The 72,089-nt window shown below is 42.1% G+C and overlaps 1 protein-coding gene across 1 annotated transcript; it reads left to right on the top strand.

The window, feature by feature from the left end:
- The first annotated feature begins 30,410 nt into the window (after positions 1-30,410).
- On the top strand, positions 30,411-67,798 carry tmem86a (transmembrane protein 86A). The gene is made up of 3 exons (XM_039017058.1): positions 30,411-30,567; positions 54,527-54,791; positions 64,817-67,798. The coding sequence occupies exons 1-3, from the start codon at positions 30,547-30,549 to the stop codon at positions 65,242-65,244; spliced, it is 714 nt and encodes a 237-aa protein (XP_038872986.1). The 5' UTR covers positions 30,411-30,546; the 3' UTR covers positions 65,245-67,798.
- The last annotated feature ends 4,291 nt before the right edge of the window (positions 67,799-72,089 follow it).

The raw sequence follows: 72,089 nt of genomic DNA, 5'->3' as shown, positions 1-72,089 counted from the left end.
TCATAAATGACAAGCATGGTCAAATAATAATCAGGAATAAATGTCAGTTGGCTTTTCATAGCCGATCATTAAGAGTTGAAAGCAGCAGGTCTGGGACAGGTAGGGATTCCATAACCGCAGGCAGAACAGTTGAAACTGGAACAGCAGCAAGGCCAGGTGGACTGGGGACAGCAAGGAGTCATCATGCCCGGTAGTCCTGACGTATGGTCCTAGGGCTCAGGTTCTCAGAGAGAGAGAAAGAAAGAGAGAAGGAAAGAATTAGAGAGAGCATACTTAAATTCACACAGGACACTGGATAAGACAGGAGAAGTACTCCAGATATAACCAACTGACCCTAGCCCCCCGACACATAAACTACTGCAGCATAAATACTGGAGGCTGAGACAGGAGGGGTCAGGAGACACTGTGGCCCCATCCGATGATACCCCCGGACAGGGCCAAACAGGAAGGATATAACCCCACCCACTTTGCCAAAGCACAGCCCCCGCACCACTAGAGGGATATCTTCAACCACCAACTTACAATCCTGAGACAAGGCCGAGTATAGCCCACAAAGATCTCCACCACAGCACAAACCAAGGGGGGGCGCCAACCCAGACAGGAAGATCACGTCAGTAACTCAACCCACTCAAGTGACGCACCCCTCCTAGGGACGGCATGAAAGAGCACCAGTAAGCCAGTGACTCAGCCCCTGTAATAGGGTTAGAGGCAGAGAATCCCAGTGGAGAGAGGGGAACCGGCCAGGCAGAGACAGCAAGGGCGGTTCGTTGCTCCAGAGTCTTTCCGTTCACATTCACACTCCTGGGCCAGACTACACTCAATCATATGACCTACTGAAGAGATAAGTCTTCAGTAAAGACTTAAAGGTTGAGACCGAGTCTGCGTCTCTCACATGGGTAGGCAGACCGTTTCATAAAAATGGAGATCTATAGGAGAAAGCCCTGCCTCCAGCTGTTTGCTTAGAAATTCTAGGGACAATTAGGAGGCCTGCGTCTTGTGACCGTAGCGTACGTGTAGGTATGTACGGCAGGACCAACTCGGAAAGATAGGTAGGAGCAAGCCCATGTAACGCTTTATAGGTTAACAGTAAAACCTTGAAATCAGCCCTTGCCTTAACAGGAAGCCAGTGTAGGGAAGCTAGCACTGGAGTAATATGATCAAATTTCTTGGTTCTAGTCAGGATTCTAGCAGCCGTATTTAGCACTAACTGAAGTTTATTTAGTGCTTTATCCGGGTAGCCGGAAAGTAGAGCATTACAGTAGTCTAACCTAGAAGTAACAAATGCATGGATTAATTTTTCTGCATCATTTTTGGACAGAAAATTTCTGATTTTTGCAATGTTACGTAGATGGAAAAAAGCTGTCCTTGAAACAGTCTTGATATGTTCGTCAAAAGAGAGATCAGGGTCAAGAGTAACGCCGAGGTCCTTCACATACACATCCTTCACATACTTCATATACATACTTTCCTGAAACAAATACTTCAGTCTACTGTTTACAAAAACACAATCAATGTGATGTTCAGGCCATATAATAAATCAAGGTCATTACCTCAAAAACATTTCTGGTCACTGTGACCTTCACATATTCTTTAGACATTTTTGGTCTGTCCAATGGCCTTGTTTATTTGTGCCAAATATGTTCGATATAGCTCTTGTAAATGCAGAAATATACACTGACTATACAAAACATTGACACCTGCTCTATCCATGACATAGACTGACCAGATGAATCCAGGTGAAAGCTATGATCCCTTATTGATGTCACTTGTTAAATCCACTTCAATCAGCAAAGATGAAGGGGAGGAGACAGGTTAAAGAAGGATTTTTAAGCCTTGACACAATTGAGAAATGGATTTGGTATGTGTGCCATTCAGTGGGTGAATGGCCAAGGCAAAACATTTAATTGCCTTTGAACTGGTTATGGTGGTAGGTGCCAGGCACACCGCTTTGTGTCAAGAACTGCAACGCAACTAGGTAATTCACACTCAACAGTTACCCATTCGTATCAAGAATGGTACGCCACCCAAAGGACATCCAGCCAACTTGACACAACTGTGGGAAGCATTGGAGTCAACATGGGCCAGCATCCCTGTGGAATGCTTTCGACGTATTGTAGAGTTGACGGTCCAAAGAAATGAGGCTCTTCGGAGGGCAAGTCCTGTAAACGCAGAGATAAATAACTACTTATTCAACTCGGAAATATGTGACCTATCATTTCACATATTTGAGCCAATCATTATAAAAAATTATTTCAGTAGATGTGAAGATTGAAAAAGAAAATGCATTACATATTTAATATGTCCCATAACTTTACATATTCATGTAGATTCTGAAATAATCTACATGTTCTACCTTATAACAGTAAGCATTTGCGCCAAATTTTCAATTTGATTGAAAATTGTTCAGTTGGTACTAAGGGAACAAAGGGCCCTGGGAACATAGGACTAAGGCAACATAGAGATGTGCATCCTGCTGGTCAATCCATGAAGGGCTTTTTAGTCTCAAGTGGCAGGGATCCTTTAAACACGTTGGTTGGGGGTGATGAAACAACAGAGCCCCATTCAATGAAGGGAAGCATATAGGAGAAGTGGCGATTTGCACGTGTCACTTGGCAAAAAGGGGGCATGATTTGTTGACATAATTGTAATCCAAATCCAACCTTCATTTACTCGTTGTGATGCACTGCGCAGTTCCAAACTCAGTTTTAGATGAGACTGACTTTATTAACAAAATGATCTTATTTACACTTCGCAGTCAATTTTGACACTAAAATATTTTTTTTCTGACTCATATCGATGGCACATAGGCCATTGTCAAGTGGATTAGTTGGTTTTTATGGTCAATCGCTCTTTAAAGAGTGGGACATCAGCTGAAATGCAGACAATTTTGTATATTGAACTCTGAATATATAATTTGTTGCTGTGTTGCATTGTATTGTGTTGTAACATGCTGTTAGGTACCTGCAAGGACTGGGATGGGATAAGAGAGTTGTGTATGAGTAATCGAAGGCCTAAGTATTGTAGCCTAGTGCAGAGGTTTTTACTCTATACATTTATGTGGTTTGGTAAATGTTTGTTTCGTTTCACATAAAGACAAAAATGTTTTTCAACTTTTTTAGCATTTGGCTACTTTTTCTTTGATTCCAATTATAAATAAAATGTTGAGTTGAGTAATTGTCTCTGGCCCCCTCCCAGTTACAGCAGACTCGCACAACTCAATCACTGGTTGAAAACCGCTTTCTGGGACTCCCCTACAAACAGGACCAAGCCTGTCTTGCTGAGGAGTGACGGACTCCTTCCAAGCTGGAGGGGTGCTCTCATCTTATCTATCAACATAGACAGGGCTCTAACTCCTCTAGCTCCACAATGAGATATGGTGCAGGCCAGGCAGCAGGCGGTTAGCCAGCCTGCCAACTTAGTGGAGTCTGCCACTAGCAAAGTCAGTGTAGTCAGCTCAGCTTTCCTCATTGAGACCGTGTCTGTGCCTCGATCTAGGTCGGGCAAAACTAAACATGGCGGTGTTCGCCTCAGCAATCTCACTGGAATAAATACCTCCTCCATTCCTGTCATTATTGAAAGAGATGGTGATAATATCTCACATCTCAAAATAGATCCCTCACTTCCAAGGCAGTCATAGTCAGTTAGCTAATCATTGATCATAAATGTGATGTGGTTGGCCTGACTGAAACATGGCTCAAGACACATTCATTTATTGTGTTAAATTAGGCCTCACCTCCTGGTTACACTAGTGACCATATCCCTCACGCATCCCGCAAAGGCGGAAATGTTGCTATCATTTATTTCCTTTTATGGAAAATAATGGCTGCGATTTTGTCTTTTGAGCCTCTAGAAACCTAAGCAGTCTACTAAATCACTTTGTATAGCTACTGTTTACTTGCCTCATTGGCCGTATACAGTGTTCCTCACTGAGTTCCCTGAATTCCTATCGGACCTCACAGTCATGGCAGATAATATTCACATTTTTGGTGACTTCAATATTCATGGAAAAGTCCACAGACTCACTCCAAAAGACATTTGGAGCCATCAACGACTCAGTGGGTTTTCGTCCAACATCTCTCCGGGCCTACATATTGCCACAGTCATACCCTGGATCTAGTTTTGTTCTGTGGAATAACTATTGTAGATCTAAATGTTTTTCCTCTTATCTTATTAAGTTTGCAATCACAACAAATAATCTGCTCAGATCCCAACCAAGGATCATCAAAAGCCATGCTTTAAGTTCTCGGACAATCCAAAGATTTCTAGATGCCCTTCCACACTCCCTCCACCTATCCAAGGAAGTCTGAGTACAAAAAAATCATTAACCACCTAATCGAGGATCTAAAATTAACCTTGCGTAAAATCCTAGATGTCGTTGCACCTCTAAAAAAAAAAATATTTGTCACAAGAAATTAGCTCCCTGGTATACAGAAAATACCAGAAAACTGTATTAAGTTTGCAGAAAATTGGACCGGAAAAGGCGCTCCACCAAACGGGAAGTCTTCCGACTAGCTTGGAAAGACAGTACTGTGCAATATTGAAAGGCCCTCACTGCTGCTCAATCAGCCTACTGTTCCAACCTGATTGAGGAGAATAAAAACATACCAACATTTATTTTTGATATTGTTGCAAAGCTAACTAAAAAGCAGCGTTCCCCAAGTGAGGATCGCCTTCTTCAACGAAAAGATCATTAGAAAGCAAATTACGGACTCCTCTTTGAATATGCGTATTTCTCCAAAACTCAGTTATCCTGAGTCTGCACAGAACTGCCAGGACCTAGGATCAATGGAGACAATCAAGTGTTTTAATCCTGTATCTCTCAACACATTCACGAAAATAGTCATGGCCTTCCAGCTGCCTCCTGGACCCCATTCCAACTAAATCCCTGAAATAGCTACTTCCTGTGCTTGGCACTCCTATGTTGAACATAATAAAAGGCTCCATTCCCTCTGGATGTGTACCAAACTCACTAAAAGTGGCAGTAATATAGCCTCTCCTGAAAAATCATAACCTTGACCCGAAAAAAATAATAAAAAAATATTGGCCTATATCGAATCTCCCATTTCTCTGAATTTTTTTTGAAAAAGCTATTGCGCAGCAACTCACTGGCTTCCTGAAGACAAATAATGTATATGAAACGCTCCTGTCTGGTTTTAGACCCCATCATAGCACTGAGACTGCACTCGTGAAGGTGGTCAATTACCTTCTAATGGCATCAGACCAAGGCTCTGCATCTGTTCTGCTGCTCCTAGACCTTAGTGCCTCTTTTGGCACCATCGATCACCACATTCTTTTGGAGAGATTGGAAACACTAATTGTTCTACCCGGACATGTTCTTGCCCAGTTTAGATCTTATCTGTCGGAAAGATATCAGTCCGTCTCTGGGGATAGTTTTCTCTCTGACAAATGAATGGAACGTTTCGGTGTTTTAGGACCACTATTGTTTTCACTATATATTCTACCTCTTGGTGATGTCATTAAGAAACACAATGTCAACTTTCACTGCTATGCAGACGACACACAGCTGTACATTTCGATGAAACATGGTGAAGCCCCAAAATTGCCTACCCTGGAAGCCTGTGTTTCAGACATAAGGAAGTGGTTGCCTGCAATTTTTTTACTTTTAAACTCAGACAAAACAGAGATGCTAGTTCTAGGTCCCAAGAATCAAAAGAGTTCTGCTGTTTGATGTGACAATTCATCTTGATGGTTGTGCAGTTGTCTCAAATAAAACTGTGAAGGACCTTGGCGTTACTCTGGACCCGAATCTCTCTTTTGAAGAACATTTCAAGAAAATGTATGCTTTCGCCACATAGCAAAAATCATAAACTTTCTGTCCAAAGATTATGCATAAAAGCGGATCCATGCTTTTGTCACTTCTATATTACACGACTGAAATGTTCTACTCTTCGGCTACCTGGATAAACCACTAGATAAACTTCAGTTCGTGCTAAACAAAAAAACGCTCCGGTCACAAGACGCAGGTCTCCTTATTGTCCCTTGAATTTCTAAGCAAATAGCTGGAGGTAAGGCTTTCTCCTATAGAGCTCCATTTTTTTGGAACGATCTGCCTATCCATGTGAGAGACGCAGACTCGATCTCGAGCTTTAAGTCTTTACTGAAGACTAATCTCTTCAGTAGGTCCTATGGTTGACTGTTGTCTTGCCCAGGAGTGCGAAGGTAAACGGCAAGGTACTGAATTGACGAACAGCCCTTGCGGTCTCTGCCTGGCCAGCTTCCCTCTCTCCACTGGGATTCTCTGCCTCTGACCCTATTACGGGGACTGAGTCACTGGCTTAGTAGTGCTCTCCTATCCCGTCCCTAGGAGGGGTGTGTCACATCGTGCCAGGCTTTTCTCGCTATACTCAACTTGAGTGGGTTGAGTCACTGACCTGTTCTTCTTGTCCGGTTTTGCACCCCCTCAGGCTCGTGCGGTGGAGGAGAGTTTGAGTGTTTGGTGTGGAAGGCTCTATCCTAACTTATTTTCTTGATTCTTTCCTTGGTCTTTTCTTTCAATTTTTATTTTCTATGGTGGATGGTTAATGCACTGTTTGTTTTAGCGGTACCCACAGTTTTTTTTTTTCAAAGTTAGGGTGGAAGAGGACAGAGTTTTAGTTTCCTGGGGTATGAACGGTGTGGTGTGCGCGATGGCTTCGCAGCCTAGTGAGGAGGAGACTCTGTCGTTATGTCGTGGATACAGGTGTTCCTGAGAATGGAAATAAGGTGGAGGAGGTTACATGGAGCCCTGGCCACTAACAGCTGTTTGGCACGGGTTGAACCAGGAGTAGGGCAGGGGTGTCCTTTCTGTGTTATGAGTGAAACTGTGATTCATGTGTTTTCTGTGGGCGACAGGTTAATGCCATTAATGTCTGTGTGAGAGGTTGGGGGTGGGTCTTACTGTTGGAATGTTTATAATGGGGTACAGGTATTCAAATAAGGAGAAGGCCAAATGTGTGTTGTTGAATTTTCTGTTTGCTCAGGTAAAGTTGACTATTTGGCTAAAAAGGAGGAACAGGGTCAAAGGTGGGGGGATAACAGACCCTTTACTATTATTTAATGGGATGGTCTCTGTGCGCCTTAGGGTGGAATTTGAGTTCTATAAAATGTTAAGTGTGGAGATGTTTCGGGGGGGGGGGGGGGGGCTGTCTGTAAAGCTGGGAAAGATGTTTTGGATATACAGTTGTAGAAGTGGTGAGGTTTTGGTTATTGTGATGTTTTGTGGGGTACAGGGCAAGGTGAGTATGGTACATGTATGCAGTACAGGATATGTTTTGTTTTTAGGTGGGGGTGGTGAGTCTCTCTCTCTCTCTCTAACTGCTACTCTAACTGCCCCGATGCATACAAGGCCCTTCCCCGCCCTCCTTTCGGCAAATCTGACCATGACTCAATTTTGCTACTCCTTTCCTATAGGCAGAAACTCAAACAGGATGTACCCATGCTAATGACTATTCAACGCTGATCTGACCAATCGGAATCCACGCTTCAAGACTGTTTTGATCACGCAGACTGTGATATGTTCCGGGGTTAACCAAAAAAATGTGGATAGATGGCGGCATTCGCACAAAACTGAAAGCGCAAACCACCACATTTAACCATGGAAAGGTGACTGGGAATATGGCCAAATACAAACAACGTAGTTATTCCCTCCGCAAGGCAATCAAACAAGCAAAATGTCCACAAAGTGGAGTCGCAAGAAGTATGTGGCAGGGTTTACAGACAGTCACAGACTACAAAAGGAAAACCAGCCATGTCACAGACACCGACGTCTTGCTTTCAGACAAGCTAAACACCTTCTTTACCTGCTTTGAGGATAATACAGTGAGTAAGACATTTAAACGTGTTAACCCTCGCAAGGCTGCCGGCCCAGACGGCATCCCTAGCCGCATCTTCAAAACATGCGCAGACCAGCTGGCTGGTGTGTTTACAGACATATTAAATCTCTCCCTATCCCAGTCTGCTGTCCCCACATGCTTCAAGATGGCCACCATTGTTCTTGTACGACAAGATTTGTAATCAAGGTATGATACTTTCTGTGTATATGTAATTCTGTGTGATTAGTTAGGTATTTAGTAAATAAATAATTAAACCCAATTTAGTATTGCTGATTCAACTTGTTAGCCAGGGTTCGTGAAGATAACCAAGAATTTACAACTTTCAGATGAGACTGAAATAAGGTGACGATTAATATTGACTGCTATTGATGTAAAATATTACTAGGTCTTTAAGAGTTTATGCGGAAGATAACTGCTCTATAAATATTATTTCGTGGTGCCCCGACTTTCTAGTTAATTACATTTACATGATTAGCTCAATCAGGTAATATTAATTACAGAGAAAGGATTTTATAGAATAGCATGTCATATCACTTAATCCGGCATAGCCAAAGACACGACATCTGTCATTGCTCATCCATATATTTATATATTCTTAATCCATTCCTTACTTAGATTTGTGTGTATTAGGTAGTTGTTGTGGAATTGTAAGATTACTTGTTAGATATTGCTGCGCTGTCGGGAACTAGAAGCACAAGCATTTCGCTACACTCGCAATAACATCTGCTAACCATGTGTATGTGACCAATAAAATGTTATTTGATGACTCCTAGCTTCCCCTTCCCCCCTAGTCCACTTGGTTGTGCTGCTGATCCAGTTTATACCTGCTTGTTTTGTCACAAACTGAAATTGGGCAAACTATTCACATTTTTGCAACCAGGAGATGGCTGAGTGATTTCTGCAAAGTGCATCTTTAATGGTGCCAAATTCCGACAATCAACAAATAATGCAATGGTGTAGTGTTTGATGAAGCGCTATCAGACTGACTTGCCCGTCTAATTCCTTGATTATCTTATTGATGATTAGAAAGGTCGGGCTTCAACAATTCCAACAGCTTGCTCGCCAAAAACTGCTTGCGTTCCAAACAAAAATGAATTATGTAGCCTATTATAGCCTAGGCTTCAATCATATCCGTATAAGGCTGTACATAAACATACATACAACCTACGACTGCATTAAGTGGTTCGGTTCTTTGCGTAGAAGCCACATCTTTGGAGTGACAGTCGCATGGATCTTGGTTGCAGTTCACGGTATTGTGTTCTCTATTTTTGAGTCTCCTAAAATATATGCTCAGTTGGAGTCAATGCATGTCATAGGGATTACCTATGCACATGTAAATAGAATCTATCTATTGTGCAAATATTTAGATTAAAGCTGATTTCCCACTCTTAAAGGTCCACAATAATGGCAATGATGACCTTGGGGGTGTAAACTCTGGATTTGGAAAGTAGAAGTGCTCCTGAGTACAATGGACGCCCATTTTACTGCGATACAATGTGCAGGGAATTGTGTAAAGTGAAATATGTACAGTGCATTCGGAAAATCTTCAGACCTCTTGAATTTTTCCACATTTTGCTACGTTACAGCCTTACTCTAAAATGGATGAAGTCATTTTTTCCCTCACCAATCTACACACAATAGCCCATAACAACAAAGCAAACACAGGTTTAGAAATGTTTGCTAATTTATTCAACATTTTAAAATGAAATATTACATTTACGTAAGTATTCAGACCCTTTACTCAGTACTTTGTTGAAGCACCGCCTCGAGTCTTCTAGGGTATGACGTTTTGGGTATGTCAAGCAAAGAGGCACTGAGTTTGAAGGTAGGCCTTGAAGGTCGGCCACAGGTACACCTCCAATTGGCTCAAATGTAAAATAATCTGACTGTAAACAATTGTTGGAAAAATTACTTGTGTCACGCACAAAGTAGATGTCCTAACCGACTTGCCAAAACTATAGTTATTAACAAGAAATGTGTGGAGTGGTTGAAAAACAAGTTTGAAATGACTTCAACCTAAGTTTATGTAAACTTCCCACTTCAACTGTACATACATACATACCTACATACTTTTTTCAGAATATACCCGTATTATTCCATGCAAACCCTACCACCCTTCCTCCAATTAGAGTAAACCAATAAACACTTAGGCTTCTACCTTCAGTTTATATATCTTATACACATTTAATAGACCCAAACAATTTTACAATAGTTATATTTAGTTTGTTTTTAGTCCTTCCTCTATTTCTCATGTCCATCCAGTTTGATTTCTATTTGTAACTGTGCTATTTCACATCATTTCTGAACCTATATACATTTTACAGACCCCGTATGTTTTACATTGGTTATCTTGATATTAGTCCCACCCTTCAGCTCCATTCAACCCATCCCAACTATCCTATCCCATCAATTTTGGATTTCTATTTGCCCAATTTTTTTCAACTGTGCTGTGATGCTTCACAAAAGCACTGAAACTTTCTATTCTCGTAGCTTCTACAGATTGTAAATTAAAGATAAACATTTTTGCTAAAATAATTATTATATTATTGATTCATTGACTATGGCTTTTCATGGCCATTCCTGGATCTGTGACCAAAAACGAGCTACATTTGGACAGTACCAAAATATATGATCTAATGACTCTGCCTCCTCACAGAAAAATCTGCAGAGCTGGGAAGACTGTATCCCCCATATACATATAATATTCTATTGGTTGCAAGAATTTTGTATAGTAATTTAAATAGAAACATTTGAAGTTTTGAATCCGGTGTTGTTTTGCGTGTCAATTCATAAACCATGTGCCATGGAATGGGTACATCGAACATCTCTTCCCAACTATTTTGCAATTTATATGGCACAGCTGTCAATTTATTGGTCCTCAAATGAAATTTTCATTTATCACACTTTTCTTTAACCATTTATGTTCTTTAATGCAGGGCCGACAGACAAGTTCCTTACTTTTTTCCCCTTCTACTTGCCTCTTCCGTTTTTGTGGTAATGCTGCAATTAGTTGGTTGTAATTTTGGGTAGAGCAGACATTTCCATATGCGGGTGTTAGCTGCATGTGTGATAACTCCACCAGTCCTATTTATGATATCATTCACAAAAATTATACCTTTTTTAAACATTTAATCGAAAAATCTTATTTTTTTTCAGTTAGTATATTTGAGTTTAACCACAATATTTGTTGTATTATTTGTTCTGTCTTTTCAGGTGGATTAAACTGAAATTGCAACCAACTTTCTAAGGCTTGTTTAAAAAATAAAGATATTTTGGAGATTATTTCCTTTTCAAACAACCCAAAAGTGAGCCGTTGTAACCTGAATAAAGGGAAAAAGGCCCTTCTTGAACATGGGGAGAGACATTTCTACTAATTTACTAGAGAACCAGTTTGGATTTAAGTATAACTTTTGTATGACTGATGCCTTTAGTGAGAGGTCTAATGCTTTAATATTTAATAATTTCTGCCCTCCGAATTCATGTTCGTTATATAAATAGGCCCTTTTAATTTTGTCTGGCTTGCCATTCCAAATAAATGGAATATTTTTTTGTTCATATAATTTAAAAAGCAGGTCACTAGGTGTAGGCAAAACCATAAGCAAATAGGTAAACTGTGATATGACTAAAGAGATAATCAGGGTGATTTTTCCACAAATAGACAGGTATTTTGCTTTCCATGGTAGCTAGATCTTATATATTTTTGCTAACTTTCTATAAAGATTTATTGGAGTGAGATCATTTCTTTCTTTTGGGATTTGTGTACCGAGTATGTCCACATCCCCGTCAGGCCATTTTATTTTCCAACAGTCTTGAAGGAGTTCCCACATATGCTGAGCACTTGTTGGCTGCTTTTCCTTCACTCTGTGGTTCAACTCATCCAATACCATCTCAATTGGGTTGAGGTCGGGGGATTGTGGAGGCCAGGTCATCTGATGCAGCACTAAATTGCTCTCCTTCTTGGTCAAATAGCCCTCACACAGCCTGGAGGTGTGTTGGGTCATTGTCCTGTTGAAAAACAAATGATAGTACCACTAAGGCAAACCAGATGGGATGGCTTATCGCTGCAGAATGCTGTGGTAGCCATGCTGGTTAAGTGTGCCTTGAATTCTAAATAGATCACCGACTGTGTCACCAGCAAAGCACCCCCACACCATCACACCTCCTCCTCCATGCTTCACGGTGGGGACTACACATATAGAGATAATTTACCCTCACTCCTAGGACAGACAAGATCCTTAGATATGCAACTTTAGAAACTGTTCTTTGTTTTGTAGCCTAAAAATGACATTGCAAAGTAGCCAGAAGGTTGTGGATTCCCCAGACCACTGCAGGAAAGTGCATGTGGTACGTCATTCGTGAGTCAGTGGTGTCATTTCTGGGTAAGAATATCTGCTGGCACCATGCTTGACTGCCACTTCCCCCTGGTACCTGTTTAGTAACAGTGTTAACTCGTTAACGAAAAACGAACACATCAAAGTTGTGTTTGTTTTTCTCTACTTTCGGCCTGTTGTTTTTGTCCACTTTTAGGCCTACTAGAGTTGTGTGGCTTTTACAACCTTGGCTTATGAGTGCTAGCTATATCTGAGTCTGGACTGCGCTGCTCTGGTCACATTCAACTGCCTGGATTCTTCCTCTGATAGCTGGCCTCCTGGTTCCCTGGATTATCGCTTTGGGAATGTATCTATTTTGGATTTCCCTCGCCATACCTCTCTCTGGAATACCTATCGGATTACCCTTGTTGATTCTCCCGCTGCCCGGTGTAGCTTCAGCCTCCCCCTGCTTTTTCGCCATCTAGCTCTACGGCCTCTTGCCTGAAGCATTTCTCTCCCTGGCTTTCACTCTGGTAACCCAGCCTCTACTCTTTTGCCATCGCGTGGGCCCCAGCTGTCAATCTCATTGAGTAAGTCTCCGCTCTCTCTTTGCTTTTGCTCTGCTGGCAAAGGTTGTATTTCAGATGTGTTTTTGACTATGGGTTCTAGTGCCATCTGGTTTAAAGTAGGCTAGTTGGGCTTTGGCTTTCTGCTTTGCCAACCGTGATGGTTTCTGTGTGGATTAATCTGATGTTTTATTGGATCTAAATCACTGTCATGCACCTGCCCACTGGTTCCCCATGTTTGCACTCTGCCCTGGATTAGTATGGTTTCCACCTCCCAGTTTTTTCAAAATACTACTCCCCCTTGATCTTTGCCTCCTGAATAATAACTATAGGCTCTCCTCTGATGTACTTATCCCTGCCCGCTCATCATGCATCCTATGTAGACGCCGCTACCTGCATTTGGCTCACGTCACCACTGGTCGTCAACTATACTACTGGTAGCAACATTAAGTCTCTCTGCTTTCACTCGCGTCCTGCTCCCATTCCATCCTCTCGTATTGTAAACCATGACGAAAGTGCTCCCTTCAACTATCCATAAACTCACCTCTCAGCCTCACAATACTAACTGCTCTTCTCAACACTGGATCAATGAACAACAAAGCCTTCCTCCTCCTAACTGAAACTTGGCAACAACCTGGTGATTTATTGTCTTCATTTTTTAAAGATGTATTTTACCCCCCTTTTTCCATCTTGTCTCATCGCTGCAACTCCCCAATGGGCTTTGGAGAGGCAAAGGTGGAGTCATGCGTTCTCCGAAATATGACCCGTCTAAGCACGCTCCTAATGGTGCACCATCCTATGGGACTCCCGGTCACGGCCAGTTGTGGCACAGCCCAGGTTTGAACCCGGGTCTGTAGTAATGCCTTAGACCGCTGCGCCACTTGGGAGGCCCAATTTCTTTTCTCTTAACCATGCTACTCCTGTTGGTTATGGTTACCTGTGTCACCCCTGCTCCAGCGGCCGTGTTGGTGGCCTCGTTGTACTGTACAACTCACAAATCATGCAACTGGTGTGAAATGGCTAGGTAATAAGCGGTGTGCGCTAGTAGCGTTTCAATTGGTGATGTCATTGGCCCCAAGACCTTGAAGTAGTTGTTTTCCTCGCTCGGCAAGGGCCGCGGCTTTTGTGGAGCGATAGGTAACGATGCTTCAAGGGTGACTGTTGTCGATGTGTGCAGAGTGTCTCTGGTTCAAGCCCAGGTTGAGGCGAGGAGAGGGACGGAAGCAATACTGTTCCACCTACAAATCATCTTACTCCATGACCACTATCCTTGTGTACCATCCTCCTGAAGCTAATTAATCATTCCCGTCTGAACTATCTGAACTACTCAGCATTGCAGTCCCACTCTCCCCTCGCTTAAAACTTATTATGGCTGGGGGGCAGTATTGAGTAGCTTGGATGAATAAGGTGCCCAGAGTAAACTGCCTGCTACTCAGGCCCAGAAGCTAAGATATGCATATTATTAGTAGATTTGGATAGGAAATACTCTGAAGTTTCTAGAACTGTTTGAATGATGTCTGTGATTATAACAGAACTCATATGGCAGGCAAAAACCTGAGAAAAAATCCAACCAGGAAGTGGGAAATCTGAGGTTTGTAGTTTTTCAAGTCATTGCCTAACGAATATACAGTATCTATGGGGTCATATTGCACTTCCTAAGGCTTCCACTAGATGTCAAGAGTCTTTAGAACCTTGTTTCAGGCTTCTACTGTGAAGGGGAAGAGAATGAGAGCTGCTTCAACCAGAGGTCTGGCAGAGTGCCATGAGCTCAGTCTCACGTACGCCCGTGAGAGTTAGCTGCGTTCCGTTGCATTTCTAAAGAATGCAATGGTGCTTCTACACCTGCATTGCTTGCTGTTTGGGGTTTTTGAGATATCAGCTGATGTAAGAAGGGCTATATGAATAAATTTGATTTGGTTAAAGACAAAGGAACTCTCCGGTTGAAACATTATTGAAGATTTATGTTAAAAACATCCTATAGATTGATTCTATACATCGTTTGACATGTTTCTACGAACTGTAACGGACATTTTTGACTTTTCGTCTGGACCTAGTGCTCGCGCCTCATGAGTTTGGATTTGTGAACTAAACGCGCAAACAAAAAGGAGGTATTTGGACATAAATGATGGACTTTATCGAACAAAACAAAAATGAACTGGGATTCTTGGGAGTGCATTCTGATGAAGATCAAAGGTAAGTGAATATTTATAATGCTATTTCTGACTTCTGTTGACTCCACAACATGGCGGGTACCTGTATGGCTTGTTTTTGTGTCTGAGCGCCGTGCTCAGATTATTGCATGGTGTGCTTTTTCCGTAAAGTTTTTTTGAAATCTGACACAGCGGTTGCATTAAGGAGAAGTACATCTTTAATTCTGTTCATAACACTTGTATCTTTTATCAATGTTTATTATGAGTATTTCTGTAAATTGATGTGGCTCTCTGCAAAATCACCGGATGTTTTCGAGGCACAACATTACTGACCATAACGCGCCAATGTAAACTGAGATTCTTGGATATAAATATGAACTTTATCGAACAAAACATACATGTATTGTGTAACATGAAGTCCTATGAGTGTCATCTGATGAAGAACATCAAAGGTTAGTGATTCATTTTATCTCTATTTCGGCTTTTTGTGACTCCTCTCTTTGGCTGGAAAAATTGCTGTTTTTCTGTGACTTGGCGCTGACCTAACATAATCGTTTGTTGTGCTTTCGTCGTAAAGCCTTTTTGAAATCAGACACTGTGGTGGGATTAACAACAAGTTTATCTTTAAAATGGTGTAAAATACTTGTATGTTTGAGGAATTTTTATTATGAGATTTCTGTTGTTTGAATTTGGTGCCCTGCACTTTCACTGACTGTTGTCATATCGATCCCGTTAGCGGGATTTCAGCAGTAAGAAGTTAATGTTGCTTGGCGATATGAATTGTCACATGGACTCAGACTCAAAACTTGCCTATGATTTCATTGCTGTTCTGGACTGTTTCAATATTACCCAACATGTACATTTTCCCACTCACATCAAGGAACACATACTTGACCTCGTCTGCTCTGTTGTCCTCAACCTAAAGGTATTTCCCCCTCCCTGCTCCCACTGTCTGACCACAAAATCCTTCATTTCTCTCTTACCTCATACTCACCCCACAACTCTGTCCGCAACCACCAAGCTGTTGACCCCTTCCAATGCTCTAATGCCATCTGCTTTGCCTTGCCCCTTGTCCATGCCCCCAACTCACCTGATGAACTAGCTGCCCAATTCAATACGGCACTGCTCTGTCTGTCTCCCTCAACTGTCTGGCCCCCCTCCAAACTAAATCTGTCTCCTTCTCCTCCCCCTCGTTTACCCCTGAGCTCTTTGCCCTGAAGCAAGCTAGCCACCACCTGGTGTGCCTGAGGAGGAAGTTTGGGCTCACTGTCCATACTGAGGCCTACAAACTCCACCTCTCCACCTACAGAGATGCCCTCGGTGCTGCCAGGTCCACCTACTTCTCCAACATCACCAACAGCTCTAATAAGAACTCCCAGACTCTGTTCTCCACTGTCAGCAAACTACTTCAGCCCCTTGATGACACCTACTCTATTCCCTCCACTGAACTCTGCAACTCCATCTTTCAGTTTTTCAAGGACAAGATCACCAAAATAAAGTAATCACTGACTGATCAATCTATCTCAGCCACTCCTCCCCCTGTCAACTGTAACCCGGCTCTCTGAATTTGCCTCCATTGACTCTCCCAAATCTTATCATGTCATCCAAGACTACAAATTGCTCCCTGGATCCTCTCCTCACTGTTCTTATCAAAGCTTGTCTGCCTGCTCTCTGTCCATATACAGTATCACACACATTCTCAACCTCTCCCACAGAACTGTCCCCTCCAATTACAAAACAGCTCCAGTCACCCCCCCCATCTTAAAAAAGCCAGGACTGGACACCGCCATCCTCTATAACTTCCGCCCCATTTCAAACCTCCTCTTCCTTGCCTCTCTTCCTTGCCTCTCTGGACTCTGGAACGTACTGTTGCATCCCAATTAGATACCCACTTGTTAATCAACAACCTGTTCGAGCCCCTTCAGTCTGGTTTCCGCACCCTCGCCAGTACTGAAACCGCACTCCTTAAAGTTATCAAGGATCTCCTCACTTCTGCTGATGCTGTCAACATCCTGATTCTCCTTGACCTGAGTGCCGCTTTTGACACAGTAAGCCATCAGATCCTCCTCGTCAGGCATGAGGGTTTGGGTGTACCGCACTGTCCTGGCTACAATCATACCTCACAAAGCGGATCCACTACATCTGGCTCAATGGCCACACCTCAGACTCAGCGGCAGTTATATACACTGCTCAAAAAAATAAAGGGAACACTAAAATAACACATCCTAGATCTGAATGAATGAAATATTCTTATTAAATACTTTTTTCTTTACATAGTTGAATGTGCTGACAACAAAATCACACAAAAATGATCAATGGAAATCAAATTTATCAACCCATGGAGGTCTGGATTTGGAGTCACACTCAAAATTAAAGTGGAAAACCACACTACAGGCTGATCCAACTTTGATGTAATGTCCTTAAAACAAGTCAAAATGAGGCTCAGTAGTGTCATGACGTTGGGTTGGGGGTAGGTTTATGACAGTCATAAATACCTCTTTCCCCCTTTTTCTCTCTCCCTACTATAACTGATGTGACATAAGAAAACCCCTTGGTTAACATAGAGATTCTGGGTAACATCAGAAGTTGGGGGAAGTGAACTATATTCTGGTAACCCGACCAACTGAACATATGCGGTGGTACTTAAGGTATATTATGTCAGTTCGGTTGCCCTCTGACACATTCTATCCTTGATGAGAATGTGTCAAACTCTACTGTGGAAAGTCTAAATGTCAGAGATATCGGATTCACATGGAATTGTTGTTTAATTCAAATGTTTGAATATGACATTATTTGTGAAGAGGTGAAATGTAATTTTAGCTTCCAAATGAGAGATCTGTGCTTTCATAAGTTTTCCTCTGCTCACAGTGGTCCGCCCCTGTGAAGAGGCATGGGTTAATAGACTTTTCAGACACACCCCTCTCCCTCCACTATATAAAGCCACGAACCAGAATATAACTTTCTGTTCCGGGTACTCTAGGATGATGATCCAGTGTCAGAATGGTTCAGATAATCACTATAGATGAAGCCAACATCAGCATGGACTTTGATTGTGAATGGTATGAACTTTGAACTCGTATTCACTATAGAAGTGATATCTCCTAGCCTTCGAGTTAGCAACAGCTAAACGCAGGTTCGGAAGGACAGTCCAAGTATCCCGTCTAATACACACAACGTTCCCGTGACTACCAGAGACATTCTTCAAAGGACAGAGGACTCGGGTTGGCGACACGGGCCATCTACCACCAACCTACTGAAGCGCAGCTCAGAGTAAATATTGATTGCATTTTCCTCTTCAAATGGGCGGTAATTTAGAATGCATAAGATACTGTATTTACGATAGTACAGCCCGCCTATGTTCAAGTCTCCCGCTCTTTCACTAGGACTCAACCCCCTTTCCTTTGTGTAACAAGCTGTCATATCTATTCCGCCCGCTAGGGACGTTTTTCTGTATGACGTAATTTGTGATCAAGTTATGATTTAATTGTGTATGTGTGTTTCTGTGTGATTAGTTAGGTATTTAGTAAATAAATAATTAAACCCAATTTTGTATTGCTGATTCAACTTGTTAGCCAGGATTCTTGCAGATAATCAAGGACTTACAACTTTCAGATGAGACTGAATAAAATGACGATTAATGTGACTGCTATTTAGTAAAATATAACTAAATCTTTAAGAGTTTATTCGAAAGATAACAGCTCTATAAATATTCTTTCGTGGTGTCCCTCTCTAGTTAATTCATATTTACATGATTAGTTCAATCAGGTAATATTAATTACGGAGAAATTATTTTATAGAATAGCATGTCATAGCAATTAATCTGGCATAGTCAAAGACACGACAGTAGTGTGTGTGGCCTCCACGTGCCTGTATGACCTCCCTACAACGCCTGGGCATGCTCCTGATGAGGTGGCGGATGGTCTCCTGAGGGATCTCCTCCCAGACCTGGACTAAAGCATCCGCCAACTCCTGGACAGTCTGTGGTGCAACGTGGCGTTGGTGGATGGAGCGAGACATGATGTCCCAGATGTGCTCAATTGGATTCAGGTCTGGGGAACGGGCGGGCCAGTCCATAGCATCAATGCCTTCCTCTTGCAGGAACTGCTGACACACTCCAGCCACATGAGGTCAAGCATTGTCTTGCATTAGGAGGAACCCAGGGCCAACCGCACCAGCATATGGTCTCACAAGGGGTCTGAGGATCTCATCTCGGTACCTAATGGCAGTCAGGCTACCTCTGGCGAGCACATGGAGGGCTGTGCGGCCCCCCAAAGAAATGCCACCCCACACCATGACTGACCCACCGCCAAACCGGTCATGCTGGAGGATGTTGCAGGCAGCAGAACGTTCTCCACGGCGTTTCCAGACTCTGTCACGTCTGTCACATGTGCTCAGTGTGAACCTGCTTTCATCTGTGAAGAGCACAGGGCGCCAGTGGCGAATTTGCCAATCTTGGTGTTCTCTGGCAAATGCCAAACGTCCTGCACGGTGTTGGGCTGTAAGCACAACCCCCACCTGTGGACGTCGGGCCCTCATACCACCCTCATGGAGTCTGTTTCTGACCGTTTGAGCAGACACATGCACATTTGTGGCCTGCTGGAGGTCATTTTGCAGGGCTCTGGCAGTGCTCCTCCTTGCACAAAGGCGGAGGTAGCGGTCCTGCTGCTGGGTTGTTGCCCTCCTACGGCCTCCTCCACGTCTCCTGATGTACTGGCCTGTCTCCTGGTAGCGCCTCCATGCTCTGGACACTACGCTGACAGACACAGCAAACCTTCTTGTCACAGCTCGCATTGATGTGCAATCCTGGATGAGCTGCACTACCTGAGCCACTTGTGTGGGTTGTAGACTCCGTCTCATGCTACCACTAGAGTGAAAGCACCGCCAGCATTCAAAAGTGACCAAAACATCAGTCAGGAAGCATCGGAACTGAGAAGTGGTCTGTGGTCACCACCTGCAGAACCACTCCTTTATTGGGGGTGTCTTGCTAATTGCCTATAATTTCCACCTGTTGTCTATTCCATTTGCACAACAGCATGTGACATTTATTGTCAATCAGTGTTGCTTCCTAAGTGGACAGTTTGATTTCACAGAAGTGTGATTGACTTGGAGTTACATTGTGTTGTTTAAGTGTTCCCTTTATTTTTTTGAGCAGTGTATATATATATATATATATATATATATTTTTTTTTTTAATTGAACATTTATTTAACTAGGCAAGTCAAATTCTTATTTTACAATGACGGCCTACCGAGGAACAGTGGGTTAACTGCCTTGTTCAGGGGCAGAACGACTGATTTTTACCTTGTCAGCTCGGGGATTCGATCCAGCAACTGGACCAACGCTCTAACCACTATGCTACCTGCCGCCCCAAAAGAGTGTCCCCCAGGGCGTGCTGGGTCCCTTACTCTTCATCATCTACATCTTCCAGCTTGGTCGGATCCTCCTTCACTTCAACCCTTGACTTCCACCGATGACACCCAGATATACCTCGGCACCAAATGCCTCCTCAACCCACCTCTGATGCGCATTGAATCCTGCCGCTCTGCAATAAAAACATGGATGCAACAAAACATCCTCAAGCTCAACAGTGATAACACGGAACACCTCTTCATAGGCACCAAATCCACCCTCACCAAAGCTGGCAACCTCACCCTGACCATTGACAACACCACTGTCTGTCCCTCCTTCCATGCACGCAACCGTGGCGTCATCCTGGACTGCACCCTCTCCTTTAACCACCACTTAAGACATATTGTCAAATCCTCATTCTTCCCTCTCCGGGCCTGCCGTTGAAACCCTCATACATGCATTCATCTCCTCCCATCTTGACTACTGCAATACACTACTCACCGACATCAACTCAAGCTCCCTCCATAAACTCCAAATGGTTCAAATCATAAACTCCATTGAACCATAAACTTGAACCACAAACGCCATTGAACCACACCGTCCTCCGTGAACTCCACTGGCTCCCTGTTTCCCAATGCATTAATTACAAGATCCTCCTACTGATCTACAACGCCCCTCACCACCTTGCCCTCCCTTCCGTCGGAGACCTTCTTGGTTACCGACCGCCACGTGCACTTCGTTTCGCCACATCAGGCCACATTGTCATCCCCAGGTCGAAGCTTCAGAGCGTCGGCGACAGGGTCTTCTCCAGGGTTGCTCCTTGGCTCTTGAAGTCCCTCCCTCCAGCCATTCATGACTCGGAGTCATCACTATCTTTCAGTCCCTCCTAAAACCCCTCCTCTTTGATGTGGCCTACCACCACACACACACACACACACTACAAACCCTTACACTACCCCTTCCCCTGAACCGGGTTCGTATCCAAATTCCAACCCTACCCATATACTGATACATCACACTCTTTCCCTTCTTTATTCATGTTTTTCTTTAGTCTGATGTTTTGTTTGTTTTTCTTTTCTACAAATTGTAAAGCGACTTTGGGTCCTTGAAAAGAGCTATATAAGTCCTATGTATTATTTTTTATTTATTTTATTTATTATTATTATTAAGGGTAGGGGTAAAAAGATCTGCATTATAGTAAACTCACTGCATGAATCTATCATCTTATTTGCAGGTCTGAGAGAAAAAAAAGTATTTCATAAACGCATCTCATGCAATTCTACGTAATTTTACATGACTGGAGAAAAGCAGAATCTTTTTTAAAACCACAACAGAGCATGACAACGAATGAGCGCATGCTGTTGCACTGGAGAGGTTTTGATTTCTACACAGGCCATTGTTCATAAATAGGATAGTCTAAGTTTGGAACAGTGCTGTCTATCAACTGTAAAAATGTAGCGCATCAGAACCAGTTACAACTGTAGTATCTGATCATCGATGAATTCGAGAAAAATACATTTGTTTTTCAACACAGCAGCCACATATCATCAGTTAGACTTATATGCGCTTTTCTTCATTTGGGCGCTCCTGCCAGCCTGTAGCGTGTCACAAATGCTTCACAATATATTTCTTAAAATGGCAGGCTATAGCCTTGAAAAATTTATAATTATAAAGACCAAATCATTTATTTTTATTTTTTATATATATATATATATTTTTTTTTACATTTTTTACATTTTTTTAGGGGTGGATCAGCTTAATATTGCGGAAAGAATGTTGCTTCCAATGTAATTGTCTGCATCATTTCCAATCCCCCATATTTTTTGGGGTAAATATATATATCCATACACGTATGCATACATATACACATATATACATACACATACCTATATAGACATACATACTTTTTTAAAGAATATACCTTTATTATTATTCCCCGCAAACCCTACCACCGATCCCCCAATTGGAGTAAACTGATAAACATTTCTGTTTTTACCTTCAATTTATACATCTTATACACATTTTACAGACACAGTCTACTTTATAATAGTTCTCTCTTGTTTGTTCTTAGTCCTTCCTCTATTTCTGTTGTCCATCCAGTTTGATTTCCACTTGTAACTGTGCTATTTCACAAAAGCTCCGCACCTATACACATTTCACAGATCCCGTATGCCCTACATTGTTTATCTTGTTATTAGTCCCACCCTTCAGCTCCACTCAACCCTTCCCATCTATCTTCCAACATCATCCATTTCGGATTTTTATTTGCCATATATTTTTCAACTGTGCTGTGATGCTTCACAAAAGATTTGAATCTTCCTATTCTCATAGCTTCCACGGATTGTAAATAAAAAATAATTTTTTTTGCTAAAATAATTATTATATTATTGATTGATTGATTGACTATGGCTTTTCAAATCCCCCAGTATTGCTATCTGTAGCGTTAGTTCTACGCAAATGTTGCAATTCTTCAGCCATTCCTGGACCTGTGACCAAAAACGAGCTACATACGGACAATACCAAAATAAATGATCTAGTGACTCTGCCTCCTCACAGCAGAATCTGCAGAGCTGGGAAGATTGTATCCCCCATATATATAACATTCTATTAGTTGCAAGAATTTTGTACAGTAATTTAAATTGAAAAATTCAAAGTTTTGAATCCGGCGTTGTTTTGCGTATCAATTCATAAACCATGTGCCATGGAATGGGTACATCGAAAATCTCTTCCCAACTATTTTGCAATTTATATGGCACAGCTGTCAGTTTTTTTCCTTAAATTAAATTGGTATATGTTTTTATTTATCACACTTTTCTTTAACCATTTATGTTCTTTAATATAGGGCCGACATACTTTTTTCCCCTTCTACTTGCGTCTTCCATTTTTGTGGTAAAAATCATTTATTCCTTCTTAGGCTATCTGGCTTGGCCTGACTGATTTAGAGTTAGTATGTTATTTAATAGCCTGTTGAAATATTGAATGTCAATTGATAGTGACAGAATTACACATTACTTCCCAAACAAAGTAATTGTTTTGTCTCCTCAGCTATACAGTGCCCTCGGAAAGTATTCAGACCCCTTGACTCTTTCCACATGTTGTTACGTTATAGCCTTATTCTAAAATGAATAAAAATGACATCTCAGCAATGTACACACAAAACCGCATAATGACAAAGCAAAAAACCTGTTTTTAGAAATGTTTGCAAATGTTTATAATATATATATATATATATATATATATATATATATAAATACAAAATACCTTATTTACATAAGTACTCAGACCCTTTGCTATGAGACTAAATTGAGCTCAGGTGCATCCTGTTTCCATTGATCATCCTTGAGATGTTTTTACAACCTGTGGTAAACTCAATTGATTGGAAATGATTTGGAAAGGCATACACCTGTCCATATAAGGTCCCACAGTTGACAGTGCATGTCAGAGCAAAAACCAAGCCAGGAGGTCGAAGGTATTGTCCGTAGAGCTCTGAGACAGGATTGATTGTGTCGAGGTACAGATTTGGGGAAGGGTACCAAAACATTTCTGCAGCATTGAAGGTCCGCAAGAACACAGCGGCCTCCATCATTCTGAAAATGGAAGACGTTTGGAACCACCAAGACTCTTCCTAGACCTGGCCGCCCACCAAACTGAGCAATCGGGGGAGAAAGGCCTTGGTCAGGGAGGTAACTAAGAACCCGATGGTCACTGACAGAGCTCTAGAGTTCCTCTGTGGAGATGGTTGACCTTCTGGAAGGTTCTCCCATCTCTGCAGCACTCGACCAATCAGGCCTTTATGGTAGAGTGACCAGACAGAAGCCACTCCTCCGTAAAAGGCACATGACAGCCCGCTTGGAGTTTTCCAAAAAGCACATAAAGACTCTCAGACAAGGAGAAACAAGATTCTCTGGTTTGATGAAACCAAGATTGAACTCTTTGGCCTGAATGCCAAGCGTCACATCTGGAGGACACCTGGCACCATCCCTACGGTGAAGCATGGTGGTGGCAGCATCATGCTGTGGGGATGTTTTTCAGCGACAGGGACTGGTAGACTAGTCAGGATCGAGGGAAAGATGAACGGCGCAAAGTACAGAGAGATCGTTGATGAAAGCCTGCTCCTGACTGCTCATGACCTCAGACTGTGGTGAAGGTTCACCTTCCAACAGGACAACGACCCTAAGCACACAGCCAAAACAAAGCAGGAGTTTCGGGACAAGTCTCTGAATGTCATTGAGCGGCCCAGCCAGAGCCCAGACTTGAACCCAATCGAACATCTCTGGAGAGACCTGAATATATCTGTGCAGCAACTCTCCCCATCCAACCTGACAGACCTTGAGAGTATCTGCAGAGAAGAATGGGAGAAACTCCCCAAATAGAGGTGTGCCTAGCATGTAGCATCATACCAAGGAAGACTTGAGGCTGTAATCGCTGCCAAAAGGTGCTTCAAGAAAGTACTGAGTAAAGGGTCTGAATACTTATATAAATGTGATATTTTAGGTTTTATTTTGAAATTAGTAACAATTTCTAAAAACCTGTTTTTACTTTGCCATTATGGGGTATTGTGTGTAGATTGATGAGAGAAAAAAACGATTTAATCAATTTTTGAATGAAGCTGTAATGTAACAAAACGTGAAAAAAAGTCAAAGGGTCTGAATACTTTCCGAAGGCACTGTAGAAGGTGTAAACTCAAGCCTCAATGTCACTGAGGCACTGTTGCGCCTTCTTCACCACACTGTCTGTGTGGGTGGACCATTTCCGTTTGTCCGTGATGTGTACGCCGAGGAACTTAACTTTCCACCTTCTCCACTGCTGTCCCGTCGATGAGGATAGGGGGGTACTCTCTCTGCTGTTTCCTGAAGTCCACGATCATCTCCTTTGTTTTGTTGACATTGAGTGAGAGGTTGTTTTCCTGACAACACTCCGAGTGCCTTCACCTCCTCGCCATAGGTTGTCTCATCGTTGATGGTGATCAAGCCTACTACTGTTGTGTCGTCTGCAAACTTGATGATTGAGTTGGAGGTGTGCATGGCCACGTAGTCATGGGTGAACAGGGAGTACAAGAGGGTGCTGAGCACACACCCATGTGGGGTCCCAGTGTTGAGGTTTAGCGAAGTGGAGATGTTGTTTCCTACCTTCACCACCTGGGGTCGGCCCGTCAGGAACTCCAGGACCCAATTGCACAGGACGGGGTTGAGACCCAGGGCCTCAAGCTTAATGATGAGCTTGGTGTTGAATACTGATCTGTAGTCAATGAATGACATTCTTACATAGATATTCCTCTTGTCCAGATGGGATAGGGCAGTGTGCAGTGTGATGGCGATTGCATCGTCTGTGAACCTATTGGGGCGGTAAGCAAATTGAAGTGGGTCTAGGTTGGCAGGTAAGGTGGAGGTGATTGTTGTCATTGATGCACTTTCAGTTTTGCGCGAATGCAACCATCTATCCACGGTTTCTGGTTAGGGTAGGTTTTAATAGTCACAGTGGGTTCAATATCTCCAATGCGCTTCCTTATAAACTCACTCAACGAATCAACGTATAAATCAATATTATTCTCTGAGGCTACCCGGTGTCCTTGACTAGCCTCTCAAAGCACTTCATGATGACAGAAGTAAGTGCTACAGGATGATATTAATTTAGTTCAGTTACCTTTGCCTTCTTGGGTACAGGAACAATGGTGGCCATCTTGAAGCATGTGGGGACAGCAGACTGGGGTAAGGAGAGATTGAATATGTCTGTAAACACACCAGCCAGATGGCTTGCGCATGCTCTGAGGACGCGGCTAGGGATGCCGTCTGGGCCGGCAGCCTTGCGAGGGTTAACACGTTTAAATGTCTTACTCACGTCGGCCACCGAAAAGGAGAGCGATAGCCCACAGTACTTGGTAGCGGGCCCACGTCGGTGGCACTTTATTATCCTCAAAGCAAGCAAAGGTGTTTATTTTGTCTGGAAGCAAGACGTCAGTGTCCGAGACGTGGCTGGTTTTCTTTTTGTAGTCCTTGATTGCCTGTAGACCCTGCTACATACGTCTCTTGTCTGAGCAGTTGAATTGCGACTCCACTTTGTCCCTATACCGACATTTTGCTTGTTTGATTGCCTTGCAGAGGGAATAACTAAAATGTTTGTATTGGGCCATATTTCCAGTCATCTTTCCATGGTTTAATGCGGTGGTTTGCACTTTCAGTTTTGCGCAAATGCCGCCATCTTTCCACAGTTTCTGGTTAGGGTAGGTTTTAATAGTCACAGTGGGTTCAATATCTCCAATGCACGTCCTTAAACTCACTCACCGAATCAATGTAAAGTCTATATTATTCTCTGAGGCTACCAGGAACATATCCCAGTTTGCGTGATCAAAACAATCTTGAAGCGTGTATTCCGATTGGTCAGACCAGCATTTAATTGTCACGGGTACATCCTGTTTGAGTTTCTGCCTAAAGGACGGGAGGAGCAAAATGGAGTCATGGTCAGATTTGCCGAGGGCAGGGCGGGGAGGGCATTGTATGCATCGTGGAAATTAGAGTAGCAGTGATCCAGTGTATTGCCCGCACAAGTGCTACAATCAAGATGCTGATAGAATTTAGGGAGCCTTGTTCTCAAATTTGCTTTGTTAAAATCCACAGCTACAATAAATGCCGCCTCAGGATATGGTTTCCAGTTTGCATAGAGTCCAGTGAAGTTTCTTGAGGGCCGTCGTGGTATCGGCTTGAGGGGGGAAATACACAGCTGTGACAATAACCAATGAGAATTATCTTGGGAGATAATATGGTTAGCATTTGATTGTGAGGAATTCTAGGTCAGGACTTGAGTTCCTATATGTTGTTACGATTACACCATGAGTCGTTAATCATGAAGCATACACCACCACCCTCCTTCTTCCCAGAGAGATGTTATTTCTGTCGGCGCAACGCATTAAGAATCCTGGTGGCTGTACCAACTCCGACAATATATCCCGAGAGAGCCATGTTTCCGTGAAACAGAATATGTTACAATCCCTGATGTCCCTCTAGAAAGTAACCCTTGCCCTAATTTCGCCTACCTTGTTATCTAGAGACTGGACATTGGCGAGTAATATACTCGGAAGCGGTGAGTGGTGTGCATGCCTCTGAAATCTGACCAGAAGCCCGCTCCATCTATCTCTTCTGCGGCGACATTGTTTTGGGTCGACCTCTGGAATCAGATCAAATGCCCTGGGTGGTGGTGGTGCGAACAAAGGATCCGCTTCGGGAAAGTCGTATTCCTGGTCGTAATGTTGGTAAGTTGATGTCGCTCTGATATCCAATAGTTCTTCCCGGTTGTATGTAATAACACTTAAGATTTTATGGGCTAACAATGTAAGAAATAATACCTAAAAAAAATTAATACTGCATAGTTTCCTCAGGACTAGAGGAGAGAGGCGACCCTCTCTGTCGGCGCCATCAAGCTTACATCCAGTCCTCCCTCTCATCATCGCGCTCTCCCTCTAAAACTAAAGAGGACATCAGTAGGCCTAGATCGTGTGCACAGATATGACCTTTTTTGGGGGGGGTTGTAACTTTTCCTTGTGCTTCTCCGAGCCTGCTCTTTGTATATCCTAGGTCTATAGCCAATAGTATAGGCTATGGATCATTTGATTGAGACCACACTAGACGCACTTGATATTTTGCGCATCCAGCAGAGAATCAGGTATGAGGGGGAGCATCGGGCACAGATGAGATACAATAATAACTCATTCTGAAACACTGAGCAATATGACATTTAATGGATAAAAAAATGACATGACCCTCCCCTGGACTACATTTTTAAATACTAAACCCTCCCCTGACTGAAATTGAAAAGGCATGACCCTCCCCCATTTTCCTCTGGGTAACAACTACAACACACAGGTATAGTTACTCTAAGACTAATATGAGCCAAAGTAATTCCTTTACTATCCACCACCATCATCAAAACATTTATACAGTTTTGCTCATAATGAGAAGCACTGAGGCTAGCTAGGCTAGTTAGCTAGCTATAACGTTAGACTAAAGTAACTTTTAGGTATAGCAAACAACACAGTTATCTAAACTTGGCTTGTAGGGGTTCTTGCAAGCCCCGTTATGGCGGAATCGATCCCCAAATTGTACTGTACAGAACAACACTGTCTCGGTTAAAAGAAAGATTATATTTCTAGCTAGCTGCTGACAGCAAAACAACTTACTCGTTTGTCATTTATCCTCCTGAGTCCTGGTCCAGCTGGTCTAGGCTGCCACTGCTGCTTGCTGGTCTCGCAAATAATTTTTCTCGCCATCTCAACTCCTCTTCAGTGTATTCCAGCTCAAATAAATATGGCTTTATGTTAAAAGAACATGAATAAATATGAATGAATAAACATGAATAAATAAAAAATGTCACCCAGTTCTTCTTGGAAACAGGAATCGTCATAAACAGCCATTGTAGCTAATTATTTAGCAGTCTTGGATAGACAGTGAACCTGTAAACTAGTACCACCCCCGTTTTGAAACACCTGTGTTCGAGGGTGGGAACGAGGAAGTATGGCTCTCGTCAGGCTGTAGTCTTTACAAAGCCAGGGATAATGAGTCAACCTAGATATCCTGCAATATCGTGGCAGATAGGAACATCGTTGAGGCAAGTCCAATGGCTTTATTGAACAAGGACAACCATATCTACTCAAGTGAGCGTGCAATATGCAAAACACAAAGGCCACAATAATTGCTACAAAACGTGACTCCATTCCTTTTAAGATCAGACAGGAGGCTCAATCCAATGACACCATTGGTTGAACTCTCCCAGTCCAAAAAAAAAAAACACCCTCTCATTACTCATAATTATGTCTGAAACACCCTCTCGTTAATCATAATAATGTAGGCAAACTGGAAAAACACAACACAAATCATGTCTAGCGGTGAAGTAACCCTTTTATGCTGTTAACAATATTGTCATTGCTATAATATTATTTGTGCTGTCAAGCCTTTTAACTTATTTCCTTTTTTGATGTTGTTAAACAAAATTCTAAGTCAGCTATTATTGCTTTATAAAATCTTACGAATTTTGAAAATTTCTATTTGTTTCATTTTACCATTTTCATTACAGGACTTTTATTCTGAAGGAAAAATTCCGAGCGTATAATTTTACCATATTCATTACAGGACTTTTATTCTGAAGGAAAATTTCCGAGTTTACGACCTTATTTATTGCTAGGTCTTGCTTATTCTTGCTGGCTTCTAAGAGGTGCGGTGTAGCTAGCTAGCTAGTTAGTTAGTGTATGACCACCGTCAACAGATTTCAGAACACAATTTCCGTCCAACAGAAAAGTTTGAATTTGTGTAATACGGGATCAATGGTCGGCACCAGGTTGCTATAACATATGATGTAGTTAGCTGATATGTAAATACCTATCCATGTACATAATATCTAGCATGCGTCAGCAACGTCTGTGCATAGGAACGTGCTCATATGCTGCGTTGGTAACCAAGTGTGAAGTGGGAATTTACCACCTTAGAGTTAAATAGAGGATGGAGAAAACCCGTTATGGCATGGACATTGAGGGCTTGCACCATTTTAAAGTCAACTGGGTGAGCCTTCCTATGGGTGAAGGAAGGATCACAAAATTCCATCAGGGGTATCAGCCAATGAATTATACTCGTGAGCAAACACTGAATAACTGTACGTGGCAGTAAATCACCAACCAATTGGCTTTATACCTGTTCAAACAACACACTAGCTGTCACTAGCTATGCACACTTTCAACTTGTCTGCCAACTCATAGAAATAGTAGAAAAAGAAAATTGACTACTTCAAAATAGAGATGGTCTCAATGGCGCTACAACGGTGGTAAAGTCCCAGTTCCCACTTGGTTACTAACGCAGAAAATACTTTAAAAAATAGTTTGATGCACAGCGCGCGAGACAAAAGGACGAGTGTGTTGTTCATCATTGTCTACAATGGAACAATGTTACCACAATGTAAATGTACAGAGATACAGTGTAACAAAGTGAAATGTGTAATTAGACAAGATGTAAATACAGGCCATCTGCTTCGATAGGTAAACAGCGGTCAAAAGACCTCGTTTTAAAAAAGGGGTGTTATATTCTCTTAACCTTGCCTCTTTTTTTGTTCCTGTCTGTTAATTGGTCGGATATTTTAACGACACCCTATCGGTGCGTAAAGAGTATCTCCACCTACAATTATGTTCGGTTTGCCTCCTCCCCTTATGCCAGTCTGCCCCGAAAAGGGACCAAAACAATACGCATCACAAAGAAAGACCACAGCAATTTTAGTGAACCGTACAGTGCGGGAAAACGGCCGCAGCTCAGTGTCGCAATCTCCAGTTGCTTTGCGAATATATACTACAGTGATCGATTGAGAGATGGTTTCGCCAGTGACAGTGGTAAGTTTGGCTATTTGACGTCACACGTAGAAATATGGACATTTAAATCAAAATGAGCCATTAAGAATATATTCCGTTTTTTATCAGTGTTACAGCGTTGATTTGAAGGGCTAATAAGAGATAAAGGAAGGCTCGTTAGCTCTATAGGGACTGTATGTCTTGCTTGTCAGTGTGACGGGCCTGTCGTGTCAATTTCGTTTTGCCTCCAATGACGAGCATTATAATACCACAGGCACACATAGGACCGAGTTTACCCTAAATAGGCCTACAGTACAGCACGTGAGCATGAAAGCATGTCCGTGTTTATTTCGCGATTGTCACCCACAAAATGTTCGTTATTCATTCTGCCTCTGTGGATGTGCAGAGGTTGATAATGATCCATACAATGAGCTGAGAGAACTCGGCATGCATTTTAGGGTTTCGGTAATATTAGACCAGACAGATGCCCACGCAATTCATTGGCGGTGGTCTATTGATGCTATGCGGTATCTCTTTGACGATGTGATGAACAGTTGTTGTTGTAGCTACCACTTCAAAATCTGCCTTGATTGTAGGGGCAAATCATCATTTTTCTAAGCATAAACTTAAATAGCCTAAATAAGGTCATGAATATTTTTCGACAGACATGCGCGATCGTGTTTTTTTCGTCTCGAATTTTTCTTTGTCTTGGTCCTTTCTAAACTGTTCCAAAACCGAAACCTATCATGTGACTGAACTTTTTGTCTTTTTTCCTGTGCCCTCCAGTGACGGATGCACTGAAGAGCTGTCCCTTTGTGGCTTTGCTATACCTTTTCACCACTCTACCGAGCCTCTCAACTTTCCTTCTAAATCCCTATTTCAGTAAACATTATAATTACTGTAAATATATTTAAAATAGAGACATAAATATATTCTGTTGACAAGGGCTCGTGTGCCCTTACGAAAAAAACGTGACATTTATATATATTTTTTTAACTCATATAAAGTGACATACATTTTAAAATATATTGTCATATATTTTAATAACCAATATAATTGTCACAGCTCCATAACAAAAAGTATTATATTGATAGGCCTATGTATTTTCATCATGCAAAATGTGTTTGGAACATATTTGTTTTGTTCAATGCATGTATTGCTTTCGAAATGTATTCCAGAATTGTTATTTGTTCTGCATGGCATATATATATATATATATATTTTTTAAATGTGCTTGTCTTTTTTCCTACTATCACTGGCTTTACTGATACCTACTTTGTCGAGGTGAAAGGTGCCTTCTACGATGGTGATATGCTGTTGTCTCACCTAGCTATTTTAAGAGGAATGCAATAATGTAAGTCACTCTGGAAATTAGCGTCTGCTCAATCACTAAAATGCAAATGTAACTTAAAAACCATACATAAATCTCACACCTTTTTGATGTTGTTGTAATACACTATTATTTGGGCTGAGTCCTCCGAAGGATTTCAATTGGGAATTGTTTATGCCTGTTGCCACCAGCAGGAGGTGTGGTAGGGGCGCGAGAATAGCGTTTTGTGTCTCCCCTCAACACTCAAAGGAGAAACTGTGAACGTTAAACATTTCCTCCTGCCGCCTTTTTCATTATTCTGTTAAAACAAGTATGCCTTTTACACAAGCACATTATCTATAGACAATTTTAGTCGAAATCTGAGTACCTTTTATGTTGAAATTGTACAGTTAAAATGTGTAAATTGATTGAGTGAAAACTGTTAGCAATCTTGCCATAGAGATGCCTGGGTTTGCTGCTTAAACAGGCTAGCCCATGGAATAATATAAGACAAAAGGGTGCTAGCTAATATTCTGGTTTAAACTTATTGATTTATAGCTCCTCTAAGGTAATAATGTGGTTTATTTTCTACTCCGTTTATATGGTCTAAGGGCCATCTCCCAACCCAAGTGTTATATATTACAGAGTAGTATTTTTAGAGTAAAACGGTATACGCTAACGCTAAGCTAACTGCAATCACTAGCCCGTCAAGCGCATACTGGTCGCTATTAGTTTAGCGGCTTCCGTTAGCTGGCTCAAGCCTCGTTCACATCCTGTCCGATGTCCACCAGATGCATATGAGTTTTGTTTTGCCGCATGTCTAGCCTACATTTTCCGTATTTGACGCACATGTAATTTGCTTTTCAACTCGCTAAAAGCTAGCTAGTTTGAGTCTGTGTGTGTACTTCCGTTTGTACCATCGCACGGTAAAGCAACACACAATTAGAAAATATTGAACACATCCGGTAAAGAGAATGCACTGCAGCCTAATGCTGCACCCCCAACGTAGTGTTGTGGACTGCTCCATTGAAAATTATGTCATGCATTTCAATGGGTACATCCACAATGGAGGCAAGAGGCAGCAGGGCAAAACAATGGACCTAGGCACTCTGTGCCATACATTCAATAATATAAAATGTCCACATATTAAGATATATACAAAATAAGCTAATATACACATCTAGCAAATCACTCCACTACCGCAGAGTGTATTTATACTTGGCTAGGAGGCTATCTCAACATTAACCAAGCCTTGCAGGAGTGTTTGAACCTAAGACTGGCAAAAACAGTTTTTATTTCAGCCGGGAGTTTGTTCCACTCTACCACTGCCATATATAAAAACGTGTTCTGGCCAGTACCGCTCTTGAATCAAGGTGGCTCAAAATCTCTGGCACCGCCTCTCATGGCGTAGGAATGACATTAGTAAGATAGTTCTTTAGATACTGGGGGACTGTAACATACACGATTTTATGGGCCAATCCCAGCCCCCAGCTTCAGCTAAATTACCCTTTTATTAATTGATAGCCACTGTAGTTCAGTGAACTGAGAAGGGCTGAGCTGAAAAGGTGAAAATCTGTTGTTCTGCCCCTGAGCAAGGCAGTTAACCCACTGTTCCCCGGGCGCAGAAGACGTGGATGTCGATTTAAGGCAGCCTCCCACACCTCACTGATTCAGAGGGGTTGGGTTAAATGCAGAAGACACATTTCAGTTGAATACATTCAGTTGGACAACTGACTAGTTATCCCCCTTTCCCAACATGACCCAGAGGGCTAAGATTCAGAATGACCCATGACATTTTATTTTGAGATGTCTGTAGCTTGTTCTTGATGAACTTGGGGAGCTACTGTACCAGGTAGTGCACACAGTCAAAATGAGGTTGCACTAACTGTTGCAAGTGTTTCCATGTTCCCTTTATGTACAAATGTGGCTTTTCTGGCCAGAAATGTCACTTCCTAGTTGACTTTGGCAATCACTTTCTGCCCCATACTCTCCCCTGTGAGGAACCTGTCTAGTTCACAGCCTAAGTATTTAACACAGTTCTTGGCTGTAACCTCTGTGTCACCAACCGCGACTCTAAAGCCTTGTGATCAACCTATACTGATCTTAGATCCAAATAAAATTGAATCTATTTTCCCCAAATTAAAACAGCTTGTTGTCTGACAGCCAGTTACTGATACTCGTCAGTTCTGCACTAAGCTGGCGCTCAACTATACTTTGTGAGAGACCAAAAGAGCTGAATCGTCTGCATATAAAAACAGTTGAAAGGAACAAGCTGATTTCATATAATTGATATTGAGCCATCACTAACACAGAGAGGCTGCTGCCTACATACAATGGATCACTAGTCACTTGATTAATGCCACTTTAATAATGATGTTTACATATCTTGCATTACTCATCCCATATGTGTATACTGTATTGTATTTTATACCATCTACTGCATCTTGCCTATGCCGGTCGGTCATTGCTCTTCTATATATTTATATGTACATATTCTTATTCCATCCCTTTCCTTGCATTTGTGTGTATTAGGTAGTTGTTGTGTAATTGTTAGATTACTTGTTCGATATTGCTGCTCTGTCGGAACAAAAAGAACAAGCATTTCACTACACTTTCAATCACATCTGCTAACCATGCGTATGTGACCAATAACATTTGATTTGATATGATTGTTATTGTAGAGAATTAATTCAATAACAATATTCCCCTAACCCCTAAGTTTCATTTTAAAATATCTAATCACTACATGCTATACTGCCATGCTACTCCTCATGTACAGTATCATTGTATTAGCAGTGTTTGTGTGGGGTTATGCCTACTCCCACACTCCCAGTCTCAGCTGGTGACGGCTTGGGGTGGTGGGCAGATAGAATAGCATTACCTGCTTTAGCATATAAGATGACGAGACGAACAGACTTAAAGTCTTACTGAAGGACCCTGATAGTGCTTCATTTGGCGGTAAATTCTTGCTATTGAACGTCAATTTTCCTCAAATGGCAGCTGTTTCTTGCGCATTCGGTTTATTCCTCAATTAATGCACCTTGATTGGTGTCTGTGTGGTAGGCCGAGGCTGCATACTTTCCCTGAACAAAAACAACTCGTGTCAAAGAAGGAACCCAATGCTCCTGTTAATCTTGCCCTTTATGAATGATCTAGGATCAGCTACCCTTGCCTCATGCTGTCCTAACACCTATAAATTACGGGCCAAGCACCAAAGCTGGCACTGATTGTGAACCTGTTGTTATGCCTTAAGTTACCATGAGAGAAAGAATGTAGTGTATCACTGCCCTTTTCCCTGCGGCCATTTGGCATACGGGTGAGATCATCCTCTTGTCAAAATGTTATTTGTCTTGACGAGTCCAACGGTTTAAGTGAGTACTCTTTCAGTGAACCTATTAACTGTGCTATACTAGTCTGTAAGTGTTAAAACAGTAACTTATTGCATGAAGTGTATTACAAGTGTGAAAAGTGTTATTACACATATATATATATATATAAAATATATTTAAATGTATATATATAAAATAAATAAATATAAATAAAATTGTATTTGTCACATGCGCCGAATACAACAGTTGTTAACCTTAATGAAATGCTTACTTACAAGTCCTTAACCAACAATGCAGTTAAGAAAAAGTTCAGAAAGTATTTACTAAAATAAACTGAAGTATAAAAGAAGAAGAAATAAAAATCTATAATTAAAGAGCAACAATAAAATAACAGTAACAGGGCTATATACAGTGGGTTCTGGTACAGAGTCATAGTTTAATTGAGGTAATATGTACATGTAGGTAGGGGTGAAGTGACTATGCATAGATAATAAACAGAGACTAGCAGCAGTGTAAAAATGGGAGGGACAATGCAAACAGTCCGGGTAGCCATTTGATTAGCTGTTCATGAGTCTTATGGCTTGGGGGTGGAAGCTGTTTAGAAGCCTCTTGGACCTAGACTTGGCGCTCCGTTACCGCTTGCCGTGCAGTAGCAGAGAGAACAGTCTATGACTAGGGTGGCTGGAGTCTTTGACAATTTTTAGGGCTTTCCTCTGACACCGCTTGGTATAGAGGTCTTGGATGGCAGGAAGCTTGGCCCCAGTGATGTACTGGGCCGTACGCACTACCCTCTGTAGTGCAGAGCAGTTGCCATACCAGGCGTTGATGCAACCAGTCAGGATGCTCTCGATGGTGCAGCTGTAGAACTTTTTCAGGATCTGAGGACCCATGCCAAATCTTTTCAGTCTCCTGAGGGGGAATAGGCGTTGTCATGCCCTCTTCACGACTGTCTTGGTGTGTTTGGACCATGATAGTTCGTTGGTGATGTGGACACCAAGGAACTTGGAAGCTCTCAACCTGCTCCACTACAGCCCTGTCGATGAGAATGGTGCTCTGTCCTCCTTTTCCTGTTGTCCACAATCATCTCCTTTGTCTTGATCACGTTGAGGGAGAGGTTGTTATCCTAGCACCCCACTGCCACGTCTCTGACCTCCTCCCTATAGGTTGTCTCATCGTTGTCGGTGATCAGGCCTACCACTGTTGTGTTGTCTGCAAACTTAATGATGGTGTTGGAGTTGTGCTTGGCCACGCAGTCGTGGGTGAACAGGGAGTACAGGAGGGGACTGAGCAGACACCCCTGAGGTGCCCCTGTGTTGAGGATCAGTGTGTCAGATGTGTTGTTACCTACCCTTACCACCTGGGGGCGGCCGTCAGGAAGTCCAGGATCCAGTGGCAGAGGGAGGTGTTTAGTCCCAGTGTCCTTCGCTTAGTAATGAGCTTTGAGAATACTATGGTGTTGAACGCTGAGCTATAGTCAATGAATAGCATTCTCATTAGGTGTTCCTTTTGTTCAGGTGGGAAAGGGCAGTGTAGAGTGCAATAGAGATTGCATCATCTGTTTGGGCGGTATGCAAATTGGAGTGGGTCTAGGGTTTCTGGGATAATGGTGTTGATGTGAGCCATGACCAGCCTTTCGAAGCACTTCATGGCTACAGACGTGAGAACTACGGGTCGGTAGTCATTTAGGCAGGTTACCTTGGTGTTCATGGGCACAGGCACTATGGTGGTCTGCTTGACACATGTTGGTATTACAGACTCGGTCAGGGACAAGTTGAAAATGTCAGTGAAGACACATACCAGTCGGTCAGCGCATGCTCGGAGTACACGTCCTAGTAATCCGTCTGGCCTTGCGGCCGTGTAAATGTTGACATGTTTAAGGTCTAATTCACATCAGCTACGGAGAGCGTCGTCCGGAACAGCTGATGCTCTCATGCATGCTTCAGTGTTGCTTGCCTCGAAGCGAGCATAGAAGTCATTCAGCTCGTCTGGTAGGCTCGTAGGCTCGCGGATGCATTACCCTTTGTAGTCTGTAATTGTTTGCAAGCCCTGCCACATCCGACGAGCGTTGGAGCCGGTGTAGTACGAGTCCTGTATTGACGCTTTGCCTGTTTGATGGTTCGTCTGAAGGCATAGGGGGATTTCTTATAAGCGTCCGGGTTAGAGTCCTGCTCTTTGAAAGCGGCAACTCTACAATTTAGCTCAGTGTGGATGTTGCCTGTAATCCATGGCTTCTGGTTGGGGTATGTATGTACGGTCACTGTGTGGGCGACGTCCTCGAAGCACTTATTGATGAAGCCAGTGGCTGAGGTGGTGTACTCCTCAATACCATCGGAAGAATCCCGGAACATATTCCAGTCTGTGCTAGCATAACTGTTCTGTAGCTTAGCATCTGCGCCATCTGACCTTCTGTATTGAGCGAGTCACTGGTACTACCTGCTTTAGTTTTTGCTTGTAAACAGGAATCAGGAGGATAGAGTTCTGGTTATTTGCCAAATGAATGGTGAGGCAGAGCTTTGTACGTGTGTCTGTGTGTGGCGCAAAGGTGATCTAGAGCTTTTTTCCCCTCTGGTTGCACATGTAACATGCTGGTAGAAATGAGTTAAAACGGATTTAAGTTTCCATGCATTAAAGTCCCCGGCCATGAGCATTTTCTTGTTTGTTTATGGCCTTATACAGCTTGTTGAGTGCTTTCTTAGTGCCAGCATCGGTTCGTGGTGGTAAATAGACTGCTACGAAAAATATAGATGAAAACTCTTGGTAAATAGTGTGGTCTACAGCTTTTCATGAGATACTCTACCTCAGGTGAGCAAGACCTTGAAACTTCCTTAATATTAGATTTTGTGCACCAGCTGTTATTTACAAATAGACACAGACCGCCACCCCTTGTCTTACCGGAGGCAGCTGTTCTGTTTTGCCGATGCACCGAAAACCCAGCCAGCTGTATGTTATCCATGTTGTCGTTCAGCCACGACTCGGTGAAACATAAGATATTACAGTTTTTTAATGTCCCGTTGGTAGGATAGTCTTGATCGGAGGTCATCCATTTTATTATCCAATGATTGCACGTTGGCTAATAGGACTGATGGTAGAGGTGGATTACGCACTCGCCGTCGGATCCTTACAAGGCACCCCGACCTACGTCCCCAATATCTCTGTCTCTTCTTCATGCGAATGACGGGGATTTGGGCCTTGTCGGGGGTCTGAAGTAAATCCTTTGTGTCCGACTCATTAAAGACAAAATCCAGTACGAGGTGAGTAATCACTGTACTGATATCCAGAAGCTCTTTTCGGTCATAAGAGACGGGGACAGAAACATTATGTACAAAATAATTGGTAAAACGGCAGCCATCTCCTCCGGCGCCATGCAGCGCCTTCCCTCGCTTTTCTTTGCACCTTTTCTTTGAACAGTGCAATACTAGTCAAGTGTTAATACGGTAACAAGTTATATTATGTGTATTACAAGTATTTAATAGTGTTGTTAGGCTACACAATGCATACAAGTAACTTATTATAATTAAATGCCACAGTGTCTTCTTTGGAACCACTGTCAAAGTTTTTGTCTTTTGGTTGCTGAAAGCAGAGCATTTTATAGTGTAGTGTTGTCCCCCTGCTCTCATACTAATGTGACCCCTGGGTGTGCACTGTGTTATAGAAAGATCTAATTCAGTATAGGATATCATAATAAACATGGTAGTAATATGACCCACTGGCTGTATTTGTACCTCTGTTGTCCCTTTGCCAAGATGAGTATGATGAAAGAAAGAGAGAGAGAGAGTGTGTGTGTGTCATGTTTCTGATACTCATCACCATAGTGCCAGATGAACCAGAATGCTAAGATGGCATGATGGGACTTTATTACGACTGCTCCAACATGCACGCGGTTGTAGTGTTTCCTAATAATGGATCCGGAGCCAATGCTGATTCCTTTTGGGTCGTGGTGTAAAAGTGGTAAACTGGACCCAGATCAGTTTGTACTGTCTTGCTGAGCATCACAAAAGTATTGTGACATCATTGCTTTCACATCACAAAAGTATTGTGACATCATTGCTTTCACGTCACAAAAGTATTGTGACATCATTGCTTTCACGTCACAAAAGTATTGTGACATCATTGCTTTCACATCACAAAAGTATTGTGACATCATTGCTTTCACGTCACAAAAGTTTTGTGACATCATTGCTTTCACATCACAAAAGTATTGTGACATCATTGCTTTCACGTCACAAAAGTTTTGTGACATCATTGCTTTCACATCACAAAAGTATTGTGTTTTCCCAAATGGTGGGTTTCAGCAAGCTTACTCTTAGGTTGAAGTCTGAAGGAAGAGACATTGGTTTTGGTGTTCATTTGGTTGGTTACAAGAACATTTGAAGAGCTTTAGATGGGTCTCCCAGCACAACAAATGTGCCACTACACTTTCATGCGGCATAAAAACTGCATCTCAAATCTGAAGCCTATTCCTGTTGTTCATTAACCGTATGATTCTTCAATGGGAAACGAGCTGGTCTAGATTACCAATAAACCATGCAGTAAGATGCTTTCAATGTTGTATCGGAAAACGGCTTTTGTTTGCATTTCGACCATGAAAGCGGGTGGAGGATGGTACGGTGGTTCACATCATTTGCATCCCAGATGAAGAAATACGTTAATTGTGTTTGTCTTATCTACCTTAGTTGAATGTCTGTAAGTCACTCTGGACACAATGCCTTCAGAAAGTATTCATACTCCTTGACTTCAAAATGTTTTTATTTTATTTATTTCACCTTTATTTAACCAGGTAGGCCAGTGGAGGACAAGTTCTCATTTACAACTGCGACCTGGCCAAGATAAAGCAACAACACAGAGTTACACATGGGATATACAAACGTATAGTTAATAACACAATAGAAAATCTGTATACAGTGTGTGCAAATTAAGTAAGGTGGTAAGGCAATAAATAGGCCATAGTGGCGAAGTAATTACAATTTAGCAATTAACACTGGAGTGATAGATGTGCAGATGAGGATGTGCGTGTAGAAATTCTGGTGTGCAAAAGAGCAGAAAAAAATTAAAACATATGGGGATGAGGTAGGTAGTTGGTTGGATGGGCTATTTACAGATGGGCTGTGTACAGCTGCAGCGATCGGTAAGCTGCTCTAACAGCCGATGCTTGAAGTTAGCGAGGGAGATATAAGTCTCCAACTTCCAGTGATTTTTGCAATTTGTTCCAGTCATTGGCAGCAGAGAACTGGAAGGAAAGGCGGCCAAAGGAGATGTTGGCTTTGGTGATGACCAGTGAAATATACCTGCTGGAGCGCGTGCTACGGGTAGGGTGCGAGTTAAACCTAGGCATTGAATGACGATGAGAGAGGCTGCATCTCTAGAAACGCCAGTTAAACTAGGTGCGGTCGCCGCATGCGTAGGGGGTGGGCAAGGGAGCTAACCGAGGCATGTAGAACAGGACTAGGGGCTCTGCAGTAAAACAAAACAATGAGAGTTACCCTAAACAACAGTATACAAGGCATATTGACATTTGAAGAAGACATAAAGCAATCACAGGTGTTGATTGGGAGGGTTAGGGTTAGGGTTAGAAAAGTGAAAGTGAAAAGTGAAAGTGAAAAGTCCAGCAGGCAATAGCTGTTTAGCCGAGTGATCATAGGGTCTAGTAAGCAGCAATGGACGAAACATGGAGCCGCTCGGCAGTCGTAACTACGCTAGGCGAGCGGGAGACACGGTGCTCAGAGAGTTAGCGGGCCGGGGCTAGTAGCTGGGTCCTCAACGACATCCACGACGCAGAGGCCTGTTGAAGGCACATAGGCCGAAATACATCAGCAGACCAGTCGTAATGGATCGGCGGAGCTCCGTGTCGACAAAGTGTCGTGTACTTCGTTTGCTAGCCGGAGGAATGGGCCTAGCTCGAGGCTAACTGGTGGTTCCTTCTGGACAGGGGCGTTAGCCACGATAGCCACTCGGTAGCAGCTAGCTAGCTGCGATGATCCGGGGTAATGGTCCAGAGCTTGCGGCAGGAATCTGGTTAAGTAGTGGGGGAAAATAGCAGTCTGATATGCTCAGGGCTGATATCGCGCTGTGTAGACTGGCAGATGTTATCCAGACTATCCGAGCTAAAGCGGCTGGTGTCTGTGCTAAAGGTAAAGACTGCTAGCAGTGTCTACAACGACTAAATAGCTAGTAGTTTATTTGTCACGTGCGCCGAATACAACAGGTGTAGCAGTGAAATGCTTACTTACAAACCCTTAACCAACAATGCAGTTCAAGAAATAGAGTTAATCAAATATTTACTAAATAAACGAAAGTGTATAATATTTTTTTTAAAGGAACACAATAAAATAACAATTAGAACTCAGTCAGATCAAGAATATGAGGGTTCTGAGCTGATGTTAACCCGTAATTGAGTTCTTTATTGTGTACAAAATATATATTTTTATAAAAAATATCTTTTTTATTATTAGAAACATTTTCGAGTTTTGGACCTCAATGTCCTTATATGTAGTTACGGCCCTGTGCCCAGTATTATTAGTAAGCTTACCCAAAAGGGTTGGATTGGTGAAAGATGATAAAATAAAATATATGTGTGTGTGAAGCAGAGGCCATGTGGTTGAAGGGTTGACCCTCCTGCCCTTTTCATGTTGTGTTTAAGCAATAATTCTCAGAGCAATTGTTTACGGGTGTTTCCCTTTCAGTTGCTTCACGTTTAAACATGATATCAGCACAATGAGAACATGGGGCACTGTACTGTTATCTACACTATATATACAAAAGTATGTGGACACCCCTTCAAATGAGTGGATTCGGCTATTTCAGCCTCACCCGTTGCTGACCGGTGTATAAAATTGATCACACAGCCATGCAATCTCCATAGAAAACATTGACAGTAGAATGGCCTTTACTGAAGAGCTCTGTGACTTTCAACGTGGCACCGTCATAGGATGCCATCTTTCCAACAAGTCAGTGCGTCAAATTTCTGCCCTACTGGAACTGCCCCGGTCAACTGTAAGTGCTGTTATTGTGAAGTGGAAACGTCTACGAGCAACAACGGCTCAGCCACGAAGTGGTAGGCCACACAAGCTCACAGAATGGGACCGGTGAGTGCTGAAGCATGTAGCGCGTAAAAATCGCATGTCCTCGGTTGCAACACTCACTACCGAGTTCCAAACTGCCTCTGGAAGCAACGTCAGCAAAATAACTGTTTGTCGGGAGCTTAATGAAATGGGTTTCCGTGGCCGAGCAGCAGCACAGAAGCCTAAGATCACCATGCGCAATGCCAAGCGTCGGCTGGAGTGGTGTAAAGCTCGCCGCCGTTGGACTCTGGAGCAGTGGAGACGCGTTCTCTGGAGTGATGAATCACGCTTCACCATCTGGCAGTCCGACAGACTAATCTGGGTTTGGCGGATGCCAACAGAATGCTACCTGGCCAAATGCATAGTGCAAACTGTAAAGTTTGGTGGAGGAATAATGCTCTCGGGCTGTTTTTCATGGTTTGTGCTAGGCCCCTTAGTTCCAGTGAAGGGAAATCTTAACACTTAGAGCATACAATGACATTCTAGACGATTCTATGCTTTCAACAGTTTGGGAACAGCCCTTTCCTGTTTCAACATGCACAAAGCGAGGTCCATACAGAAATGGTTTGTCGAGATCGGTGTGGAAGAACTTGACTGGCCTGCACAGAACCCTGACCTCAACCCCATCGAACACCTTTGTGATGAATTGGAACACTGTTAAATAAAAGTTAAATAAAAAATAAATATAACATTTGAACGTAGACTGCGAGCCAGGCCTAATCGCACAACATCAGTGCCCGACCTCACTAATGCTCTCGTGGCTGAATGGAAGCAAGTCCCAGCAGCAATACTCCAACATCTAGTGGAAAGCCTTCCCAGAAGAGTGGAGGCTTTTCTAGCAGCAAAGGGGGCCCCAACTCTATATTAATGCCCATGATTTTGGAATGAGGTGTTCGACGAGCAGGTGTTGACATACTTTTGGTCATGTAGTGTATGTTCGCCTCACCTTTTATTTCTTACGGATATCTTTGCTAGCTGCAGCACAGGCCAGGGGTTGATTAAGCAAGGCTTTGTTGTTTCGGTTTGTTTTTAACCCCGTAGAGTCGATTGGCGCACCGGTGCGTCAATATAAGTTGCATAAAGAAATCCCCATCAAAATTTGTCAGTTTAAGCTAGAGATATCAGTTTTTTAGCATTGTGACATCATTGCTTTCACGTCCACCACGTCCACCACGTACGCCAGTGTTGCACTTCCACATCTGCGGTGACGGGTGGCAGAGCTAGAGCGGTGTTTGTCAGACCATGAGGCATCCCGAAACGTCTGTATCGTCTTATGAATACGATGGTGTTCCCCGTTTTGCTTTACGACCCCCATAAGTGTCATTGGACTCTTCTGAAGGTAACTGATCCCGCTTAAATGTGAGTGAAATATATATACACTGCTCAAAAAAATAAAGGGAACACTTAAACAACACAATGTAACTCCAAGTCAATCACACTTCTGTGAAATCAAACTGTCCACTTAGGAAGCAACACTGATTGACAATAAATTTCACATGCTGTTGTGCAAATGGAATAGACAACAGGTGGAAATTATAGGCCTTTAGCAAGACACCCCCAATAAAGGAGTGGTTCTGCAGGTGGTGACCACAGACCACTTCTCAGTTCCTATGCTTCCTGGCTGATGTTTTGGTCACTTTTGAATGCTGGCGGTGCTTTCACTCTAGTGGTAGCATGAGACGGAGTCTACAACCCACACAAGTGGCTCAGGTAGTGCAGCTCATCCAGGATTGCACATCAATGCGAGCTGTGGCAAGAAGGTTTGCTGTGTCTGTCAGCGTAGTGTCCAGAGCATGGAGGCGCTACCAGGAGACAGGCCAGTACATCAGGAGACGTGGAGGAGGCCGTAGGAGGGAAACAACCCAGCAGCAGGACCGCTACCTCCGCCTTTGTGCAAGGAGGAGCAGGAGGAGCACTGCCAGAGCCCTGTAAAATGACCTCCAGCAGGCCACAAATGTGCATGTGTCTGCTCAAACGGTCAGAAACAGACTCCATGAGGGTGGTACGAGGGCCCGACGTCCACAGGTGGGGGTTGTGCTTACAGCCCAACACTGTGCAGGACGTTTGGCATTTGCCAGAGAACACCAAGATTGGCAAATTCGCCACTGGCGCCCTGTGCTCTTCACAGATGAAAGCAGGTTCACACTGAGCACATGAGCACATGTGACAGACGTGACAGAGTCTGGAGACGCCGTGGAGAACGTTCTGCTGCCTGCAACATCCTCCAGCATGACCGGTTTGGCGGTGGGTCAGTCATGGTGTGGGGTGGCATTTCTTTGGGGGGCCGCACAGCCCTCCATGTGCTCGCCAGAGGTAGCCTGACTGCCATTAGGTACCGAGGTGAGATCCTCAGACCCCTTGTGAGACCATATGCTGGTGCGGTTGGCCCTAAGTTCCTCCTAATGCAAGACAATGCTAGACCTCATGTGGCTGGAGTGTGTCAGCAGTTCCTGCAAGAGGAAGGCATTGATGCTATGGACTGGCCCACCCGTTCCCCAGACCTGAATCCAATTGAGCACATCTGGGACATCATGTCTCGCTCCATCCACCAACGCCACGTTGCACCACAGACTGTCCAGGAGTTGGCGGATGCTTTAGTCCAGGTCTGGGAGGAGATCCCTCAGGAGACCATCCGCCACCTCATCAGGAGCATGCCCAGGCGTTGTAGGGAGGTCATACAGGCACGTGGAGGCCACACACACTACTGAGCCTAATTTTGACTTGTTTTAAGGACATTACATCAAAGTTAGATCAGCCTGTAGTGTAGTTTTCCACTTTAATTTTGAGTGTGACTCCAAATCCAGACCTCCATGGGTTGATAAATTTGATTTCCATTGATAATTTTTGTGTGATTTTGTTGTCAGCACATTCAACTATGTAAAGAAAAAAGTATTTAATAAGAATATTTCATTCATTCAGATCGAGGATGTGTTATTTTAGTGTTCCCTTTATTTTTTGAGCAGTATATATATATATACACACACAGTGCCTTCGGAAAGTATTCAGACCCCTTGACTTTTTCCACATTTTGTTACGTCACAGCCTTATTCCAAAATGTATTAGATTGTTGTTGTTTTTCTAAATCTACACACAATACCCCATAATGACAAATTAAAAACAGGTTTTTAGAAAGTTTTGCTAATTTATATGAAATAAAAATAATTTGAAATATCACATTAACATAAGTATTCCGACCCTTTACTCAGTACTTTGTTGAAGCACCTTTGGCAGCGATTACAGCATCGAGTCTGCTTGGGTATGACGCTACAAGCTTGGCACAGCTGTATTTGGCGAGTTTCTCCCGTTCTTCTCTGCAGATCCTCTCGAGCTCTGTCAGGTTGTATGGTGCACAGCTATTTTCAGGTCTCTCCAGAAATGTTTGATTGGATTCAAGTTAGTGCTCTGGCTGAGCCACTCCAGGACATTCAGAGACTTGTCCTGAAGCCACTCCTGCGTTGTCTTGGCTGTGTGTTTAGGGCCGTTGTCCTGTCTGAGGTCCTGAGCGCTCTGGAGCAGGTTTTCATTAAGGATCTCTCTGTACTTTGCTCCGTTCATCTTTCCCTCGATCCTGACTAGTCTCCCAGTCCCTGCCGCTGAAGACATCCACAAAGCACGATGCTGCCACCACCATGCTTCACTGTAGGGATGGTGCCAGGTTTCCTCCAGACGTGACGCTTGGCATTGAGGCCAAAGCGTTCAATCTTGGTTTCATCAGACCAGATAATCTTGTTTCTCATGGTCTGAGAGTCTCCAAGTGGGCTGCCATGTGCCTTTTACTGAGGAGTGGCTTCAGTCTGGCCACTCTACCATAAAGGCCTGCTTGGGGGAGTGCGCAGAGATGGTTGTCCTTCTGGACGGTTCTCCCATCTCCACAGAGGAACAAAGCCTTAGAGGTTGTGGACAGGTGTCTTTTATACTGATAACAAGTTCAAACAGGTGCCATTAATACAGGTAACGAGTGGAGGACAGAGGAGCCTCTTAAAGAATAAGTTACAGGTCTGTGAGAGCCAGAAATCTTGCTTGTTTGTAGGTGACCAAATACTTATTTTCCACCATAATTTGCAAATAAATTCATTAAAAATCCTACAATGTGATTTCTGGATTTTTTTTCTCATTTTGTCTGTCATAGTTGAAGTGTACCTATGATGAAAATTACAGGCCTCTCTCATCTTTTTAAGTGGGAGAACTTGCACAATTGGTGGCTGACTAAATACTTTTTTGCCCCACTGTATATATATCTTTCCCGATTTTTTTTATTTTTATTATTTTTTATTTTATTTATTTTTTTATATCCCAAAACTGACCTTTCCATCTCCCTTATTTTCTACCCCCCCCCCCTCTCTCTTTCTATGAGAAGGGTGACAGACTGACTGAAGGTTGGGGGAGAAGTGTGAGAGAGAAGGCACCACTGTTTGGAAGCATCTTCCCCACTTCTGCTTTCATAGTTCCGTGCAAGCACAAGTGGTTTGTGTCCGTCTGACTTTCATGTGGGTCAGAGAGCACGTGAACATCAGGGTTAGCAGCACACAGCACATTTGCTCTCTATTCTTTTACTATCTTTTGGTTCACCTGTCAAAACTGTCCATGACACTAATTCACCTTATTCTCATGCCAATTGATAGAATCCAGAGAGAAAATGCACATCCATTTTTTTAATGAAAGATTTAATTGATCGATGTACAAAAACCTCAGCTGCCAAAACTGCTGACCATTCCGCTTTTTTGCTTTGTCAGGACTAGAGGAAGACCAGAAAGGCAATGCAACATAATAAAAGACCCCAAAGTAAAAGGAGAACATTGACATACATTTGACCTGAAATAAGACTACTGTGTTCTGACTTTACAGATAAACCTTCTTCCTCACCCATTCTCCTCCCTCACCCCTCCAGCCTCACCCCTCCAGCCTCACCCCTCCTATATCCTTATCCCTGCAGTAAGGCTGTGGCGGTCACAAAATGTTGTCAGTCGGTGATTGTCAAGCAAATAACTGCCGGTCTCACGGTAATTGGGCGTTAATTAACATAAACACATTTAGCATCTCCTAGCTTCAACACATAGCCTACAAGCCACTGATGCAGACCTTTGGGACATCTACATTTTAAAAAGTCTAATAAATCCATGTAATATAGCTTACACCTTCACAATAAATCCATGATTTATTTTAGACCGGTCTAAAGAAACATGTCGTCTATTTCAGAAGAACAGAATAGCATACTCTGAGTTGTCCTTATGTTAGGTCCTGATCTGGCTATGCCTTATGGCTGTGGGGTACACTAGTTCGTTTAGCAGACAAGATTTGCTTAGAATTCTGTGGCATTATTTTATATTATTAAGAATACAATTGAACAAAACTGAATAAAATAGAAAGGGTATTTTCTCCAAACGATTAGAGGGAGTGCGCAAATGTGGCTGTTCTGTGTTGAGCGGTTAACAAAGAAATAGATACTCCTATATGCTTAATTTAGAGTTATTAATGTAACTTTAGTTGTTCTACAAACATTGGGCTATATGTTTAGATTTTTAACCTTTTCATACTTGAGTTCCAAATATCTCTAACGGTCGCCCCAGCGTGAGTTGTTTTATGCACGTGATGTCAGAATGCACTCACTGTTCCAAAATGTGATTATTACGCAACAGGACAGTTAACACACGCTGCCTGCTAATTATCTATAGGCTATGTTTCAACTTGTCAATTTCAAATAATTTTCTAATAAGTATTTTCAAGCAACAGTTTGAATTGAGGTGTTCCGCCTCCTCATTAATTCACATAGAAGGAGGCCATTTTAGCGTTGCTGACAATTTAAGTTTGAGGCTTTACAGAGCCGGACAAACTTCTCTCTTCGAGGAGAGCCCACGCACTTCACCAATGTTTGCGCAGATATTTGAGCAGTCTTGCACGAATTAGAACATTTTCTGGCTGGCGCTCTCATTGTTTTGTTGTTTTCCTTACAAATAATAACTTTGTGCGTTCCTATCAAAGTAAGTTCATTATTTTCTGTATATCGTGTTGTCGTTTCTACTGTAGGCGCATACAGTAATATATGTATGTATGGAGCATAATGTATTTACCGTTTTATTCACATGTTTTCAAGTACTGATGACAAATAATGCATTCTGATTATTGCATAGATTGTAATGGACACACTTTTGAAGTTTGTACTGATTATAATGAGCTAATGCTAAGCTATTTGCCAGCTATGTGTATGTGTGGCGCCATGTTTGTTGACATTATACAATGCATTCTGGGTGTCACGTAAACATCTGTCAGACCAAACATCTGTCAGACCTGTGTGTACAAGCTGTACACACTTCATCAGTATCTCATTCACAATTTGACAAGCACTTGATATTATAATGAGGTGAAGGAATGGTTCACTCATCTTTTGGGTAAACTTCCGGAAGTGAATGAAGGGAAGTGAATGATCGTAGACGACACACCCTCTTCAACATGCATACTATAACAGACCAAACTCATCTTGTCTCATCTTATTATCTTTGGTTGATGCGAAAAACAAACATGGTGGCGCGCACCACCTACCTATCGTCGGATTACTTTCGATTTCTAGAAAGTGTTTTACTCAATTATTTCGATCAATGGTGAGCTCACCCGTGATGTGATTAATTATAAATAGTAATATCTATTAGCTAATTCATATTGTAGTTTCTGTCAGCCGAGAGTTCTAAAAATACGATCGTTTGTGTTACATCAGTCTTTCCTCAGTTAGCGTTAGGACAAATGTAGCCTACATTTTCCGATTTAGATAATTGTGTTATGCTGTAGCTACTTCTAAGAATGTTTGAACATTGCATCCAAAAATAAACTGGTCACATTCAGGACATAACTTTGTAAGGACTGTGTTTGTGCAAAATGTTTCTGTAAAAAAACAGTGTGGCCGTCTCAAATGCTGATTGTTGCATCAATCAAAACTAGACGTTTTAAATAAGCGTTCTAATCACACCGGTTTGAGCGTACACACCAGTTTGAGCGTCAGCTGCAGGGACCACTGTGGAATGTTTGTTGGTACATGTGAAAAGGTTAATACATTGTAAGGCTGCATGATGCAACTCTAATGATGATTTGAAAAAAGTAGCTTGAAAGGCATGAGCTCTGCTTTGTTTTTTGCTCAGGCTGTACACACTTCATCAGTCTCTCATTCACAATTTGACAAGCAATTGATAATGCCTCGAATTTCTCGGCGGCATCTCCTTTGTGTGGCGGTAATGCTCCTTAAAAAAATCCATGACTTTTGCGGCCAGTGACCGTTGTGCGTTTGGGCTAAATATAATAATTATAATTCCCTTCTCCCTGAGTGCTGCGTGCTCCGAAGCACCTCTCACTCACATGACTCTCCATCATGTGACCGGGTCGTTCTCACAGGCTTCCGATGTGTAAATTGAAGATATTGGAAGAACTATCCACATTTAACTTTTTGTATATTAGGCTATTTCTTCGCATTATAAGCACAGCAATGTGCACACGGCAGTAGGCTATAAGTGCAAATGTTCCATTAGCTCGAAAACACCATTATCAAAAGCGACTGCAAATGCGATTATGCATGTAATGCTTTTATTGTAAATATGCATTTTGATGATGAAAATGATATTCCACAAACTTGAAACTCATGCGCTGCTTATGTATGCCAGTTAGGCTCTACACCCCATGTAAAGTGGATTAATGTGCTTAATTTTGAGAAGTTATTTGGCCACCTTAGTTGTAATACAAACCCTATCAAAACATATAGGCCTATGGTCTAGGCTACATGAGGTGTGACACTATGATTAGAAAAAGTTGCAAAAAAGGCATTGTTTCTTGGCTTGCGCTGGGCATCATTCACAAGTGATAATATATAATTCACAAGTGATAGGCTAATATTGTCACCATCAGACTATTATTGATTTAATCTTGCCTTATATATATATATATATATATATATACTAAATCAGTGTGAAATTTGTTATCAAATTAAACTTCATTTGTCACATGCGCCAAATACAACAAGTGTAGACTTTACAGTGAAATGTTTACTTACAAGCCCTTAACCAACAGTGCAGTTCAAGAAGAGTTAAGAAAATATTTACCAAGTAGACTAAACAAAAAAGTAACACAATAAGAATAACAATCAGTGCAAATTGTCCGGTGGCGATTTTTATTAATTGTTCAGCAGTCTTATGGCTTGGGGGTAGAAGCTGTTGAGGAGCTTTTTGGTCCTAGACTTGGCACTCCGGTACCGCTTGCCGTGCTGTAGCAGAGAAAACAGTCTATAACTTGTGTGACTGGAGTCTCTGACAATTTTATGGGCTTTCCTCTAACTCCGCATATTATATAGGTTCTGGATGGCAGGAAGCTTGGCCCCAGTGATGTACTGGGCCGTTTGCACTACCCTCTGTAGCGCCTTACAGTTAGATGCCGAGCAGTTGCCATACCAGGCAGTGATGCAACCGGTCAGGATGTTCTCGATGGTGCAGCTGTAGAACCTTTTGAGGATCTGGGGACCCATGCCAAATCTTTTCATTCTCCTGAGGGGGGAAAGGTTTGTCGTGCCCTCTTCACGACTGTCTTGGTATGTTTGGACCATGATAGTTCATTGGTGATATGGACACCAAGGAACTTGAAACTCTCGACCCGCTCCATTACAGCCCCGTCAATATTAATGGGGGCCTGTTCGGCCTGCTTTTTTCCTGTAGTCCGCAATCAGCTCCTTTGTCTTGCTCACATTGAGGGAGAGGTTGTTGTCCTGGCACCACACTGCCAGTTCTCAGACCTCCTCCCTATAGGCCGTCTCATTGTTGTCGGTGATCAGGCCGATCACTGTTGGGTCGTCGGCACACTTAATGATGGTGTTGGAGTCGTGTTTGGCCACGCAGTCGTGGGTGAACAGGAAATACAGGAGGGGACTAAGTACACACCCCCGAGGGCCCCAGTGTTAAGGATCAGTGTGGCAGACGTGTTATTGCCTACTCTTACCACCTGGGGGCGGCCTGTCAGGAAGTCCAGGATCCAGTTACAGAGGGAGGTGTTTAGTCCCAGAGTTCTTAGCTTAGTGATGAGCTTCGTGGGCACAATGGTGTTGAACGCTGAGCTGTAGTCAGTGAACAGCATTCTCACATAGGTGTTCCTTTGTCCAGGTGAGAAAGGGCAGTGTGGAGTGCGATTGAGATTGCGTCATCTGTGGATCTGTTGGGGCGGTATGCGAATTGGAGTCGGTCTAGGGTATCCGGGAGGATGCTGTTGATGTGAGCCATGACCAGCCTTTCGAAGCACTTCATGACTACCGATGTGAGTGACACGGGGCGTAAATAATGTATGCAGGTTACCTTCGCTTCCTTGGTCACAGGGACTATGGTGGTCTGCTTGAAACATGTAGGTATTGACTCGGTCAGGGAGAAGTTGAAAAAGCCAGTGAAGGCACTTGACAGTTGGTCCGTGCATGCTTTGAGTACACTCCCTGGTAATCCGTCTGGCCCAGCGGCTTTGTGAATGCTGACCTGTTTAAAGGTTTTGTTCACATCGGCTACCGAGAGCGTTATCACACTGTCATCCAGATCAGCTGGTGCTCTCGTGCATGCTTCAGTGTTGCTTGCCTCAAAGTGAGCATAAAAGGCATTTAGCTCATCTGGTAGGCTCACGTCACTGGGCAGCTTGCGTCTGGGTTTTGCTTTGTAGTCTGTAATAGTTTTCAAGCCCTGCCACATCTGACGAGCGTCAGAGCCGGTGTTGTAGGATTCAATCTTAATCCTGTATTGACGCTTTGCTTGTTTGATGGTTTGTCTGAGGGCATAGTGTGATTTCTTATATGCATCCGGATTAGTCTCCCGCTCCTTGAAAGTGGCAGCTCTAGCCTTTAGCTCGATATGGATGTTGCCTGTAATCCATGGCTTCTTGTTGGGATAGGTACGTACAGTCACTGTGGGGACGACGTCGTTGATGCAGTTTATTGATGAAGCCAATTACTGAGGTGGTGTGGCGTACTCAGTGCCATTGGATGAATCACGGAACATATTCCAGTCTGTGCTAGCAAAACAGTCCTGTAGTGTAGCATCCACGTCATCTGTCCACTTCCGTATTGAGCGAGTCACTGGTACTTCCTGCTTTCGTTTTTGCTTGTAAGCAGAATCAGGAGGATAGAATTATGGTCAGATTTGCCAAATGGAGGGCGGGGGAGAGATTTGTGTGGAGTAAAGGTGGTCTAGGATTTTTTTTTCTCTGGTTGTACATGTGACTTGCTGGTAATGATTAGGTAAAACTGATTTAAGTTTGCCTGTATTAAAGTCCCCGACCACTTGGAGTGCTGCTTCTGGGTGAGCATTTTCTTCTTTACTTATGGCCTTATAGAGTTGGTTGAGAGTGGTCTTAGTGCCAGCTTTGTTCTGTGGTGGTAAATAGAAGGCTGTGAATAATATAGATGTGAACTCTCTTGGTATATAGTGTGGGCTACAGCTTATCATAAGGTACTCTACCTCAGGTGAGCAATACCTCGAGACTTCTTTAATATTAGACATTGCGCACCCGCTGTTATTGACAAATAGACACACACACCCTCGTCTTACCAGAGGTAGCGTCTCTGTTCTGCCGGTGCATGGAAAATCCCGCTTGGTGAAACATAAGATGTTACAGTTTTTAATGTCCCGTTGGTAGGATAATCTTAATCGTAGGTCATCAATTTTATTTTCCAATGATTGCACGTTAGCAAGAGGAACGGATGGCATTGAGAGTTTACTCGCTCGCCTACGGATTCTCAGAAGACTGCCCGATCTGTGGCCCCTTTTTCTGCGTCTTTTCTTCACACAAATGGCGGGGGTCTGGGCCTGCTCCAGTGAAAGCAGGATATCCTTCTCGTCGGACTCGTTAAAGGAAAAAGTTTATTCCAGTCCACGGTGAGTAATCGCTGTTCTGTTTTCCAGAAGTTATTTTCGGTCATAAGAGACGGTAGCAGCAACATTATCTACACAGTAAGTAAAAAAATAAGTTACGCTAAAAAACGAACAAAATAGCACAATAGCACACCCATCAGACTATTCTTGATTTAATCTTGCCTTAGATATACTAAATAATAAATGTGTGAAATTTGTTTTGATTTAGAATGTTCCATTATCATACACCTGTTTCGAAACAGGGGCAGGGTAAAAAATACATGTCATCTATGCACTTAAATAGCGAATGGGAGACACTTTGCCCGTGGTTTATTTTCATGCCAGCCAGGTAGGAAATACTCCTGTTGTAAAGAGAAGTAATGTGCTTAATATTAGTAAAGTTGAGAAATAAATATAGTAGGCCTAGAAAGCTGATGGGATCCTCCTCTTTTTAATAGAGGCCATCACCCTGTTTACTCACGCAACTACATAGCCTATAGAAATGTTGCGCAACATGAGCTCATGGCCTCATGAAGTGTTTGATTTTCGATAACATTTGCATTGATGTCAGAGTGATTAGAGGGACAGTAGAGTGCTGAATACCAGGCAGTTAGAAAGTTTGGTAGGCTACTAATGACCATCAGCAGCATCAGAGCTTGGAGAAGTCTAATTACCGTGACTACGCGGTTACGCAGAATTTGACTGCCTTCATGACTCGTGACTGCATGTGTTGCGGTTATACGGTCACCGTAACAGCCCTACCCTGCAGTTGCCCTCACCCCCTCTTCCCTCACCTCTGCAGTTTAGATTTTGACCCCTGCAAATGTACCTTGCTTAAACTGATCCCTTCAAATGTGATGTTTTTGTTCAGGAGAGTCGTTATTATTCAGCCAAAAAATGGCCCTACATTTGTTGTTGATCTTCTCTAGGAATTCAGTTCAGTTCCTTATTCCCAGTTCCTTGTCGTAGAATGTCATGATGATATTTGTACCTGACTTGCCTTTCTTAATTCCCCCTGAGGGGATGAATAACGTTTCATTGAAATGACTCCCAATCATCTGCTTTTGCTAGGATTATGTTGAATTTTGAGTCCAAATCTGTCTTCACAACAACTGATTAACTGATTGATTACTGTGTAACAAACTGTGAACACTCACTCACTCACTCATTGGCTGCATTCCAATACCTTTCTCCAGAAGTGTTCAGTCGTTCACTCCCCCTGCATTTAAAAGCATTGGATTGGTGCAGGCATGGCTGGAAAAAGTTTCCACCTTATTCCTTACACCAGTCTATGGGAGAATCTCCCCATTCCTTTTAAATCCATGAGGGGGAGTGTACAGTACAGATACACACTTCGGGACAAGGGTAGAGAATCAGATATAGCCAATCACTCACTCAAGAGGGGCTGCTATAGCTTCTACTACTCATTCACTTGGGTTTTATGTTGTGTTCCAGGTGAAGAGCGAAGGCCCTAAACTGGTGCCCTTCTTCAAGTCTACCTGTGTCTACTTCGTCCTGTGGCTACCAACCTCAAGCCCTTCTTGGTTCAGCGCCCTCATCAAGTGTCTACCCATCTTCTGCCTGTGGCTCTTCATGCTGGCCCACGGCTTCAGCTTCTTAGGTGCCCACTCCAGTGCCCGCAAGATCCTGGCCGGTCTCATCTTCTCTAGCCTGGGAGATGCCTTTCTCATCTGGCAGGAGGATGGCTACTTTAGCCACGGTGAGTGATACTGGTGGCACTCCTGCCTGACTCAATTTCAGACACCTGCCAGATCTCACAACCCCTGGATAGGTGTTCAACTTACCAGCTAACCACATCATATGATAAAGCAATATGCCCGACTGCCGTCCAGTCGGCACACAACCATTGGTTGATCGTACAAGTAGCCAATAAGCGAACGGCCGCAAGGGGGCCCTGAGCAAAACAAAAAAAACAGACTGCAATTAATCAATATCTGATGTCAGATTTTTCTGATTTTTGTTTATTTATACAACTGTGCTTCATCTAATAGCACAACCAAATGGCCTGAATTGCTGTCCTTAACATGCACACTTTCTATGAATACATATAACTTTATAGTAAGTGTAACCCCAAAATGTGGCCACTCATTTTAGGGTTCAATAAATACTGTTATATTAATTTTGTAAGATAACCTTCACTTTATTGAAGTAATATTGAATTGTGTTTTCAACATTTGAAGGAGATGTATCTACTGCTTAGATAGTTCCGTCTGTGCCACTGACTTAGTCCTATTCTTTAACTTTGATTTATGGTTGAGTTGGAGATGTGAATCCAACATTTAATTGGTAAACAAGTTAATAGGCTATTTACTGTAATAAAATGTTGTATTGAAATATGTTTAGTTTTCAACACAACCAAATACCAGCATTGAAAGGAGATGTATCAACTACTTGGATAGTTCCATTTGTGACACTGGCTTAGTCCTATTCTTTAAGTTAGAATTTTGGTTCAGATGGAGACGTCAACACAACATATAAATTACTAAAGGGATACTTTGGGATTTTGGCAATCGTGGATACCATTTTTATGTCTGCGTGCAGTTTGAAGGAAGTTGGTAGCTAGTGCATTATAGCGTTAGCATAATGACTGGAAGTCTATAGTATCTGCTAGCATGCAATACCTTGCTATGTACGGATAGTATGCATCCCCTTCCCCTCGAGAATGGTCTACCATATAGCCAGTTATGCAGGGTTAAACGAATCTGTGGCCACCAGACAGATTTTGACAGCAATGCTAAAAAAATTACAGATAAATTCAAAATGAGTGGCTGCAATAATGAAAATATCTCAAAAACCAAGAGAGGAATTACTAAAAACTCAACCTAAGAAGAAAAACAACGCAACTGTCTTTTGCACTAAGTACACCAAGGGTTCGGAGAAAATGAAAGCAATCCTGAAAAAGCACTGGCATATTCTGCAATCAGACAAAATAAATCGCACAACTCTTCAAGGAACTCCCACTGGTGGTCTATAAGCGTGGTCGCAATATTGGAGATAGCTTGGTGAGGTCTGACATGCCCACTCAGACACTCTTGACACCTATCCCAAATGGGAACTACAAATGTGGCTCATGCGCACAGCGCAATAGCACTATAAAATCATCCTTCTTCAGACACCCACATACAGGTCGAAAAATACCTGTTAGGGGTATCATCTCATGCAAGACCAAGGGAGTAATCTATCTCATCACCTGTTCATGTGGGAAAGCCTACAAAGAGAGGCTTACTGGATATCCTGTCTAAAAACATTGACCCCTAGTGGTCTGAATATTGACTTTGATCTCAGGCCCTTCTTATGAACAATTATTTATTTCATGAACAAGTCTTATAAATGGATATATTCTTTCTAGAGCTTATTAGCGTACACCTAATATGTCCCCCCTGTTGATGATACTCATTATACATTAAGGTTGAACCAAAAGATTACACGTTTCAAATATGAAATGAAATACGAAACAATTAAATATGTGAAATTGAATTAAACAACAATGTATGTACAATATTCAATTATGTTTCTATATGATAACAATAGCCTAATATATTTAATATGCCATAAACATTTTTATTTTATTTTTAAGTTTCACTAATTCATTCGAATTAACTTAATCATTATGACACCACACTATTGTCATTGGTTGCACTAATTGCACTGTTTGCTTACATAACCTGGTTCAAGTATTCATGACATTACCCTGAAGAAGGCACAGTGATGCCGAAACGTTGGTAAATACACAATAAATTACAGGGAGTTTTTATATGGCGTGTGTGACTTTCTTTATTTTGATAGTTTTCAGATGGAGACGTCAACACAACATATCAATTACTAAAGGGATACTTCGGGATTTTGGCAATCGTGGATACCATTTTTATGTCTCTGCGTGCAGATTGAAGGAAGTTGGTAGCTAGTGCATAATAGCATTAGCATAATGACTGGAAGTTAATAGTATTTGCTAGCATGCAAGCAGATACCATAGAATTCCATTCATTGCGCTAATGCTAGTTAGCATTGGCTTGCAAAACTACCTCTAACTGCCTTCATACTGGACATAGAGGGATACAAATGGTATCCACAAGTTCATCTGGCTCTGGAAGTAGATAAAGGGCATTATGGCCACATTCCTGAAGTATCTCTTTAACTTGTAGACATACTGGAATTAAATTTGAAATGAACCGAAGCCTATAAGTATTGTCTCCTTTTAGTTGAATCCTTGATTTAAATTGAAACAATAGCTGTTGATTACTTTTTGCAACTCCTATATACAGTTGAAGTCGGAAGTTTACATACACTTAGGTTGGAGTCAATTAAACTCGTTTTTCAACCACTCCACAAATTTCTTGTTAAGAAACTATAGTTTTGGCAAGTCGGTTAGGACATCTACTCTGTGCATGACACACGTAATTTTTCCAACAACTGTTTACAGACAGATTATTTCACTTATAATTCACTGTTTCACAATTCCAGTGGGTCAGAAGTTTAGAAGCTTCTGATAGGCTAATTGACATAATTTGAGTCAATTGGAGGTGTACCTGTGGATGTATTTCAAGGCCTACCTTCAAACTCAGTGCCTCTTTGCTTGACATCATGGGAAAATCAAAATAAATCATCCAAGACCTCTGAAAGAAAATTGTAGACCTCCACAAGTCTGGTTCATCCTTGGGAGCAATTTCCAAATGCCTGAAGGTACCACGTTCATCTGTACAAACAATAGTACGCAAGTATAAACACCATGGGACCACGCAGCCGTCATACCGCTCAGGAAGGAGATGCGTTCTTTATCCTAGAGATGAACGTACTTTGGTGCGAAAAGTGCAAATCAATCCCAGAACAACAGCAAAGGACCTTGCGAAGATGCTGGAGGAAACAGGTACAAAAGTATCTATATCCACATTAAAACGAGTCCTATATCGACATAACCTGAAAGGCCGCTCAGCAAGGAAGAAGCCACTGCTCCAAAACCGCATTAAAAAAGCCAGACTACGGTTTGCAACTGCACATGGGGACAAAGATCGTACTTTTTGGGGAAATGTCCTGTGGTCTGATGAAACAAAAATTAACTGTTTGGCCATAATGACCATCGTTATGTTTGGAGGAAGAAGGGGGAGGCTTGCAAGCCAAAGAACACCATCCCAACCGTGAAGAACGGGGGTGGCAGCATCATGTTGTTGGGGTGCTTTGCTGCAGGAGGGACTTGTGCACTTCACAAAATAGATGGCATCATGAGGCAGGAAAATGATGTGGATATATTGAAGCAACATCTCAAGACATCAGTCAGGAAGTTAAAGCTTGGTCGCAAATGGGTCTTCCAAATGGACAATGACCCCAAGCATACTTCCAAAGTTGTGGCAAAATGGCTTAAGGACAACAAAGTCAAGGTATTGGAGTGGCCATCACAAAGCCCTGACATCAATCCCATAGAAAATTTGTGGGCAGAACTGTAAAAGCGTGTGTGAGCAAGGAGGCCTACTAACCTGACTCAGTTACACCAGCTCTGTCAGGAGGAATGGGCCAAAATTCACCCAACTTATTGTGGGAAGCTTGTGGAAGACTACCTGAAACGTTTGACCCAAGTTAAACAATTTAAAGGCAATGCTACCAAATACTAATTGAGTGTATGTAAACTTCTGACCCACTGGGAATGTGATGAAAGAAATAAAAGCTGAAATAAATCCTTCTCTCTACTATTATTCTGACATTTCACATTCTTAAAATAAAGTGGTGATCCTAACTGACCTAAAACAGGGAATTTTTACTTGTATTAAATGTCAGGAATTGTGAAAAACAGTTTAAATGTAATTGGCTAAGGTGTATGTTAACTTCAGACTTCAACTGTAGGTCTAAATAGCATCATTGATGAAATAGGATTACATTGATACAAATGTGGTTAAATTTGCTGAGTTAAACCTACCCTTTGGAATAAAAATGGCAATAGTTAACCCATTTAGTTTTAAAGTGGAGATCCCTCAATAATAATTCTTAAGATAGCACATTACCCTCTGGGCACATACCTGTATGTCACCTCAACGTTTAGTTTGAGTTATCAACTTTCTTTAAAAAAAAAATCTCACCAATCTTTACACAACATGTAAAGTGTTGGTCCCATGTTTCATGAGCTGAAATGAGAAATTTTCCATACACAAAATTATCCACCCACCTGACATGCGTGGCATATCAAGGAGTTTATTAACCCCCTAGAGTCGATTGGCGCACCGATGCGACAATCTAAGTAACATATAAAAACATCCCCACCAAAATCAGTCAGTTTAAGCTAGAGATATCAGTTTTTCTTAATTGGATGCGTCTCAATCCAACACACTTCTGCATCTGTGGTGGAAGGTTGCAGAGCTAGAGTGGTGTTTGTCAAACCATGAGACATCCCGTAATTTGGCCTTCTCACGAAAAACATCCGTAGCGTCCGAACCGTTTGGCCTACAAAAAACTATGACCACTCTCACAAACATGAAGGTTGGTCTCCATTTTGCTCTACGACCACCACAAGTGTCAGGGGACTCGTCCGAAGTTGGTTACCCTCAGTGTGCCAACTTGTGTTTTGTAGCATTCGAAGGATTTGGGTTACAAACTAATGTGAACCCACTGAGGAAAGGGGATATTCTCACGAACACCATGGTGTTCTCCGTTTTGGTCTATGACCCCCCCCACAAGTGTCACTGGACTCATCTGAAGGTAACCGGTACCGGTTAAAAAAATGAATGGAAGTATGGTTTTGTGCCTACCCAATAAAAGGGGTTCAATACGTGTAAAAAAATAAAAATAATAATAATAATATATTTCCTGAGCTTTCTTATACAGTGCATTTGGAAACTATTCAGACCGCTTCACTTTTTCCCATTTTGTTACAATACAGCCTTATTCTAAAATGGATTCCATTCCATCAATCTACACACAATACCCCATAATGACTAAGCAAAAACAGGTTTGTAGAAATTTTTGCTCATTTATTATATCAAATATGACATTAACATAAGTATTCAGACCCTTTACTCAGTACTTTGTTGAAGCACCTTTTGCAGCGATTAAAGGCTGGGCCACTCAAGGACATTCAAAGACTTGTCCTGAAGCCACTCCTGTGTTGTCTTGGCTGTGTGCTTAGGGTTGTTGTCCTGTTGGAAGGTGAACCTTCGCCCCAGTTTGAGGACCTGAGCGCTCTGGAGCAGGTTTTCATCAAGGATCTCTCTGTACTTTGCTGCGTTCATCTTTCCCTCAATCCTGACTAGTCTCCCAGTCCCTGCCCCTGAAAAACATCCCCACATCATGATGCTGTCACCATGCTTCACCGTAGGGATGTTATTGGCCAGGTGATGAGTGGTGCCTGGTTTCCTCCAAATGTGACGCTTGGCATTCAGGCCAAAGAGTTCAATCTTGGTTTAATCAGACCAGAGCATTTTGTTTCTCATGGTCAGAATCCTTTAGGTGCCTTCTGGCAAATTCCAAGCGACTGTCATTTACCTTTTACTGAGGAATGGCTTCTGTCTAGCCACTCTACCAAGGCCCGATTGGTGGAGTGCAGCAGAGATGGTTTGTCCTTCTGGAAGGTTCTCCCATCTCCACAGAGGAACTCTGGAGCTCTGTCAGAGTGACCATTAGGTTCTTGGTCACCTCCCTGACCAAAGCCCTTCACCCCCAATTGCTCAGTTTGGCCAGGCTGCCAGCTCTAAGAAGAGTCTTGGTGGTTCCAAACTTCTTCCATTTAAGAATGATGGAGGCTACTGTGTTCTTGGGGACCTTCAATGCTGCAGAAATGTTTTGGTACCCATCCCCAAATCTGTGCCTTGACACAATCCTGTCTTAGAGCTCTACGGTCAATTCCTTCGACCTCATGGCTTGGTTTTTGCTCTGACATGCACTATCAACTGTGAAACCTTTATATAGACAGGTGTGTGCCTTTCCAAATCATGTCCAATCAATTGATCAATGGAAACAGGATGCACTTGAGCTCCATTTCGAGTCTCATAGCAAAGGGTCTGAATACTTAAATAAGATATTTATCTTTTACATTTTTAATTAAGAAATGTACAAAAATGTTTTCGTTTTGTCATTTTGGGATATTGATGGAGGTAAAATGTTTTATTTAATCAATTTTAGAATAAGGCTGTAACATAACAAAATGTGGAAATAATGAAGGGGTCTGAATACTTTCCGAATGCACTGTATCTTCTAGATATAGGACAGACACTTCAAAACCTTATTCCTTATGGGGTTTTTTACTCTCTTATTTGCCATTTTATGAATGTGTTATTCAATGCGTTTTCTATGGGCTATAGTAGTAAAGGCCAAATTCAATATTTTGTCAAATACATTTTATAAAACAAGTTTGGGACATATGAAGGGGCCCTAAAATTTAAAAAACAAATAGCTAAATGATCCATGGTATGACCATCTTAAAACAGTTCCATATGTCAGCTGCGAAGACAGATATTGAAGAGGAGTGGGACAACATTCCACAGGCGACAATCAACAGCCTGATCAACTCTATGTGAAGGAGATGTGTCGCACAGCATGAGGCAAATGGCGGTCACACCACATCACATCTGATCCATGCCCCCACCTTTAAAAAAAATGAAGGTAGTCCCAGTCAATTGAAATCCATAGTTTAGGGCCTAATGAATGTATTTAAATTGACTGATTTCCTTATATGAACTGTAACTCAGGAAAATCTTTGAAATTGTTGCATGTTGCGTTTATATTTTTGTTCAGTGTACTTTCCAGTGGGAGGTACTGGCCAGCCTATTGTCTTTTCTGATGGTGGATATAACGTTGAAGATCTGACATTGTTTCAAAGGTACAAATTTAACAAATTTAACAAATAGGGTAAAGACCCAGCAAACAGGACCCCAATTGGCCCCATGTAGGTATTCCGTGGGCAAGGTGGGCACAGGCTAGCCCACACTAATCCCACGCCAGCCCAACACAGGCTAGCCCAGTCCAAGCCCAGCTAGGCAGGGGCTCATTTGAATATTTGGGAGCATGTGCAATTTTCATATGTCCCATGCACTTTTTTAAAGTCCCAGTACAGTCAAATGTGTTTTTTCCTGTGTTTTATATATATTTCCACACTATGAGTTTGGAATAATACTGTGAAATTGTGAAAATTATGATAATGCCCTTTTATTGTAACAGCTGTTTGAAAAGACAGCCTGAAATTTCTGCCTGTTTTTGGTGGGAGGAAGTTTTGGCCTTCCATCTACACCTTTCAAACCAAGATGTTTTTCCGCCAACTTTAGCATTCCTCCAACTTTTTGCATGCATTTCTTTCTATGAAAGCTATTGCCGGTGACAAAGCCTCTACATTTCCGCCAACTGACCTCGTCATGATTGTGGTAAAGTTTTGCCTACGGCTTAGTATGAAATGTATCCCATAATGCTGAGGCGGCATTGGCACGCAGTACGCTTAAACTCTTGATGGTTGCTAGGCAGCGCCCATTACCATTATCCTCCTGACAGTTATAAACTTTGCGAGGCATGTCACTTCACCCATATCTTCGCATATCCCACCACATGCACCGTTTTCTTAAACACAACTGGATGGATCCATAAAGAATTACTGTGGGAAGAAATATCACCGAATGATGAAAATATTGGAATAAACGAGGCTAATGTAATTGAAAGCATCAATTTGTTGCTTCCTGAAACTCCCAAAGTCATCTAATTGTTTTAATACATTTGAAGTAATAGCCTAAACGTGTGTGTTCAACTATTTCAGTGCTGTTTCTCGCTGCTTTGACACAAGCGTGGGGACGCAATCAATGTCAAATTTTTCTTTTCACTGAATCTCCATTTGGATATTGGTTAGGCTACAATTAGGCTGTGGACATGTTAGCTAAGTTGAGGTGAGTGCTGCTCATGATCATCTTGTCAAGTGTCTAATTTATTAGCACTGATCAGAACATTTTGCAAGCATGTTCAGTGCCTTCAGAAAGTTTTCATACCCCATGATTTATTCCACATTTTTTTGTGTTATAGCCTGAATTCAAAATTGATTAAATGTATACTTTTTCTCACCCATCTAAACACAATACCCCATGATGACAAAGTAAAAAAAATTGTTGTTGACATTTTTGCAAATATATTGGAAATGAAATACAGACATATCTATTTTACATACATTGACTCAGGGGTGTGAATACTTATGTTAGAATCACCTTTGGCAGCGATTACAGCTACGAGTCTTTCTGGTTAAGTCGCTAAGAATTTAGCACACCTGGATTAAGTCGCTTAGAATTTAGCACACCTTGGATCTACATTTGCTCATTTATTTTTATTTTTTATTATTCAAGCTCTGTCAGGTTGGTTGTTGATGATCGCTAGATTGCTTTTTTCAAGTCTTGCCATAGATTTTCAAGCTGATTTAAGTCAAAACTGTAACAGGAACATTCCATGTCGTCTTGGTAAGCAACTCCAGTGTATATTCTGCCTTGTGTTTCAGGTTAATTGTCATGCAGAAAGTTGAATTTGTCTCCCAGTGTCTGTTGGAAAGTTTTCCTCTAGGATTTTGATGTGTTTATCTCTATTCTGTTTCATCCTTGCCGATGACAAGCATACCCATAACATAATACAGCCACCATCATGATTGATGTGTTGTATTGGACTTGCCCCAAACATAACGCTTTGTATTCAGGACATAAATGTCATTTCTTTCACATTTTTTGCAGTTTTAATTACAAATGAAATCAAATTTTATTGGTCACATACATATGGTTAGCAGATGTTAATGCGAGTGTAGCGAAATGCTTGTGCTTCTAGTTCCGACCATGCAGGAATATCTAACAAGTAATCTAACAATTTCACAACAACTACCTTATACACACAAGGGTAAAGGAATGAATATGTACATATACATATAGGGATGAGCGATGGCCAAACGGCATAGTAGAGAGTGCAGTAGTCTAATCTAGAAGTGACAAAAGCATGGATTGGCTTTTCTGCATCAAATTTGGATAAAATGTTTCAGATTTTTTGCAATGTTTACTACTTTTTACTTTTTTTATGAAGCATTCTCAATTATATTCTGAATTGAGGCCAAAACCTGGTAGGATTACAAGAAATTGACTTTAAATCTTCAAATTTTCTGTATACTGCAAAGAGGAGGGTCACTAAAATATTTTGCCGTAAGGGGGGGCCCTCCAAGCAAATTACGCTTAGGGCCCCCGAAATTCTAGAGCCGACCCTGCCTGCAATGTCGTCGGGCAGGAACTCGACCACTGATGCCTACGGTCCTTTTCAGCAGTTGAAGGTGGCGTCCTCTAGTGGGTTGCATATCAAATGGCACCCTATTCCCTTGTAATAGTACATTATACAGAGAAAAGGGTGCCATTTCAGAAACAGATATAGGGTCTCCTTTCCCTCATGCTACTCTCAGCCATCCAGTTTGTTTAGATCAGCGCAGATGGAGGAGAGGAAGGTACTTTAGACAATTTAGGCATGCCCCATGCTTAATGTCTTCCCTACTTGTGATTTCCCTCCCTCCTGTGTGTACCTGAATGTGTGTTTATATACTATATCAGGCAAATTCTAATCTGGGCCTCGAAGCCTGATCCACATTATTTCCCTCTAATCAAGGACTGATTTATACCTTGGACACCAGGTGGCTGCAATTAATTGTCAGCTATAACAGAAAACCATCAGTACTCTGGAGCTCCAAGCTCAGATTTTATAACAAAAAAGGCAATATAACAGGAAGTTATTTATACTATTTTCTGTATCCCACAGGTTTGCTGATGTTTGCCATCTCCCACATCCTCTACTCCTCGGCCTTCGGTATGAAGCCCCTGAACCCGCTTGCCGGCCTGGTGATCGGCGCCATTTCGGCCGTGAGCTACGCCCTGCTCTACCCCTACCTCTCAGGCCCCTTCACCTACCTGGTGGGGGTCTATATCGCCCTGATCGGCTTCATGGGCTGGCGGGCCGTGGCCGGCCTCCAGTTGGCCAATGACCTGTGGACCTGGACCAAGATGTCGGCATGCCTGGGCGCTGTACTCTTCATGGTCTCCGACCTCACTATTGCCGTGAACAAGTTCTGCTTCCCTGTGCCGCACTCACGCGCCATTATCATGGCCACCTACTATGCCGCGCAGATGCTGATCGCGCTCTCCGCCGTCGAGTGCCAGGATGTGGAGACGGCAAGGAAGATGGCATGAAGAGGAGAGAGCGAGGTCGCGTCACGTGATCAAGAAGATGTGAACGGGACAGCCAATCCCCCTTGTTTTTGTCATGGACATATTCCAGAGACCGTTACCCCCAAACCCCCTGCTTTGGTTGTAGCGTGGCATTCGCACACCCTTGTTACCATGGAAACTAGTGTTCTACCACCAGCCTGCCCCATGGCTAGTGGGACAGTCAAAGACCCTAGTTACCATGGAGACAAGTGCACTACTTTTAACCCTCAACTACTGCCCTACAGTTCTCGTAGATACGTCCTAGTTACTAGAGAGTAGTGCACTACAACTCCCCCACCTCACTGCCTAGGATTTTGGTACAGACGACCATACAGATCACCATGTCAAGGTTTGTGTGTGGGTGCGTGTGCGTGCGTATTAGGTTAGAGGATTCATACTATATAACCTACAGATGAGTGTGAATTCTCATGGCCTGCTACAATAATAGCCCCCCAGTCATTGGCTGCCCTCTCCACCCCATTTACAGTACAATGTGGTCCAATATTGCAAATTCAAAAGGATGTGTTTTCTGTGGCATAGTGTCTTTGCAACTATTTTATCACCATTATTTAATTTATCTCTGAAAAGGGAGTTGTTAAAGTGAATAAGTTTGCACATCTCGACTTGTTATGGGGGAGGTAGTGTCCCATAACTGCTGTCTGTTCTCATGTATTTAGGTGCTGTTCTCAAAGTCTGGAGCACATCCACCCTCCTTTTGTACTTCTGCTCACCACACTCCTATTAGAATACATCCTCTCTCCTGTGTCTATGAGCCTATGAAAATTGCTGTGAATGTCTACGCACACACAGAGCGAGAGAGAGAGAATTCGTGGACTTTTACCTAGCTAGCTGTTGCTAACTCATTTGTCCTGGGATATGAACATTGGGTTGCTATTTTAACTGAAATCCATATGCTCCTTCTATCTGCTGGATCTTTGTAGAATTTTGACCCATTTTGAGTCCCACAAAATCATGTGTTCTCTGCGACAATTAATCCGAAGGTCCAAAGTTAAAAGGGAAAGCCTAGTAGGTTTTCTTTGATTAATCTCTCCTCATTCATTCTTCTTCGGATTTTATATGACTGTTGGCAACCGGCGTTAAGGCTCATGACCTCCATCAACTAGGCTGGAGTGTGGACCTGGTTCATCTTTCAATCACTCACGTGGGTTTGTATGCTCCTTCAAACCAAAGAGTAGATGGGAGAGGCATGACTTGCCGCGCCAAATAGAACCAAGTTCTATTTTAGTGCCTGGCTATGCAGATGACGTGCGTGAGCAGTTTCGATGAAATGATTGAATAACGTGTATGTGTACATTTATTTTGCAACAGTCGCGCACGCAACCTGGCCGGTTTGGTCAGCATGTGAGAGATATCATTTGAGAGCGCCTGCTCTAGTATTTTACCACAGTCATTACTGATCACTCAAAAGGCTGGTCCCTTCACTGCGGTCTAAGGGGAACATTTTTCTTAGATCTGTGTGCGTATGTGTTTCTCTGTGTGTGTGTGTGTGTACCCTCTGTACCCGAGGCATCTCACAGTGTTCCTCCTTCACTGTTTATGTTACCCTGAACACGCACAAACACACACCACATATACACGCTTCCTTCAGGTCACACTTCATACCCCCAGCTCCTGCTGGTTTGGTTATTAGAAGAAGCTGGTGGTTCCCTTATTGCTGGAACATTTTCAGCTACCAACTGTGTGCCTTTGGCCATATAAAGTGTCACAAAAGGGACATGTTGGCTAAAGCCAGTCCTTGTTTTGTCTGCAGCGCTTGGGCCTTCAGAGAAGAACACTGCCCTAGGACACCCTGGTCCCTAAGTGTCCAAACACAGCCAAAAAAGAGAGAGAAGACTGGCCAATGGTTTCATTAGCACAAGGGAACAATTATACCACTCAATCCCAATTGGTTACATCCCCCGAGATAGATATGCAGCTATGACCCTTATCTGTCATGGTGTTTTTCTCTGTTGCACCAGCTATAGGGCCCATCTTTGCTGAGTTATTGTGCTGTCTGTTTCAAGCATATTGACTGAAAAGATTTCAGTGTGTATTTAAGACATTTTTAGAAAACAGATACGTTGTTATACTTGTTGCGTGTTGTTTTAGTGTGTGCGTGTGTACAGTATGTGTGTGCGTGCGTGTAGGTGTGTGTCGAGATCCCTTTAGGGCCGTGGCAGAATTGCTGTGATCTATCATTTTGGCTTGAACATTGGCTAAATGTACATCACACCGGCGTATTCCTATTTTGTGATATTTTCTCAAAATCCTTTGGCATTTTCTCTTCTTCTCTTCAGTCCACCATCTTCCTATTAATGGATATTGTCTATAGTATTTTCACCTGCTATTACCTTTTCCCTTGCTGTCTCTTTCCTTTCTATGACCCCATAATCAGGGATGACGGATTAATGCCAGGCCATTTTTATGTATGTAACGTTTTCCCAGCTAGCACATAACGTTCTGAGAACCATATGTTTCTTAGAGCTTGGTGAGAGAGTGATTTGTTGTTTATTTTGCATACAACTTTCTGGGAATGGTGCAGGCTAGTTTCTTGGCTTTGGAACATTCTCAGCACTTTTAAGGAACTTGACAAAAAAATATATATTTTCTTGGTATTTCATTACTTTAACAGAATGTTTCCTAAAAGTTCAAACATGGTTACATTTAATTTCAATTTTGGTAATGTTCTAGGAATGTTCTCCAACTGGTTTGACATTGGGAATGTTCAAAATTGTTCAACTTCGTTAAGAAACAACGTTCTTCGTTGGTAATTTCAGTACTTCAGGCATAACATTTTACTACAGGTTTCCTCCTGGTTCCATTTAAAGTCATGTTCTCAAATTGTTCCGAGAACGTTAAAAAAACTTTTGTAATGTTCAGAGAACGTTCTAGGAATGTTATTTAATAACATACATTCCATTCTCAGCATCACCAAAATTCTCTCTATCCTCAATCTTGTTAAGTGTGTTCAGGTGCGTTGCCTGCGCCCACTAATTGGCCACACCTGGTCTTAATGAGCGTTTGTTTCAATTGAAATGGGGTCTGTTTGAATAAACTAAAATGAACAGATTTGTAAGCGTAAAAAAATATGGCATGCTAGCTCCATCCTGGTGGTGTGGTGGACTAATTCCTTGGATAGATTATAGGTTCGAATCTCACTGATGCCGTGTCACAATGAAAAAGAAATGTGTTTGCATGTTTAATGCATAAGGAAATGTATTTCCATGTGTCCTATCTGTGCAAGTAACCCACTTGTCAACTAACACAAAATCAACAAAACAATTCACAAAGTCATTGGATTTTGGTTAAAAGTTTGGTGGTGAAAAAAACAAAATTCCCTTCTGTTGACTTTTTGAAAATCCAATTGGTTTCCCACGTTGATTCAACATCGTCACGTAGATTTTTTTTTTAAATTACTTGGAAACGTCATTGATTCAACAAGTTTCTGCCCAGTAGGAAAAGTCACATTCAGTGAACGTTTTAAGGAAGTTATAAAAAAAACTTGAAATAACCTATAATTTCCATTCTCAAAGCGTTTAAAGAAACCTCCCAGGAATACTTTCAAGGAACCAGAGTAAAACATTCTCAGAACCTCCTGAAACCTAAAAATATACCTTCACAGAACAGGTTCACTTCTGTTCTCGTAACGTTTACCTGTCAGAAGACTTAATTCCCACAACCAATGTGAAACCAAAAACATACTTCACCACAACTTCCAAGGAACCAAATGTGCTAGCTGTGGTCTCTGCTCAAACAGAAACCTTATGAGTGTGTAGGCTCTATTTCTTTTATACCGACTTTTTTCAGCCCTGCATCCCGCTAAAGGATGTGCGTTTGATTACACTTTTCTATAGAGAGTGGTTGTTGTATAGCGCCCATAGAGTCTAATGTAGCATGAAGAAGGATGCTAAAAATGGATGGGTTCTATTGGTATGGAAGACATCTATCTATTGGCTGTTGTTGTTTATTTATATCTATTCAGCTACAGTATATGAAACTAACTGACAGTTTACTGGAATAAGTAGAGGAACTACTTAAAGATGCATACAAACAGTATATTGTAACATATGGTTATTTGACCTTTTAATAGTTTGAATTGGGATATGTATAGGGAGTATTTGAATACTTGTGGATACACAGAGTATCCAAATATATCGTACTGTTCTGTCCCACTGGGCACCAACTGGTTGAATCAACGTTGTGTCCACAACATTTCCACAAAGAAATGCAATGTTTTTCCTTTTGATGATGTAGAATCAATGTAGAAGATTAATTGGACTTGCAAAAACTCATCAACGTACAGGAATTTTAGATTTTTTTGTAAACCAACTTTTAACCTAAATAAAATGGCAGTCTAAGCTGCAGAAGGGATTACTGAGAGATCAAGATTCTAAATGAGGGGAGGCATGAGCTCCCCTTAATGCAACAAAAGTCAAACTTTAAGTAAACCATTCTCCTATTTGTTTCAAATGCAATTTTGTACTGTTACAGTTGTACATTTTTAAATAAAAGCTTAAACGAACACCCACCTCATCTCCGTCATTGTTTAAACCAGTGACAGTTACTTCAGGTTCTTTCAACCGCATTCATACTACTCCGCCTGTCTGCCGCTCTCGCTGTCTATCTTGAGCTTTCGCTAGCATACTTGCATCATTGTATCGACCCCAAAATGTCGTGTTATAATTCCCACTCTGATCAGGACCCAAGTCGGACTATGTAACTTTGGATTTTGGGAATATTTTTGAAGTTGGATTTATTTGAGTGGCAAATGTATGATAGCAGCAAGGCAAACTATAAACAAACCTAAATCCCAGATTAGCTCTGCATCCTAAATGGCACCCTGTTCCCTATTTAGTGCACTACTTTTGCCCATTGGATTCTGAACAAAAAATTGTGCACTATATAGGGGATAGGGTACCATTTTCCATTTGGGACATAACCCTGGGTCAACAAATCATGGGTATTGATGCCAATTAAGAATATTTCGCCGTTTGGGTTGGTAGGTATCTAAAAGGATAACCCGTATGTATCTCCTTGGATCTCTTTTATGGACTAGTAACCAAAGAGCTGTGGAACCACATCATTGGAGTTCTAAGTCTATCTGGAAAACCTCTCTTTGTACAATCAGCCCTTTGTTGTAGTGCACTACACAGGATGCGTCTGGAATTTTATTGCACCATATTAGGGAACAGGGTGCATTTCAAATGTGGCCATGGTGGCCACACACAATAAGTATTCTATGGGATTTCCACTTCAAAACAATCATGAGATGAGGGACAACGAGATGATTTTGCAGGACATTCACGGGACAGTAGCCTACATGAATAAAAACATTTGGCAGCCACACAATGTAAATGACACCATCATTTCTCAAAGTTTGTACCGATTAGATGTAGCCTGTTGAATATCATTCGAGAATATGCCTGAAATGTATCCTCCAATTGCAACGACTGCCTATGCAGTCAAGAACATTTTATATTTTCAATACCCTCAAACACCAAGTAAGGCATACCTAATTTTCACAATAGGCCATGGCATCATCACTGTCAATCGTGAACAATAATTCCTTATCGTTTTACCAGTGAAATGTCCCAAATGCGTCTGCATGCCAATCGTTTGATCTCAATCATTCGCGAGCAAATTAGAGCAGATGGTGTTAACAAACTATATAACCTTCCTGCCTGTATTGTTTCAATCAATGCATATTCTGCCTAGTGGCGTGCTGTTGAGTTTTTGACTTCAGCCAACCATCCTAAAATAAGAAATGAGGTGGTGTTTTTTTTATGTAACAGTAACGTTATACTCTGCTATAATTTGGTAATCTTATGTAGAATACTAATGAATCATTATGTGATCTCACAATACATTGATTTCAGCCTTAATCTAACTTTACTAATTGAGCACCATTGTGAGAAGTGGAGGAGCGATGCGCCGCATCCCTGCAGTCCGCTGCACCGAATGAGCAATTAAAGCGCACCTATCCTACTCTGTTGCCTCATGCTAAATTTAGTGATGCAGAAACGAGAGACAACACGTGTGGCTGTTTTATGAAAATCGGTGGATATTTGGCCAAGGACATATCTGGTTGGTCTCAGGGAATGCAAAACAGGATTGAGTGAAGTAGCGGCAAATATGTGGCCGACCGGCTCGAATTCGGTCTTTTGTAGCAAAATTTGACTTGTGTTTTTTTTTACATTGGATAAAAGTAGAGACTCAGAGCTAGAAAATGCTATATCATACACTACAGTTGAGGAACAATGGGAAAGTAATTCTGCTTTGAAAGTTGATAAACTTATAACGTCACTTTTGAGTAAATGGCCCTTGAATGTTTTGGTACATACTGGAGAGTTCTTCTTTGTCTACCCCATTCAGCATCGTTCACATCCTCTTAAGCCTTAGCCTCACCCATCTCTTTAAGGATTCACATGAGGTCATGTACTAAACAACCAAAGATTTCAAGACTAAAGGCTGGTTTATACTACGTCTATTGACAGTTCTCGCAGTGACATAATGAACATTATATTGTTGTCCGACATCAAACTTGTCGTTGTCGTTATGAAATATTATAAACACAAGCATTAGAGCCAATAACAGAAAACAGGTTACGGTTGTGAGTGTGATGAAATAATAGCAGGGCATTCTACCGGACAAATTTAGAACATGGACTCTGTATCGTTGGCCTAACGTTATATCCTAATTTGACTTTGGTGCAGGTCATGTTCTTCACATTACCGTCTCTAGTAAACCCATACTATATCAAATAAAAGCGTATTTGTCACATGCACAGGATACAGAAGGTGTAGTAAAATGGTTACTTGCATAGTGGA

The sequence above is a fragment of the Salvelinus namaycush genome, chromosome 21 (assembly GCF_016432855.1).
Source record: "Salvelinus namaycush isolate Seneca chromosome 21, SaNama_1.0, whole genome shotgun sequence".
Lineage (NCBI taxonomy): Eukaryota > Metazoa > Chordata > Actinopteri > Salmoniformes > Salmonidae > Salvelinus > Salvelinus namaycush.
The sequence above is the reverse complement of the archived record's forward strand: the minus strand, read 5'-3'. Positions and strand labels throughout refer to the sequence as shown.

Excerpts from the sequence above, each read along its gene's own strand:
- tmem86a (XM_039017058.1), top strand. The coding sequence starts at position 30,547 with ATGGTTTCGCCAGTGACAGTG. Across the intron at positions 30,568-54,526 it reads TGGTTTCGCCAGTGACAGTG|GTGAAGAGCGAAGGCCCTAA; the intron begins GTAAGTTTGGCT and ends GTTGTGTTCCAG. Across the intron at positions 54,792-64,816 it reads GGATGGCTACTTTAGCCACG|GTTTGCTGATGTTTGCCATC; the intron begins GTGAGTGATACT and ends TGTATCCCACAG.